Below are 72,089 nucleotides of genomic sequence, written 5' to 3'. Positions count from 1 at the left end.
GACATCAGCATATGCCTTGAAAAAAATAATTTCATAATAAGCTTTGTTCCACAGAAGTCTTGAACATCTCCTTATAGCATCCAACACTGTTGATGGTAGTTTATCCAATTCCAGTGGTTTTCAGATTTGTTTGAATGAGTACCTGGCATATTGTACCCTTCTTCTTCCTCTTACCTACTGTCCTCTAGAGTCATAAAAAGGTAACCTTTCCAGGCCACTGGCCTCATGATCTATTTGCCTTCACACACAGCCACATTTTCATGCTTGTTATTTCTCTGTGAAATTTCAACTATGAATTCTTGAACTCTGGTGTTTCACATATGTAAGGCAAAAGAATGTTTAAGAAGTCTACCTTTAAGTCAAAGTAGAAGTTCAGAAAAATTAAATTCACTCAGTCACATTATATTTTCTCAAAAATGTGATCTTAGATATTTGAAATTTAATTTAAGAAACATAATCTACCCCATGACTCATTTACAGCCTCTTTTAGGATTGGCATGCAGATGAGATGAGGGAATGGAATATGAAGATAGAATATGGAGGGTAGATTGGCCCAAAGAGCTGAATAGATTAGTTTTTAACATTTAAAGAAGAAGATGTATATAAATGTGAAGATGACTTCTTGGAATAATAAAGAAGTCAGCCGACTAAATCAGTATAGCTTAATAAAAATTTCTGGTTGTTTTGTTTATGTTTTTAACATTAGCATGGGAAAAGTAAAATTATAGGTTGTAGTCAAACAAAGTACAGTCATGCGTTGCCTAATGACAGGAATACTTTCTGAGAAATTTGTAATCAGGTAATGTCACGATTATGTGAACATCAGAGTGTACTTAAACAAACTGAGAAGGTAGAGCCTATTACACCCCTAGGCTATGTGGTTTAGCCTATTGCTCCCAGGCTACAAACCTGTCCAAGTTACTGTACTAAGTACTGTAGGCATTTGTAACACAATGGTATGCATCTGCCAATTGAAACATATAAAAGATGCAGTAAAAATACAATATTATAATCTTATGGGAGTACCCCATACATGTGTTATATGGTGCATGATTGTACATGGGATAGCATTTTCCCATTAGCCTTAATGTGGGATTAACAAATCTCATTAGCATCTACATATAGTGGTTTTAATTTCAATTAAAATTATTCAAAATTCTTTAATTACATTATAACAAAATTTTAATGATGTAATCTCCAATTAAGTAGTGTTGCTCTGAAATGCACCAGCAATGTGTCTAATTAGTTTTACTCTAAACTCTGTCATTGCAAGTATTTTAAAGCCATCCTATTCTATAATTAAGGGAAAATAAAAGAAAAAATATTATATGAAGATGTTTAAAATAATTTAAAATTGGATTTAGGACTAGAAATGTAGTGAGGTATAATGTCGTGATACACAATTGCATTTCTAAATAAGAATTGCTCTATGTTGGTTTATTTCGGTAAATTCAAGCATATCACTTAACTTTTTGTTAATAGTTCCCTCATGTTTAAAATGAGTAGGAGAAAATATTTTGAGTTCCTTACAGTTAATAAATTGTTACAATTATTCTAGTTACATAGTAAGCTATTTTAAATTACTCACTGTTCTTTTAACCAAGCATATATATTTTTTCATTTTTATTGATACAAATTGGTCAAGAAATTATAACAATATTATGTAAGAAAATTTATTTATGACTTTTTATTAACCATTCTCAAGAGAGTAACATATTGAGTTTCTTAGAAAAACTCAACATTAATAGTAAATTAAGGAAGAAAATAATCAGTGTAAATTTGCCTAGCACGTTACTGTCTGTAGATATGTGATTATTTATTGCTCTACAAAATAACAAGGTGACATTTATGTCTCCTAAATCACTCGTATGTTAGAAAATAATTTTCCTTGTAAATCTAGAAGTAGAACAGGGCTGAATTCTCAAATGCATACTAAGACTTTTAAACTTTATCTAGATATATATTTTTTATTTACAACAAGATATGCAGTATGGGGCAAAACATATATTTAAATCTAAAGTGTAGATTTTATACCTCTGTTAATACATGTGAATTCATGCATTTATAACATTTTTATCAAAGAGCCCTTTGTGCTTGTCACTTTGGTGCATGTCACTCTGTGCATGTCACTTTGGTGGTATGACACATATTCTATCCTTACATGATAGTAAGAGACACAAGAAATATAATTTCATTTCAATAAAAAATAACATTCAAGTGACAAGGGGTTCCTATTGAAATGGGTGATAACATGTAAAGAAGGAGACAACACTGTTATCATAAATGACCAGGACAGACCAGAGAAAGATTCTTGAACTTAGTCTTAAAGGATATACGTGTCTGCATAGGGGGTAATAAGCAGAGTGCATGTTAAATGTAGGACATTGCTGTACAATGAATGTTTGAGTTTCCTCCAAAATTCATATGTTGAAATCTAATTCCCAGTGTGATGGTATTTGGAGATGGAGCCTGTGGAAAGTAATTAGATCTTGATTGGGGCCTTCATAAGTGGAATTAATGTCTTTTTATAAAGGGAACTAGTTCCCTTCCTCCTTCTGTCATATGAGGACACAGTGAAAAGATGCTATCTATGGGCCAGAAAGTGGGCTCTCACCAGACCCTGAATCTGCTGAAACCTTGACCTTGTACTTCCCAGACTCCAAAACTATGAGAAAGGAGTTTCTGTTGTTTATAAGTGATCCAGTCTATAGTGTTTTGCTATACATGCCTGAAAGGACTGAGATAAACATTCTAGAAAGAATAAGCATTCAGAGGCAGAAAAGCCCAAGATGGTGACATTTTAATGTAGTTAACAGTATAGACTTGACTCAGCTAGGCTGGTTTGGAATCATCACTTTGATGGTAATAACATGTGTGAACCCTGAAAGAGTCAATCCTTCAAGATAGACCCTAAATGGCTAAGTGGGCCTAAATTCAAAATAGAGCCAAGCAGCCATTTGGTGACTAGAGGCCATACACATACTCTGTGTTCTTGGAAAACCCCTAAGCCTCACCTAACTTTGGGACTTTCATAGCTGCCTATTCCTGTTTGTGCAGCCTGAATCAATCAATAGTCTGTGACCTGCATCTGCAATCAAAACTCAACGAGCATCAGCCAATCAGAACTAAACAATTTTGCATCCTTCATTTGCGTAAGTAAACCAGAGTGAGAAACTTTCTCTGTAAATAAAGACAGGCCTTCTCCTTGTTCTCTCGAATGCACCTTTGTTTTGTACTGAAGACTGCATTTTTCTGGTTTGCAAACTCTTCACTGAAATAAAGTCTTACTTCTCTCTCTTTCTCTCTCTCTCTTTTTTTTTTTTTTTAAAGAAAATCCTCTTTAGTGGATTTGTTGATGTATGATGGCATTGAGCAAGTTTTTTAACTGAAGTGTTTTCTCATCTTCACATTGGCAATAATAGTGTTTCTATATTACCCATTGTAACTATTCCATGGAGCAGCTTAGAGACGTGTGCTTATGGAAATGTTTGAATTCTAGGCTAAAGGGTTTAGTATTTCATCAAGACTGCCTATAAGTGAAGTTTTTTATTTGTTTGTTTTAGACGGAGTCTCATTCTGTCGCCAGGCTGGAGTGCAGCAGCACCATCTTGGCTCACTGCAATCTGTACCTCTCGGGTTCAAGCCATTCTCCTGCCTCAGCCTCCCAAGTAGCTGGGACTACATGCACAAGTAACCATGCCCAGCTAATTTTTTTTTTTTTTTTTTTTTTTTTTTAAGACGGAGTCTCGCTCTGTTGCCCAGGCTGGAGTGCAGTGGCGCGATCTCGGCTCACTGCAAGCTCCGCCTCCCAGGTTCACGCCATTCTCCTGACTCAGCCTCCCGAGTAGCTGGAACTACAGGCGCCCGCCACCACACCCAGCTAATTTTTTGTATTTTTAGTAGAGACTGGGTTTCACCGTGTTAGCCAGGTGGATCTCCTGACTTCGTGATCCACCTGCCTCAGCCTCCCAAAGTGCTGGGAATAAAGGTGTGAGCCACTGCGCCCGACCCTCATTTTTGTGTTTTCAGTAGATACAGGTTTCACCATGTTGGCCAGGATGGTCTCGATCTCTTGAGGTAGTGATCTGCCCGCCCTGGCCTCCCAAAGTGCTGTGATTACAGGCACTAGCCACTGCACTGGCCCCCAAGTGAAGTATGTTTCATATTAACTAGACATTTTAATTTGGGGTAGTATATAGTAGCCATTAAGATAGATTATAGCAGCAGGGGTAAAGGAAATAAAGTCATGAAACAGTTGAGAAATACTAATAAATAATAATCAACAGCGCTAGGCAACTGGGTATGGAAAATATGAGAACAACTTAGGGTGAGGGCAGATTCCAAAATGTAGAATGAGAATGATGGAAAGAAAAGACCTCAGACAGAAATAAGGAAGCCATAATGAGGAGCTAGTTTTGACAGCAAAATAAGAAGTTTAGTTTAAAATATTTTGTTAGAAATGACAGCTGAATGGCAGCATATGTACCAATTTGATTTAGAGATACGTTTTTTTGAAAGCCAAGTTACTTTCATAACATTTGTTGAAGTTTCGTGATAGACATGGGTTACTATCCACACAAAACTTAAAAAAAAAAACCCTCATTTTCAAGTGCTTACACTTTACACAGAGGAAAGTGAGGGCAAGCCAGATGATTTTCTAGCAGAGCTAGATCCTCTTAGCCCCAAAACCTTAACTTTTTATTCCACCTTGTGATTATATATGAAGAACAAGAGAAAATTATGAAGAACCATGAGAAAAATTTCAAAATATTAGAAAACATGAGCCCTGCATACTTAGAGATAACTTCCTAGTCAAGTGTGCTTGTTGGTTTAAAGAAGATTTAAAAAGATAATATAAGGAAGCAATTTCCAAAACTTCATGTCATTTAAGTAAACAATTTATAACATATATTTATATCAAACCCTTTATTCTTTATAAGAAGAAACTTAAAATATTTAGATAAATCTGGAATTATAAGTAAATCTATTAAGTGGAATAAAGAGTTAAAATGGTCACACTTCCAAACCTACATCTGTATGTGCAAACGAAGACAGTGCTTAAAATCTCAATGGAATAATGGGACTCCTGATTCTGTAGCTCTGTGCCTAGCTCTGCTCATGGATATATTTAAGAAGTTCTGCAGGTGATTGTTACTCTCCAAGGGTATTAAGAATCATCTATCGCCAGCTACTCAGGAAGCTGAGGCAGGAGAATTGCTTGAACCCGGGAGGCAGAGGTTGCATTGAGCTGGGATCACACCGCTGCACTCCAGCCTGGGCGACAGAGTGAGACGCCGTCTAAAAAAAAAAAAAAAAAAAAAAAAAAAATCTATCCTGTAAAGATTGAAGCCTCCCAGATAATCTAGCTATCTAATACACTCTCATTGAGTCCCCTTGGAATGACGATTGTGTGGCAGGCAGAGACCTTATTCCTCAATGAATGGTCTAGCACCATGGTTACCAAGGTTTCATTCAGAATTTGTTAGAAAGCCTGGAGCCCACTAATTAGGCTACAAAGTGCTAAGCTTATCAAGCTTCTGCCTCTATCTGGAATCTTAAGATTTGTCTCCTTGGAATCCAATCTTTTCATAGATTTTATTTACCCAATCATTCTTTTTTTTTTTTTTTTTTTTTTTTGAGACGGAGTCTGGCTCTGTCGCCCAGGCTGGAGTGCAGTGGCTGGATCTCACCGTGTTAGCCAGAATGCTCTCAATCTCCTGATCTTGTGATCCACCCGCCTCGGCCTCCCAAAGTGCTGGGATTACAGGCTTGAGCCACCGCGCCCAGCCTCCCCAATCATTCTTTAAGCCAACCCTTCAGGAATGAAAACTCCTCACTAAACTTATGGTCTATGTTTTTACAGTATCTATCCATTTGCACTTCCCTTCTCAAAGGTTTCCATTCTTTCCTCTGACACCTTTGTTATGTGATTAATATCTTCGTCTGCCCCACCCCAGGGAGTATGCTGGGACTTTAAAAAGAGGGAGTCCACAAAAGGTGAGTTGATATTCCCCCAGGACCTCCACTCCTGAGGAACCACACAGACGCTACAAGGAAAGACAGTTACTACAGAGACTATGTGTAAGACCCATGTGGTCTCGCAGAGCTGCCTTGGCACCCCTGTGTCCCCAGGAGAAGTTCCTAGCCTAGGGTGGTGGTCAGTTACTATGTAGGTAACCATGAGAGAGAATTCCAGAGGAGAGTGGGAAGCACAAAGGCCCTGAGTCAGAGCCATATCTACCAGCCCGGCAGATTCAACAGTAGAGAGTCCAGTGTGCCTAGGGCACATTTAGATGCGTTGTCCACACCAAAGGAAACTCTAGAGGCATGGGAACGTGAGTCTTGGTGGAAAGAGGCAGATGCAGAATCAGAAATTGACCATAAGCACAGAGCAATTCAGGGAAGGCATTTTTCTGGAGGAAACTTTGGGAGCTCAAGATTCTAGAAGTCTATGGATTTCATGGATTTAGTGGTTTGTTATACTTACAGCAGTATTAAAATTTTTACATAACTTACTCAAAGGCACAGCTACTTACAGCAAAGGATATACTTTATTGCAAAGTGGATGTGGCTCTCGTAAGATGATAGTTTTTTTGTAGCCAGAGCCAAGTAAAATTCTGACTAACAGGGAGAGGTACAGAGACTAGGGAAGTTTGTTCATTAACACTTAGCCCCAGCCTCTGCCTTATAGGTCTCACTGGCTTATAAGGCAGAGGCTGAAGTTACTTTGTAACTGCCACAGTCATCCATACCTAACTTCCAGGTCTCAGGAGTCAGATTTCCAGCCAGACCTTAGAAGAGCTTTTCAGGTTAATAAAGGATCCCTGAAGTGATACCAGTGCCTTCTCATCTGCATGTCTGCCATGTACCCCTATGCAGATTGCACTGCCTTCTGTGCCGGGTTTTTAGTGAGGGGCCTTTATGGTTTATGTCTAGGATTCATGGCTCTAAGAAAAGCATTGAAAAAGATGAAAAATAAATGTTTCTCCTTGGGGTTTTAACAGTTTTAATTTAAATAGAGAGTCACGAAAATTTCAAAAGCAATTATCTCTGTTCTGTTGTTTAGCCATGCTTTTATCATTCAAGTCTAAAATAATGAGGCCAAGGAGTCTCTTGTAGATTTCCCAGGACCCTCATCCAAGATAAGTCCCTAAACTCTATCTAGAAATTTTAGATAGCGAGAAAGTCAGGCTGTCTCTAGGCAGTCCCTTCGTATTGGCTAAACAGAATGCAGCCACTTTGGAGTTGAGGATTGGGCTTAAAGAACTAACAAGGGGTAGTGGGAACAAAATAATAGGACAGCCTCAGTTAGAAGAGAAGTGTGCAGAGGTAAAGAAAAAGAAAGAGTTATCTTGTCTATAGGAAAAAATCAGTTATACTCCCTGTACTACCTACACTATCCTCTCACTCTCAATACTTCACTTCTGACACCAGATGTGTAGAGTTTTTCTCACACCATCAGTCCTCCTACCAGCCATGCAGAATCAACAGCAAAATTAAATTAAATTGTAAGATGCCAGCTCCATGTCTTCCAATTCAATTTAATTCTCATAGCAATCAGAGTTAGTGCAGACCCCACAGGTTAAGCACTCAGTCTTACAAGATTCCTCCTCTCCCACTTCAAGTCCCAGCTATAAGTAGTAGTATATTTGTCAGTTCTTGCATTGCTATGAAGAAATACCTGAGGCTGGGTAATTTATAAAGAAAATAAGTTGAATAGTCTCACAGCTCTGCAGGCTGTACAGAAAGCACAGCAGCTTCTGGGGAGGCCTCAGGAAACTTACAATTATGGTACAAGGTGGAGGGGAAGCAGGGACATCTTACATGCCTGGAGCAGGAAGAAGAGAGAGGTGGGAGCTTCCACACACTTTCAAACAACCAAATATCATGAGAACTCTATTATGGTGATGTGGTTTGACTGTGTTCCCACCCAAATCTTACCTTGAATTTCTATATGTTGTGGGAGGAACCCAGCGGGAGGTAATTGAATCATGGGTGCAGGTCTTTCCCACGCTGTTCTCATGATAGTAAATACATCTTGGGAGATCTGATGGTTTTAAAAAGGGGAGTTTCCCTGCACAAGCTCTCTTCTCTTCTCTGCCACCATGTGAGATGTGCCTTTCATCTTCCACCACAGTTGTGAGGCATCCTTAGCTATGAGGAACGGTAAGTCCAATAAACCTCCTTTTTTTGGAACTTGCCCAGTCTTGGGTATGTCTTTATCAGCAGTGTGAAAACAGACTAATACACACAGGAAGAGAACCAGAGGGGAAATTTGCCTCTATGATCTAATTACCTCCCACCAGTTTCCACTTCCAACATTGGAGATTACACTTCGACATGATATTTGGGTGGGGACACAGATCCAAACCATATTAATAGGTTTCCAGATAATCCACAACTTCTGTCTAACTTGGCTACAAAGCAGAGTTGCCTGAGATGTTTTTCTCATGCTCAGTAATTTGCTAGGGCATCTCACAAAGCTCAGAGAAATGCTTACATACATTCATTGGTTTATTATAAAGAATTTTACTAAGAATACAGGTGAACAGCCAGATAAAGAGATTAATAGGGCAAGGTATATAGAAAGGGGCTCAGAGCATCTATGGCCTCTCCAGGTATACCACCCTCCAGGCACCTCCATGTGTTTAGCAACCTGGAAGCTCTCCAAATTCTATGCTTCTTAGTTTTTATGGAGGCTTCATTAGGTCAACATGATTGACTAAATCATTGGCCATTGCAATCAACTCAACCTTCATCCTTTCTTTCCTCCCCAGAGGTGAGGGGAAGGAGAGTGACACTTCCAATCCTCTAATTACACAGGTGGTTCCCTTAACAACCAGCCCCCATCCTAAGGCTATCCAGGAGCTGCCAGTCAGGAGCCAACTCATTAGCATTAGGGGCTGTGTGTCAGGAAGTGAAAATAACACCAAAGTTATTATAAATCAAAATATCACATATTCTACATTTTTCCTTTGCCTTTTCATAGTATATGTTGGTATCATTTCTGAACAATCAAAGATTATCGGTAGAGGGAAAGACATTGACAGGTAATGTGAAAAACCTGAAATCTTACATTGTTTAACCTGCAATTTTTCTATCACTTGATTTAGGGTTTTGTTATTTTTATAAAGGCAGTCTCGAAAACACTGTACATTATATTTACAATATTAAAAACCCTTCCCAGACACATTTTCATCACATTTGTCCCCCTTGATGATTTCAGTGGAGCATGAATATAATAAAATTAGCACTTTACGGGAGAGCTATTTGGGGTGAACATATGAAGATATGTATAATATACTAACCAGCATGATTAGGCATACTTTAAAAGTTATTTAGCAATACATCAATCATTTAGTTATAGAATAAATAAAGAATGAGATGTGCACACAAACATTTTCTTTTTATTTGAAAATTCAATCTGTGTATATATGTTCTATATAGTTACCTTTGGCAAGATTCTCAACATGTCTGAAAATTCCTGTGAATATTTACATATTTAGATGTTATGCATCTATTAACTATAACTAATTTTTAAAATATGAGTATTACATGTCATTTAATGTTTGGCATGTGGCAGGTTACTTAAAAAATGCATCTTGTTTACATGGAGAAATGTATAAATAACATGATTTTTAGTTGAAAGATATCTGGCAGAAACCTGGGAACCAAACACATATTTAATCAAAGTAAATTTTTAAAATCAAACATTTTCGAATTCATGTTTCATTGAAAAGCTTATATAAATATGGCAAAATAGAATATTACATGATGTTATATATATCATATGTATGCTTTGCTAGTAATTAAAAATAAACTTAACTAAAACTTATTGTAATTCTATTACGTATGGGATATTTACATGTCACATTTACTCTTCACAGCAATCTTTGTCCACATATAACAAATAAGAAAAATCGAGGCTCAAATATATCAAGAGACTTTCATAAGGTCATTGAATTTATAAAAGGGTGAGCTAGGATATGAGCCCAGTTTGCTCAGATGTCAAGTTAATGACATTGTATTGATGTCATAATGCTTTTGATTTTTCACAAAGCAACATGGATAAAATGCAACACAAGAATGCAATACGAGGCCAGGTGTGGTGGCTCACACCTGTAATCCCAGCATTTTGGGTGGCCGAGGCAGGCAGATACTTGAGGTCAGGAATGGTCTTGCTGGCCTCTTGAACCAGCCTGGCCAACATGGTGAAACCCCATCTCTACTAAAAATACAAAAATCAGCCAGGCATGGTGGTGCATGTCTGTAATCCCAGTTACCTGGGAGGTTGAGGCAGGAGAATTGCTTGAGCCTGGGAGGCAGAGGTTGAATCTGTGAGCCGAGATCATGACACTGCACTCCAGCCTGGGTGACAGACTCTGTCTCAAAAAAATAAACAACAACAACAACAACAAAAGGATGAGTAGCCATAGTGGATTCACACTGGGAATGCACAATAGGTATAGTTTACCCAAGACTTATATATATCTGTTTAAATGGGAATAAGGTCACACATTAACTAAACATTTCTAGCTCTCATATCTAATTTCAAAGAAGTTTAACTGTATCTATTCTCATATAATATTAACGAAATAACCAATAATTAATTTAACAAATCTTTGTGGAGTTCCTATCAATCATATGCATAAACTGAGAATACAGCACCAAATGAAACATGGTTTCTGGGTTCAAGGACCTCACGGACCACAATGAAGACAGACGGTATTCAAATTTTCATAATAAATTTCACATGAAAGATAGGTAACTAGGGCCGGGTGCGGTGGCTCAAGCCTGTAATCCCAGCACTTTGGAAGGCTGAGATGGGCGGATCACGAGGTCAGGAGATCGAGACCATCCTGGCTAACACGGTGAAACCCCGTCTCTACTAAAAAATACAAAAAATTAGCCGGGCGAGGGGCGGGCGCCTGTAATCCCAGCTACTGAGGAGGCTGAGGCAGGAGAATGGCGTGAACCCGGGAGGCGGAGCTTGCAGTGAGCTGAGATCCTGCCACTGCACTCCAGCCTGGGCGACAGAGCGAGACTCCGTCTCAAAAAAAAAAAAAAAAAAAAAAAAGAAAGATAGGTAACTAGATAAATAGATCAACAGATCAATAGACGGATGAAGATAAAATAATACAAATATAAGTATTTTGTTTCCATGTATACATAAATACATTTCATTGATAATCAAGTCATTCCAACATCACTGAGTTTCCTAATCAATCATACCTAACATAATTTAATGTTATACATTTGGTATTTTCATCTATTTGATGAAACTATTTGAAGTATTTTGAACTATTAGCTCTTGAATTCATTACATAGGAAACAACTGCTTTTGTTTTATTTCTAATTGACATATACCATTGCTATCTTTATACAGAAACATTTTGGTTCTAAACTGATATTGAATTCATTATTATCATAACCCAATATTTTTAAGCAATATTTGCTTCAAGATTGCTAAAACCTTTTCACAAGTCACACTTCATAACCCTTCAATATTTTGAAAATTCCCTACTGCTGAAAACAATTAAACCAGAAACAATCGTATTACCTCAGGGTACTCTCTACCTTAATGCTAACCACGTAGAGGTTTATGATTTCAAAAGCAAAAAAAACAAAAAACAAAAAAAACCACTTCATTCCATTTAGCTATTCTGATGTGTTTGTTTTTTTGTTATTGGTTAATGCCTTGGCACTGCCCTGTTGATAGATAATTGTTAGAGATAACAATTACACAACTCAAGTATAATATTTTAGCTTTAATCCAAAGAGATAATATAACTGATTTGCTTTCAAAAAGATACCCGTTTTATGGCTTTTCCAGTGTTGGAGATGATTTAGCAGCAACAATTTCCTACCATTGTACCAGTTTCTTTTTCGTAGGTTTGTAAGTATGCAAGCAAAATAAATTTGAAAACAGAACTTGTGGCTCTGAAATACTTTGTCTTCAGATTGGTCTGGCAGTACCATCTTCTATGAAATTCACTGTGATAGTATCACTTAAGTAACAATATCCCCAAGATATTTCACTTCTCTTGAGCCCTGCATATCCTGAGGATCTAGTCATTATCCACCAGTCTGTTTATACAGGTTCTTGAGCAAATGTTTATGTAATCATACATTTGTATTGAGAATTATTGGAAAGTGAAAGTAGAAAAACCATTTCGAAGTTAATTCTGATAATTCAGAGGAGAGATACCAAAAGCCTCCCTGTCTTAGTTTGTGCTGCTATAAGAATATGCTTGATACTGGATAATTCCTGAAGGACAGAAATTTTTTTCTGACAATTCTGGAGGCTGGGAAGTTTAAGATCAAGGGCCAGCAGGCTCAGTATCTGGTTAGGGATGCTGTCTGCATCCAAGGTAACATCACCTATCACTGGGGAGCCACTTGATCTCCTTCCCTTGGTGACAAGCAAAAATATCTAGAGGACCATATGATAATAAAGAAAAATGCAATTATTTCTCAGGAAATACTGCTTTAAAGGTAATTTGAAATATTGCTGTGACTTTGAAGAGAAGAGCATGAAGACAAATTTGTTCATGTGAGAGGTTTGCTGCACAGCAAATGAGAGCACAGATACTTTTGAGATGAATTGCCTTAACGTCTTTAGTGAATTATCCTTCAATAATGAAGAGCTACTTCTATGGGGACTAAAAGATTATCTATCTATGTATCTATGTATCTATGTATGTATGTATGTATGTATGTATCTATCTATCTATCTATCTATCTATCTATCTATCTATCTATCTATCTATCTATCTATCCATCATCTATCTATCCATCTAACATCTATCTCTATCATCTATCATCTATGTATCTATCATCTATCTATCTATCCATTACTTATCTATCATCTATCCAGCTATCTATTATCTATCTATCTATCTATCCATCTAACATCTATCTCTATCATCTATCTATCATCTATGTATCTATCATCTATTTATCTATCATCTATCTATGTATCTATCTGCCATCTATCTATCATCTATCTATAATTTATCATCTCTCTACCTATCTATCATCTATATATCCATCTATCTATCATCTGTCTATCTATCATCTATTTATCTATCATCTATGTATCTATCTGTCATCTGTATATCTATCATCCATCTATCATCTATCTATCTATAATTTATCATCTATCTATCTATCTATCTATCTATCTATCTATCTATCTATCTATCTATATCAGAGGTAGAAAACATCTCAGTAGTAAACAACTGAACAACTTCTATAAATACTGTATGTTAGATGAAAATTGTACACATATACCCACTGGTGGAGGGCCTACACGACATACATTTTTTAAAAGAAAAATATATTGAACAAATATTATATATAACAAGAAGGTATTGTTTCTTTTTTTTTTTTTTTTTTTTTTTTTTTTGAGACGGAGTCCCGCTCTGTCGCCCAGGCTGGAGTGCAGTGGCGCGATCTCGGCTCACTGCAAGCTCCACCTCCCGGGTTCACGCCATTCTCCCGCCTCAGCCTCCGAGTAGCTGGGACTACAGGCGCCCGCCACCACGCCCGGCTAGTTTTTTGTATTTTTAGTAGAGACAGGGTTTCACCATGTTAGCCAGGATGGTCTCGATCTCCTGACCTCGTGATCCACCCGCCTCGGCCTCCCAAAGTGCTGGGATTACAGGCTTGAGCCACCGCGCCCGGCCAGAAGGTATTGTTTCTTATCTAGTGCTAGAGACATTGTATAGATTTTATGTTGTTGAAATATATAGATATAGATAATTTCACATTTAATAAGAGTCATATTTTGGATAATATACTATAATCAGACATTATATCTTAGTTTAACAGGAAACTTCTTTTATGTTAGCTGATGGGTTTTACATATTAGACAATGGTTTGTAAAATGCTAAAATAGTAGATCTATTTCCATGCCCTGAAGGTCAGTAATTCGAACTTAGTAGGATAAATTGAGAGATGTTGTAGAGCTAAGAATACTCTATGAAACATCCTATATGTCTTGTTCTCTGAGATCCACCTGGTAACAGCACAATTTTTGAGCCAGAGAAGTAAAAGTATGCTGTAGACATGTTGTTAAGGCTAACATATGACTATTTTTGAATGAGTTTAAAGCCATTTCAAATGACTTCAAAAGTGGATCTGAAGTTCTTTTGCTGACTTTAAGATAGATTGATGGTCATGCCTTTGGACATAAAAGTGAATGCAAATTGGAGAAGTCGTTTGAAATCTCACTTTCAAAATAGGTATAGCATGAACTATCCTGCAGTTTTTACTTTTAACGATTCATCAGTAATCAGTATTATTTTTTTTTTTACTGTGATGATCTGTGGTTGACTTTCTTCCTTCTTTCCTTCCTTCCTTCCCATTTGCTTTTCTTTGCCCTTTCTTTATCCGTCTTCTTTTGTTTTTTCTACCATCCACACTTTAGTAAATGGTAATGATTAATTCTAAAAAGATCCAGATGGAAATTCCAGTGACCAAAGAGTGGTAGGTTGCATGATGCTTTTCCTACAACCACCCCCACCCACAAATGGGCATGGCCTCATCCCTGAAATCTAATATGTTTACCTTGCATGCCGAAAGGGGCTTTGCAGATATAATTAAGATAAAGATCGTGAGATTGGAGGGTTATCCTGAAGTATCCTGGTGGGCCCAGTGTAGACACTAGGGTTTATATAAAAAGCAGGCAAGAAGTTCAAGTCAGAGAGAAAAAGATATGATGACGAAAGCAGAGGCTGGAATGCTGGGAGGAAGGAAGGCTTACAAGGAAAAGAATGCAGGAAGCCTCTAGAAGCAGAAAAGGGCAAGGAAACAGATTTTCTCCTGCAGCCTCCAGAAGAACCCGGCCCTGTGAAAACCTTGATTTTAGAACTTCTGACTTCCAGAATTGTAACATAATCCATTTGTGTTGTTTTTAAGCTGCAAAAGTGCGGCAATTTGTTAGCGCAGTAACAGGAAAGTAATGCTGGGAACAACATATGCAACTGTATGGAAGTGTGGACCTTAATAATGGGACATGTGAAGAAATGTAGCTAGAACATTGAATGGATGCAGAAAAATACCAAGTTATTGGGCACAATTTGCTCCATTTTTTTTCTTTTTGACCTGGTTAGGTACCTCTGCTTTGGGTTCTCATACGCAATTTTCAGACCTGTTTTATTTACCTGTTTATTTTTCTGTTTCCTCTGATCTGTAAACTTACTGCGGACAAAGATCAGTGCTGTTTTGCTCACTGGTAGATTTCTGGTACCCAGCACAGGCCCTCAATTATGATATTCATTAATGATTGAAATGACTTATAAGTAGTTTGTTCTCAGAGTGGGGTGCAAATATTTATATGACATGTTTAAACATACAAAAATGTAATTTTCTATAACAGATAGTTTTCTTAATGACAGTGGGATAATTTTGATTTTTCCAGTGAAAGTTTTCTCAGAGAAATCTAGGTTAAAACAGTCTAGGTCAGGTGCTGTGGCTCATGCCTGTAATCCCAGCACTTTAGGAGGCTGAGTCTGGAGGATTTCTTGAGACCAGGATTTTGAGTCTGCCACGAGCCATGATTGGGCCAGTGCATTTCATCAAGGGTAAAGAGTGAGACTCTGTCTCAAAAATAAATAAATAAATAAAATAAGATAATATAGAAGAGTCTAGTTTGTAAATTACTTAGGTTCATGGTTTCTTCCTTTTTCGAAGTCCTTCTTCTTGGTTCTCCTTTCCCAAATGGCATCTGGGCCTTTGGGTTTCCTCATAACATTGGGGAAGTGCTAAGCTGTCTCATGTTGTGCCCTAGAAGCTCTCTGTAACCGTGGTGGAAGCATTCAGGGTTTAGCTCCTATAACAGCAAGCCCGCTTGCTCTTTATGACCGAGGCTTAGTGGTTCTCCCACAGTGACTCTCTATGGCTGCTATGAGTGCAACTCCGCTTCCACAGCCCAAAGTTAGGCCCTCTTTGTCCTTGTGTCTATCTGCTCATCGGATTCCTCCTAGTGGAAAACTCCTCTTCCACATCATTATTCTCCCATCGAGCTTTCTCAGTTTCTGGTTTTGCCCCAGTGGGGTATATGCGAAAGTTATGATAATCTGTGTGTTATGTGTTGTCAGTGAAGAACCAGTGGAACTATCTCAGGTCCATCCGTGTAAGTACTGTCATTGGAATTAATATTCCTACACCCAGGCATTCCATTAGACTAATTGTCAGGGAAACTAGAATTTGCTTAGAAGGGCACAGACTTTCAGCATTGCAGGGATTGGAGACATCAGTCTTGTAGTCTTATAAGCAACTGCTCTTTCAAACCAGCTCTTTGCTAGATCCAGAAATAAAGACAGCATTTATATTTACATTATGCCTTTTCTTTATTTTTTTTGAGATGGAGTCTCGCTCTGTCTCCCAGGCTGGAGTGCGGTGGCCGGATCTCAGCTCACTGCAGGCTCCGCCTCCTGGGTTTACGCCATTCTCCTGCCTTTTCTTTTTCTTTCCTTCTTCTTCCATCTTCTTTCTGTAACAAAAAAAATATAGCTATGCATTTACCTTTTATTTTTCAGCAAAACACTCTCTAAAGCCTTTCCAGCTGCTTTATAGACTAAAACAGCAAACAAAACCAAGCAAAACAAACAACAAAACCGACAACAAAACTCTCAATGATCTTGGGCAATTAGGTTTGGATCTTAACATGAAAATCCCAATTTGGGTGAGAAATTTCTTTAACAGAGAACCGTAAAACATCAAGATCATTTGTTGGAACCTATTTTCTCACCTGTACTTTTAATACTCAACCCCAACACTATTTTGATGTTCATAGAGAAGCATTAACTTCATCATAATCAATCAAATTCAGCCATCCCCATGAGGCATACCTTTTATTTGATGCATAAAAAACCCTTAAATCAGGTAGGAACTAGGAATTACCTGAAACACAAATGTTTCGATTTAACATGGTCCTCCTACACAAACTTTATTTTGAAGTTGGTTGAAAGTCATTGAAGTTTATTAAGCAGGTGATTGACATGATCATAACTATAGGTTCAAAAATCACTGGCAGTAGATCGAAAGGGGTTACTGAGTCAGGATAAGTCTAGAGATGGAAGTCCATTCCATGCTAGATCTAGAACGCAAGTGGGAAGCAAGATTGCTGTGACTTAAGAAAATGATCTGAAGATAGAGAGAAGAAGGTAACATTGAGATAATTTTACAAAAATGAAATGACTCATTGGATATAGCAGAAAAAGAGCAGCAAAAGAGTCTATTGTAATTTCTTGGCTTTTGTGCCATTTAGTGATGCAGAAAATGGAAGAAAAACAGTAGATTTTAGGAATACAGGCCGGGTGCGGTGGCTCATGCCTGTAACCCCAGCACTTTGGGAGGCCGAGGTGGGCGGATCACGAGGTCGGTAGATCGAGACCATCTGGCTAACACAATGAAACCCTGTCTCTACTAAAAATACAAAAAATTAGCCAGGCGTGCTGGCGGGCACCTGTAGTCCCAGCTACTCAGCAGACTGATGCAGGAAAATGGCGTGAACCTCGGAGGTGGAGGTTGCAGTGAGCCGAGATTGCCCACTGCACTCCAGCCTGGGCAACAGAACTAGAATCCATCTCAAAAACAAACAAACAAACAAATAAAATTACCCAGTCTCTTTTGGACATGTAGATTATTAACAATATGGGAATTCAGATTTAGACTCAGAAATGGAGTCTTAGCAGGAGATATGAAGACTTGGGAAATATAAGTGTATGGAGAAGACAGTTTTAAATTCAGGGACACCATTCATAGAAACCCTGATTTTTAGGAAACAACAGGTGCTGGAGAGGATGTGGAGAAATAGGAACACTTTTATACTGTTGGTGGGATTGTAAACTAGTTCAACCATTGTGGAAAACAGTGTGGCGATTCCTCAAGGATCTAGAACTAGAAATACCATTTGACCCAGCCATCCCATTACTGGGGATATACCCAAAGGATTGTAAGTCATGCTGCTATAAAGACACATGCACACGTATGTTTATTGTGGCACTATTCACAATAGCAAAGACTTGTAATCAACCCAAATGTCCATCAGTGACAGACTGGATTAAGAAAATGTGGCACATATACACCATGGAATACTATGCAGCCATAAAAAGGATGAGTTCCTGTGCTTTGTAGGGACATAGATGCAGCTGGAAACCATCATTCTCAGCAAACTATCGCAAGAACAGAAAACCAAATACCGCATGTTCTCACTCATAGGTGGGAATTGAACAGTGAGATCACTTGGACACAGGAAGGGGAACATCACACACCAGGTCTTATTGTGGAGAGGGATAGCATTAGGAGACATACCTAATGTAAATGACGAGTTAATGGGTGCAGCACACCAACATGGCACATGTATACATATGTAACAAACCTGCACGTTGTGCACATGTACCCTAGAACTTAAAGTATAATTTAAAAAAAAAAAAAAGAAAACCTGATTTTTAAATATTTTTATGAATAAAATCAATTTTACTTTATTATAGAGTAAATATAAATTTCTAAATGGCAGTAGTCAACAAGCCAACATATTAGACATATATTTTCCATGTGTTGGAAAATACTTTTATATAGGCATAGATCACTATGGGCACAGTTATTTGCCACTTTTTATACATCTATTTTTCTTTGCATAACTTTCATAGCTCTAGACTTCTCTGAGTTTTTTTATTTCTCATCTTTAACTCATAAGCCCTAAATGTTTCTGGTGTGGTCAAGGGTAGTTGCCATATTATGGTTTACAAACATGGCTACAAGTTATAGAACTAATAGATACATAGAAATCTATGGAACTCATTGAGGTTAAGTGGATTTTTTGCCTCATTTTTGTGTATACAACCTGGACTGTATGCAGCTCCATTAGCTTCTAGAGCCCTACATAAAAGGCATTTAAAATATATTTCTGAAAAGATAAACATTTCTGAAAGTCTTAAAGCAAATACTTTTTTGAAAGCATACTAATTAGCAAAATTACATCAAAATTTATGCATGTAAAAGCAAATATACTTTAAATATGATATAAAAAAGAAATGAAAGTGCTTGTTTCTAAATTTATGCAGTATTTTAAAAATTGAATTCATATATTGGTATTCAAATATGGGATGGAAAGTAATTTTTCAGCCTTTGATGTTTGTGGCATTCTTTTTAATATTGAATAAGTTCAGTAATTGTATAATTAAATAAATACAGTATTATGGCTGCTATAATACAATCACTATCATTTTTCATAATGTCTTAAAATAGGTGTCTTTATGATAAGAATCTATCAAAGAAACAAGAAAGAGATCATATACACTTTGTTAGTCAAAAAATTAAAAGGATATTTTATATTTCAGCTTTAGAGGAGGCATAATTCGATGACATTTGAATGTTCTCTCTATTTAGGACTTTGTCATGAAAATTGCCCTATTTTGTATGCACATTAATGTTCTTTCAGAGAAAACATAAAATATTCCTGGATAAGTTCCCAGGTGCTGTTAAATAAGTTCATTCTGCCTCATAATTTGTACATCATTCTCTCACGTGGTGCTATTTGTGTTATTGATGGACCTATGCATTCTCAGTTGCAAGCTTCCTGTCTTTGTAAATTCTTTAGATGATCCTGCTTGTAATTACCCTTGTGCTGGGCCCTTTCCCTGTTATTTGAAGCAAGTTTTGTAAATCACATTATGCATGCAGAACAGCAGTGCTGTGTGTGGATTCTATTCTTGTTCCATGTCTGAGGCCTCACCTGAATGTTGAAAAGGAGCAAAACAAAGGGACAGTGACCCCTCTAACTCCATTTCCTTCTGAAGGTGACATCAGTGGATCTTTTTGATATTATTTAATAACCTTCCAAGAACAACCTCATTGTTTAGGGGTACATTTGTCCATGTCTTATTTGCCTTATTATTATAAATTAATCATCCCAAATTGTATGTGGATATCATTGACATATCCAAATTTACATAGAAAATGTTATTATAAATATATAAACTCATCATTCTGGATATAAAACTCATATCTAGAATAACGAGTTTCACCTGCTTATTATCCTCTCTTTTAAGCGGAAATTTTAGTTTCTGCATAATTTGTATAATTTGCTAAAATATTCCCAGTTATAATAATAGTGAGAGTTTCATTGTATCTATCAACTTCATATATTTATAAAATTGCAACTAGTCAAATTTTAATTTTTCTACTGAAATAAAAATATTTAGTTTGTTGTTTTGTGAATACCAGTGTTCATTTTTTTAACATTTCTACAACTCAGGTTACCATATCCCTAATATCTTTTAGCTGAGTTATGTCTAAAAGAAGCTCACTGTCAAATCCGATGTTCTGAATTTTAATTTTGTCTCTTTATTCTTAATAAATATGGTCATTTAATTAATGAAAGATACATTGACTACTGAATACATACCATGTACCAAGCACTTTGCCAGCCTCTGCAGATATTGTAATTTAAAACTTAAAAAATGAGTGAGATAGAAATTACCTTTATTCTATTTCACAAAGTTTATAGTATAATGAAGGATGTGGAAAGTTAAAGAGGGGTGTTAATTTCCAATTGCTGCTGTGAAAAGTTACCACACACTAAGTGGCTTAAAATAACATGAATTTATTATCTTGTTATGGAAGTCAGAAGTCCAAAATTAGGTTTACTGGGTTAAAGTAAAGATGTCAGATGGACTCGCTCTTTCTAGAGGCTCTGATAGAAGAATCTATTTCCCTGCCTTTTTCAGGTAAAAGTAGCTACCTGTATTTCTTGGATTGTGGCTCCTTCTTCCATCTTTAAAATGTATTATTCAAAAAACTAGCCGCGCGAGGTGGCGGGCGCCTGTAGTCCCAGCTACTCGGGAGGCTGAGGCAGGAGAATGGCGGGAACCCGGGAGGCGGAGCTTGCAGTGAGCTGAGATCCGACCACTGCACTCCAGCCTGGGCGACAAAGCGAGACTCCGTCTCAAAAAAAAAAAAAAAAAAAAAAATGTATTATTCTGGTCTCTGTTTCATATCACCCTCTCTGCTGACTCTCAGTTCTCTGTTCTACCTGCAATGGTTGTTATGATTACATCGAGGCTTTGTATGTAATTTAGAATTATCTCTCCATTGCAAGAACGTTGATTTAATGACATCAGCAAAGTCTCCTTTGCCATATATCTCAGTACGTTTGAACTGCTATAACAGTACACCACAGACTGGGTAATACATAATGTGCAAAAATTTATTGGCTCACTGTTCTGGAGCCTAGAAATATCAAGGTTCTGATTTCTGATGATGATTTTCTTGGTGTATCATCACATGGCACAAGGCAAAGGGTGAGAGAGCAAGAAGGAATTCAATTTGCTCTTTTATAATGCTTTGATCCCAGCTATGAAGGCAGGGCCCTTACGTACTAATCACTTCTTAAATATCTTACCTCTTAATACTGTTAAAGTGGCAAATAAATTTCAACATTAATTTTGGAGGGGACAAATATTTAAATCATAGCACCATGTAAAGTAACATGCACAGGGTCCAGGAATTAGGATCTGTATATATTTGTCTCAAGAAATAAACAGATGCTTGCAACAAAGGAAAATAAATTTTACAATAAGAAAAACAGGTACTCTTATAGAAGCATAGAAGAGGGTAATCTAAAACAGGGATGTGGCAAACAAACAAACAAACAGCATTTTCCTTTTGTTTGTTACGGTTCACTCTACCAAATTGTTTATGTGCTATTCTTATTCTGCAGAAGACTAGATCATTTGTTGTGGTGCTTTTGCACATTCTTCATAGGTGTAGCCCCCAGTTATTGGCTTCTGCTGTGCTTCTCTCAATTAGCATGATTTCATTGCTGCTAGGCTGGGTGCTTGCAAGACCTGCTACTTCAACTCCCTTAGATTCAGTCCCATTATTTTCTAGTTCCTGTCAGAACTGTTGTATGCCATCATATGCTGCTTTAAGAAAAACATCCATGTCAATATACTTATTAAAATGCATTTGATACTCACTGCCAAATTACAATGGGCAATTTTCCTGTAACAGGTATTATATAATCTGATAGCGACTTATACTTCTACACTTTGCACTAACGTATATCCTGAAGTTTAGCTCAACTTGAACAATATCCATTTGGTGTGAAAGCCTCCCATGTTCCTTCTTTATGAGATTATAATTGTACACAGTTGCCTGGTTTTAAAATCTCAGCCTAAGTTCAAGTTGACTAAAGATGACTTTCAAAATTCATCAAGTCTGAAGTCACCTTTACTTTTTGGGAATTTCTTAAATACGTTTCAATGTACTTTCTACCTTATATTGTTATTATTTACATCAGTTTTCTATCACTATAACTGGTATATATGCTTTTTGAAACATAATCCCAAGATTTATTCATCTCGGTGCTTTTCAAAACACCTAATACTATATTTTAGAAATAGGATATGATCAATAAAGATAGGGAGAATGAATTAAATATGTGATATATATTTTATTCTCAATTTAAACTATGTTTTCCTCCGAAAGATATTTTAAACAACCAATAGCAGCTAAATTTAATATAGCAAAGGAAAATAAATTTTAAAAATTACTAAGGAACCCAGAGAAAAAATAAACACCCTGAACACTAAATTAGATCAGAAAAAACTCATTTAAAAATCCAGAGGTTATTATACTGTTGTCAGTAATGAAGAAGTACTAATCAAATATCAATTTATTATCCAGTTTTACTATCAGGCAGGATTCCAGGGAAGAATGGCGTAGGTAGAGTTGGGGTTGGAGGTCAGGGAAACTTGAGTTTGACCAGTGTAGAATATTCAACAGATAGCTCCCACCAGCATTGAGGAGGTAACAAGAGGAGGAATAAAGTTCAAAGCCAGCATATAATTTACAACAAAATCATTAATCCAAAAACATCAATAAAGAGTGGGAACCAAAGTAAGGAATAAGTCTGTGGTCTATAAAACTCAGAAAGCCTCACGCCTGTAATCCCAGAACTTGGGGAGGCCAAGGTGGGTGGAACACCTGAAGTCGGGAGTTCGAGACCAGCCTGACCAATGTGGAGAGACCCCATCTCTACTAAAAATAAAAAAAAAGTTAGCCAGGTCTGGTGGGCAGCCTGGAGTCGCAGCTACTTGGGAGGCTGAGGCAGGAGAATCACTTGAACCCTGGAGGCGGAGGTTGAAGTGAGCCGTGTTCAAGCCATTGCCCTCCAGCTTGGGCAACACAGCGAGACTCCATCTAAAAAGAAAAAAAGAAAAAAAAGGCCAAGGGCGGTGGCTCACATCTGTAATCCCAGCACTTTGGGAGGCCTAGTCTGGTGGATCACCTGAGGTCGGGATTTGAGACCAGCCTGACCAACATGGAGAAACCCCATTTCTAATAAAATACAAAATTAGTCAGGCGTGGTGGCCCATGCCTGTAATCCCAGCTACTCGGGAGGCTGAGGCAAGAGAATCGCTTGAACCTGGCGGGTGGAGGTTGCAGTGAGCCGACATTGCACCATTGCACTTCAGCCTGTGCGACAGAGCAAGACTCTGTCTAAATAAATAAATAAATAAATACACATCTCAGAAAGCAAGGTACTTCATTGTATGTAAAATGAAGATAGATTTCAAGATGAATTGTCTTTTTGTTCTTCTACTTTGCAGACGTACCTACTGGCTATCCTAGACAAATTGAAGAGAACAGACTTTGAGGAAAAAAACAGTTTTCTTTTCACAGTATTCTATTTTTCCCCCAATGTCCACACCACAGGAATGAATTGAATGGTACTGATAACTAGTTCTCTTGAAATCTCTGAAAGTTTTCCAGAAAATCAAAAGTTTAGTTACAAATTTGAGTCCCAAAACAACGGATTTTAAGATGTGAAACACAAATAAAGTTTGCCAGCCAATCTAACTAAAGAGATGTTACATTAGCTGCAGGATACAAACTGAACTTTTTGATATAAGCTGCATTTTTACCACTAGACCACAGTCAAAAAAGAAAATAAATCCTTATATTGACTTGAATGTTTACATAAGACCCATAATATATTTTTTAAAACATTCAACACAAGTGACACATAATATTGAATTCGATTGATGTGCCTGTTTTTAATATACCTCAATATTAAGGAGTTTAATGTCATGTCACCAAATGTTATTCAGTCATCAAAATGACAACATAAACCTGATTGGATCTTCAATATCTTTTAAAATCTGTCTTTGAGGCGGACCACATTTCTCAAACGACTTATTTAGTGGCAATTATATGTGTGCCTAGAGTTTGACATGCTGCTAAATGAAGTTGATTGTGTGCCTCCTTGTACCTACACACCTAGAAGGGGAAGTAAACTGACAGTAGCCAGTTATAATATTGTTAGGAAGCATGGAAAGGGGGTTATGGAAACAGAGTAACAGTTATTTCTTCCATCCAGACTAGAAAACATTTTTAATTTTCAATCAGAAAGAATAATTTTCTCTCTTGTGGAATTAGTATGATGGAAATGAATTCATTATTTAACTTTTGTTTGCTTTTTATTTGAGTCCACTGTAGCAAATTGACTCAACACTTTCTTTTGTCTTCCACAGGTTGTAGCTTTTGCATACACAAACATAGAGTCATTCACATATATGTGTACACATAAAATTTTGAACGTGTTCTCAGAACCGACATGTCTCTTGATTGTTAGAATAAGCATCTTATGTAGATAGGAATATAAATGAGAGAGAAAGGCTACATTGTCTAGAGACATTTCTGCATCTTCACACTTAGACAAAGAAGCAAAATTATTTTAAAATGAAAAAATGTGTCAAGAATCATAAGTATTTATTGTCACTATACGAAGTTTAAATTACTACTTTATAAGCGTAGGGAAATCCAGCCTTTATAAAAGCTTATTTGTATACATTCAATTGCCACCCAACTAACATGTACAAATAAAAGAAGCAATTCACATTCAATAAACTGGTGTTAAAAGGAAAATTTTTAACCTCATTAAGAAAACAAACAACTTAAAATACCAGCAAACATAAATGGGATGATCGTAGCAACAAATAAATCAAGTGGTCTAATATTAACTGTTTGCCGGGAGTCGCAATACTGTGTATAATTAGTAATTTATCACACACACACACACAAATTCACCAGCTGAGAAAACGCCTATTATATGGAAACAAATTCAAACTTGATGAAGCATAATCAGTTGGGTCATAAGGGACAAAATAAGTGTCTGTAATTCTATTCTCCTAAGGAAACAAACTTAATTATAGCTATTAAATCTGTGGGCTATAGTACCAAACAGAATGATGCCAGATGATTAGTTCTGGAAGTTTTTGTGCAGCTGTCACCGAGGGTCCACTTGATAGTGGCAGACTTGGTATTTTGTATGCATTGATAAACTGACATGTCAGAATTGACCTGAAAATATCTCTTGTAAATCTAAATAGGTTTGATATTTAGATATAGCACAGAATCAGAAAGGGACATAATGCCAACTCTAAAACTAAACAAAACATCTCAGAAATGTTAAAACCATTGTTAGAGACAAGACAAAATGCCTTCTTTTACTAATTGGAAGGGCATTATCTGTAGCTAAAAATCTACCTAGATGAAATCAACAAACAACACGTAAAGTCCTGCTATGCTTAGAAGAAGATGGAACCAAAGAAAGTTTATGCTACAGAATCAATTAACATGATTTTGGGAATTAGGAGAATAAACTGAAATAGAAGAGGTTTATCAGTCAATGCAGATGGCCATAAAAGAACAACTAATATGAGACTGTTGTTCAGCAGATAAGCAAAAAATAAAAAAGGTCAGACATTTTAAATATGTTGCAATGCTTTGATGCAAAACCCTTCTATTGTTCCCAGTTTTCATTCTTATCTAGCATGCCCATTACTGTCTTAAGTAGTGATAATGTAGTAATAATTTAAAAAAAGAGTTGAGGGAAAAACTCTTATATCTGTATCAGTTTGGGACAGAAAAAGAGTGGAAGGAAGTGAGTGTGACTACCTAGCTCTACCAGGATATATACAAGTGTTTGAAAATCATTTTATTTTCAAAATAAATGGCTGTATTTTCCCGTAACATTTGTTGATGTTTCTATAATGCTCTATTTCAGAAAATTGAGTGGCCGTCCTCCTGAGCGAAAAATGGAAGTCCTGTTAGACTCTTCTCCTTTCCTCATGCACGTCTTATCAGTCAGATTGTGCAATTTTATTTTCTAACATTTTTCTTAAATTCATGCTCTTTGGTTTCTGCACAATATTCTTGCTCCGATTATTTTGTCATGTCTCCACAGATTAATGAAGTAACAATGAAAAATATTTGCCTCTACGAAGTGTGCACAAATCTACCCCACCGCCTCCACCACCATAGCTGCCACGTGAATTATCATGAATGGAAGGCTCAATAAGCAGCTCACTCTTCTGCTTAGAACCTTTTAGGGACTCATTATTTCCAAATGCTCTTTTTCTGGACTGGGTTTTACTACTAGTTGAGTAAAGAGTGGGGTTATTCTATTCAGGCAAACGTCAAATTTTTATTGAAGCTTTAGAATAAATTCAAGTGATAAGTTTTGAGATTGTGATTTTTAGGATATGTCATCTGCTCATGTGAATGGTCAGATGCAAAAAAATATATTTAGAGAAAATTCATTCTCATGTTTGTTTTGTCTTTAAACTTTCTCCTGCTCTTCATCTTTTCTTTACTTTCAGCACCAATTAATATTTCATGGATTCCTGCTTACAGGAACATTATTGTAGAAATATGCCCTGACTTGGACTATAAATTCTAAGTTATTTAGGGTGGCATAAAAGGAATCTTGCCTTTGGCTAAAAATCCAATTATATCTCCCTTTAACCTTGACATTATAATTTACGTTTTATTAATGAAAAATGTTTTCAATTCTCTGTGAAAAGGATGCTGTTTCATGAAGCTCTAGCCTGAAATCTTCTCTCTTTTTTCTCTACCCCTCTTCTTTTATTTGATGAGCTCAGCACTGTCAAATTGAACTTTCTGCAATGAAAGAAATTTTGTATCTCTTTGTAGCCATGAACCACATGTGACAATTGAATGCTTGACATGTGGATAGTATATCTCAAAGACTAAGCATTTAATTATATATAATTATATATTTTATATAAATTTATATATAATTATATATTTTATACACATTTACATATAATTATATATGGTTATATAAATTTATATGTAATATATGTATATAAATTGCCAAAGCCACCTCAAACTTTAGCAAACACCATCCTGATCAATCAGCAGCCATCAACTTGAAGCAAGACCTTCTACCAGCAAAAAGACTTTCTGAAGGCTTAGAAAATTGTTAGCATTTTTAAAGCAATAAAGTATTTTAAATAAAATCATGTACAGTGTTATTTTAGACACAATGCCATTGCACACACACATACACACCATCTCTTTATATATATATAGTCTATATATATGTGCTTTGTCTGTATATACATATGTACACATATACAGGCATAGCACCGATATAATGTGGGTTCAGTTCCAGACTAGTATACTAAAGCAAACATTGCATGGCTTCCCGGTGCATATAAAAGTGATTTTGACACTATACTATAGTCTATTAAGTATGCAATAGCATTGTGTCTTAAATAACACTGTACGTACCTTTATTTAAAATACTTTATTGCTTACAAATGCTATTCTAAGCCTTCGAAAAGTCTTATTGATGGTGGAAAGTCTTGCCTTAAGTTGATGGCTGCTGACTGATCAGGGTGGTGTACTAAAGGTTCAGGTGGCTTTGGCAATTAAAAAAAGACAACAACAAGGAAGTTTGCCACATCAATTGAATCTTTCTTTCAGGAAATATTTCTCTGTAGCTTCTGATGCTGTTTGATCGCATTTTTATCCACAGTGGAACTTCTTTCAAAAGCGAGGTCAGTCTTCTCAAACTCTACCACTGCTTTGTTAACTAAGTTTATGTAATATCCTAAATTGCTTTTGTAATTTCAACAATGTTCACAGCATCTTCACCAGAGGTAGATTTCAATGCAAGAAACTGCATTCTTTGCCATCTGTAAGAAGCAAATTTTTCATCCTTTAGTTTTATTAGGAGATTGAAGGAATTCACTCACATCTTCAGGCTTTACCTCTAACTAGAGTTCTCTTGCTATTTCTACCACATCTGCAATTACTTACTCCATTGAAGTCCTGAACCACTCAAAGTCATTCAAAAGGGTTGGATGTACCTCTTCCAAACTCTTGTTAATATTTGTATATTGACCTCTTCCCATGAGTCAGGAATGTTCTTAATGGCATCCAGAATGGTAAATCCTTTCCAGAAGGTTTTCAGTTTGCTTTGCCCACATGCAATAAAATAATCACTATTTGTGGCAGTTATAACCTTACAAAATGTATTTTTAAGTAATAAGACTCAAAAGTCAAAATTATTGTTTGATCCATGAGCTGCAGAATGGATGTCATGTTAGCAGGCATAAACGACCTTAATCTCTTTATAGATCTCCATGAGAGCTCTTGGGTGACCAGGTGCATTGTCAATGAGCAGTAATATTTTGAAGGAACATTATTTTTTCCTGAGCAGTAGATCTTAAGAGTGGGCTTAAAATATCCAGTTAACCATGCTGTAAACAGATGTACTCTCATGCAAACTTTGTAGTACAATTTGTTGTGCACAGGCAGAGTAGATTTAACATAATTCTTAAGGAACCTAAAATTTTCAGAATAGTCAGTGAGCATTGGCTTCAACTTCAAGTTACCAGCTGCATCAGCCTCTAACAGGAAAGTCAGCTTGTCTTTTGAAGCTTTGAAGCCAGACGTTGATCCTGTAGCTATGAAGGTAACCATGTAGATGGCATCATATTCTGTAGTTATGAAGGTAGCCATGTGGACGGCATCATAAACGAACAGAAAGCTGTTTTCTCTATGTTGAGAATCTATTAGGTTAGCCATCTTCATCAATGATCTTAGCTAGAACATCTGAATATCCTGCTGCAGGCTCTACGTTAGCCCTTGCTGCCTCCTCTTGCATTTTTATGTTACGGATGTGACTTCTTGCCTTAAACCTCTTGCATTTTTGTGTTACGGATGTGACTTCTTGCCTTAAACTTCATAAACCAATCTCTGCCAGCTTCCCACGTGTCTTCTGCAGGTTCCTTACCTCTCTCAGCCCTCACAGAATTGGAGAGAGTTTGGGCCTTGCTCTGGATTAGGCTTTGTCTTAAAAGAATGTTGTGGTGGTTTGCTTTTTTTCCCAGACTACTGAAACTTTCTCCATATGAGCAACGATGCTGCTTCACTTTCTTATCATTGATGTGTTCACCGCAGTAGTAGTTTTAATTTTTTCAAGAACTTATCCTTTGCATTTACATTTTGCTTAACTGTTTTGTGCAAGAGGCCTAGCTTTCAGTCTATCTTGGTTTTCAATAAGGCATCCTCACCAAACTTAATCATTCCTGGCTTTTGATTTAAAGTGAGAAAGATGTGACTTCCTTTTATTTGAATATTTAGAGGCCTTTGTAAGGCTATTTATTGGCCTAATTTCGATATGGTTGTGTCTTAGGGAATAGGAGGGCTCCATGAGAGGGAAAGAGACAGGGGATGAGCTGGTTGGTGGAGCAGTCAAAACCCAGACAACTTTTATCGATACGTTCACTGTGTTATATGGGTGTGGTTTCTGATGCCTCAAAATAATTGCAACAGAAATAGCAAAGATCACTGATGAAACGTCACCCAAACCAACATCATAATAATGTAAAAGTTTGAAATATTGTGAGAATTACCAAAATGTGACAAAAAGACACAGGTATACCCCATTTTATTGTGTTTCACTTTATTGCACTTTGCAGATATGTTTTATTTCTTTTTTATTTTCTTACAAATGAAACATCTGTAGTATCCTTGCATCAAACAAGTCTATCAGGGACTAAAACACAAAAAAATGGGGTATACCTGTGTCTAGAATGGAATCTACTATTTTTTTTTTTTTTTTTTTTTTTTTTTTTTTTTTGAGACGGAGTCTTGCTCTGCCGCCCAGGCTGGAGTACAGTGGCCGGATCTCAGCTCACTGCAAGCTCCGCCTCCCGGGTTCACGCCATTCTCCTGCCTCAGCCTCCCGAGTAGCTGGGACTACAGGCGCCTGCCACCTCGCCCGGCTAGTTTTTTGTATTTTTAGTAGAGTCGGGGTTTCACCGTGTTAGCCAGGATGGTCTCGATCTCCTGACCTCGTGATCCGCCCATCTCGGCCTCCCAAAGTGCTGGGATTACAGGCTTGAGCCACCGCGCCCGGCCTCATACTATGTATTCTTATACCAATAGTACATGATCTATAGGCAGCAACCTAAATCAGAAGATGATAGGGCCAGTGAAGATGCTTCAGCATTACCAAGTATCTCTGAACAGAACTTTTGTGCTGGTGGTAAATATTCCTGCACATATGAAAAATCGAGGCAAACCAATACTGTGCATTATCTAAAATGGTCATAAAATTATTTCTGCTATTCTCTCTGTTGAGGGCAACACATTAGGCCCATTTACCAAAAGGTCCTTGATGTTGAGGGCTTTCAGTTCTAGAAAAGGTCATTTTTCCCCCCAAGAATTTCTTCAGAATGACTATAATTTGCCTTGGCCAAATTGTACTGTAAGCTCATGGATTCGCAATTGCTGAGGACTTCCAATGGTCTCTGACATTATATGTTATCTAAAAACTTCATCTTTATCGACTAGTGTTTCAGAAGATTAAGTCTTAATGGTATGAATTGTATTATATAAGTTCCTAAAAGATATGAAATTTTGAAGGGTAATTTCAGTGTCAGTCTAATTACACTTTTAATTCTCATGTATTTCCAGGCAATTGAATTTAATTTTTAAAGTTCTGCTTCTTTGGTCACTTTATATGTAATGTAAAAATCTTTGTAAATTAAATTGAAAGTTGTGTTTTAGTTTTAAACAAAAATTATTATGAAACAGTTTTTCTCTGGTAATATATAAAAAGTGAGATAAATTTCATCAGAATTTTTATTTGATGTTTACATTTCTACCTGAGGTATCTATATTTTTATCTACATATCTGTGTCTATCTATGCCCTAAACTGAACAAACATTTGAGTTTCTTATTCTTGCCTCTCTTGGAAACAAATAAAATAAAAGAAATGTATATTTTTGTTGTCTTTTTCCACTTACTTTATAAAATAGTATTATGGTCATATTTCTTTGCCTGTCCTCAACATAATAGTTTATAGGCACAGAATTGAAGTACTATAATTTTCTGGGCATCTTTATAACCCCATCATACAATTCTATCTGCTCAAGTGGTCTTTGCAATGGGAAAAGCCAGTAATTACTGCTTGTGTCATTAATAATTGCTTGTTGTTCTAAAATAGGAATTAAGAACCTGAAATTTCTTAGTAGTGGTTAAAAACGTTAGGGACTAACTTTATCTGTTCCTTTACATAAGAAGCTGATATACAGGAAAAAGAGACTAGAAAAAAGTTGAAACTAGCAGAGTACACTCAACCTGCCTCATGGCTATTAAGATATATCTACCAATAAGCAAGTTTATTGGTAGATATATACACACACATATTTAACTGGAAATCATTTAACTGGAAACCTAATATTCAAATAAAATAATGCATGAATGGAGCACAACAGACTTTATTTGATAACAGTTGCATTTAGCAAATGCATTTATGAAAATAATGCAAGTTTTAACAGTATATACCGTAACACAAGATAAAGTAAGGTGTAGTGTACACATTGCCCAACCTCAACAACTCATTGTCAGTCTTGTTTCTACTATGTTCTCATTTGCTTCCCAACCTACAAGATTCATTTTGAAAGAAATCCCAGGCATGTCTTTTCATTTTAAAATATTTCAGAATACATCTCTAAATTACTATAACTCTTTAAAATAACTAAAATGTTATTAAACTTGATTTTAAAATTAACTATAACTGCATCAATGGTCAGTGTTCAAATTTTCTTATCTGTCTCATAATTTAACTTATTTATTCATGTTATAATACAAACAAATCTACACTTTGCAAGTGGATGTTATTTCTATGTCTTTTTCTCCATCACCTGTGTTTCCCTCTAGTTATGAATACAAATTAAAACACAACATACTAAAACATGGAATGCGGCAGAGATTCTCCTCAGAAGTAAATTTATAGTAGTGAATGCCTACATTAAAGAACATACAGATTTCAAATAAATACTTAATCTTACACAATAAAAAACTAGATTATCAGGAAAAAAAAATGAGACCCAAAGCTCCCAGAAGGAATGAAATAATAAATATAAAGTTTAAAAATGTATTCAAATGAAATATAGAATGGAAAAGCAGTACGTAAAGTCAATGAAAACAAAAGTATAGTTTTTTGAAGAGATCAACACAATTGACAAATTTTTAGCTAGATTGACAAAGAAAAAGGACATTACAGAAATTTTTGAAGATTTTAGAAAGAATTCTATACATAATTTTATATATCAAAAATTAGATAAGCTAGATGAAATGGACAAATTCCTAGAAACAAATAAATTACCAAATTGACTCAAGAAAAAGTGGAAAATCTGAACACATTTAGAATAAGCAACGAGATTGAATCAATGTTAGAAAATGTCCTAACAAATAAAAGTTCAGGACCAGATGGAAGACTTCATAAGAAAGAAAAACTAACAGGTCAGCATCACTTATGAATGTAGATATAAACATTCTCAAATACTAGTAAACCAAATATAACAGCATGTTATATAGATTATATACTGCAGCCAATTGGGATTTATCTCAGGAATGCAAATTTCATTCAACATGAGAAAACCAATCTGTGTAATATACCACGTTCATAGAATAATAAAAACAACAATTGATTATCTCAACTTATCCTGAACAAAAAATCCCATACACTTCCATAATAAAAACATTAAATAAGCAGAAATAGAAAGTAACTTCCTCAACATGATCAAGCCCATATTTTAAAAATTCACAGCTAATACAATTGTTGTGGTGAAAGTCTGAAAGCTTTCCCCTAAGATCAGGAAACAGACAGGGATGCACACTTTCACCACTGTACTAGAATTTCTATCCAGGGAAATTTAAAAAGAAAAAGAAATAAGTGTCATTCAAATTGGGAAGAATATAGTACAATTTTTTCTATTCTACTGGCAGATGACATGATCCTAACTAAATACAGGAAATCTAAAAAAATACACAAAAAGCTACTAGAATTAATAAATAAAATCATCAGCATTGCAGGATACAAGATCAACAAGCAAAAATCAGTAGCGTTTCTAAATCTACCAGAAATTAAAAATTTAAATTTAAAATTAAAAATACACTATGATAGTAGCATCCAAAACAATGAAATAAATAGAAATAAATTTGGTTATGTCTAGTGGGGTGTGTGATGGTGGTGATTAAAGAATTGTATACTGAATTTTTTAATTGCTAAAAGAAATTAAAGAAAATCAAAATAAGTAGGAAAAAAATCTTGGGTTCATGGATGTGAGACTCCATATTTTATTAAGATGCCATTACAACCAAAAGTGATTTACAGAGGCAACGTAGTCTCTATCAGAATTCCAGGGGCTTATTTTTGGAAAATGTAAAAATCAAATATCAAATTAATATGGAATTGCAAGAGGCACAAGATAAACAAAATGTTCTTTAAAAAAATGGAGGACTCACACCTCCCTGTATCAAAACTTACTATAAAACTATAGTAATCAAAGCAATGTAGCCCTGGCCTAAGGACAGATATACCAATGTAATAGAATTGGGAGTCCAGGAATAATTCCATATATTTATGGTCAGTTGATTTTTAACAAGAGGGCCAAATGACTACATGGGAAAAGGAAAGTCTCTTTAAAAACAATGTTTAGACAACTGAATATCTACATGCAAAAGAATAAAACTGGACTCCTACCTTACACCATATAAAAAATTAACTGAACATGGATCATTGGCATAAATATAAGCACTAAAACCATGAAAGCCATAGAAGAAAACATGATTAAATTCAAGTGACCTTAGATTTGTCAATGAATTCTTTAGCTATAAGACAAAAAAATTAAGAAATAAAAGAAAAAAAAACAAATTGTATTTCATCAAAATCAAAACCCATTGGGCATTTAAAAAAAAACATATATTGTTTCTCTAGGTTTCCTAAGACAAAATACTATAGATTGGGTAGCTTAAACAATATAAATTATTTTCTTATACTTTTGGAGGCAGGAAGTCCAAAGTCAAAGTGTCTGCAGGTTTAGTTTCTCCGGTGGCCTCTCTTTCTGGCTTGCAGATAGTTACCTTCTCATTGTCTTTACATAGGTATTCCCCTATGAGTACATCCATGGCTCTTTTTCCTCTTCTTAAAAGGACACCATTCCTATTAAAGATCCCACAGGTATGATCTCATTTAACCTTAAATTCCTAAGTTCAAATACAGTAACATTGTGGGTTAGGGTTTCAACATACACATATAGAGTAACACATTTCACATTATCAAGAAAAAAATAACCTACAGAAGAGGACAAAATGTTTGCAAATCATATAACTAATAAATGCCTCATACCCATAATATACAAAGAATACGTACTATCAACAACAAAAAGACAAACAACCCAATTTAAATAAATAAATCATGGACATGGGTAGACATTTCTCCAAAGATATATAAATGGACAATAAACACATGAAAAGATGTTCAGTGTCATTACTTATTAGGCAAATGCCAATCAAAACCACATAAAGTTACTACTATCAAACCTGCAAAAGTGGCTATAATTAAAAACATGGAAAATAATTATTGATGTAGATATGAAGAAATTAGAGCCCTCCTTAATCGCTGGTGGTAATGTAAATCATTCAGTATCTGTGAAAATCAGTTTGAAATTCCTCAAAAAGATAAACATAGAAGTAACCATATGACCCTCACAATTCCACTCCTATAATAGAAATGTGCACAGTCATATTCACAATAGTGCTATTCACAGTAGCCAATGGTGAAAACAGCCCAAATGCTCATCAATGGTTAAATAGATGGACAAAATGTGATATACACATAAAATGGAATAGTACTTGGGATATTATTCACCCATGAAAAAAAATGAAGTACTGAGACATGCTATAACATGGATGTACTGCCAAAATATTACGTTAATTAAAAGCAGCTACAGAAAAAAGGACATATGTGAATATATTTACATAACATATCCTAAAATCCAAGAGAAAGTATTCAGATTGGTGGCTGTCAAGGAGTGAGTAGGAGCAGAAAGAAGAGAAACTGCTTAATGGTTGTTTTAAAATTTGACATGATGGAATTGTTTTGGAACTAGATAGAGGAGGTGGTTGCACAACACTGTAAATGTACCAAATGCCACTGAATTACTCACTTAAAATGGAAAATATAAATGAGAAGTATCTCTATTCACATATTGCTTCTGAATCTCAAAGGAAAACCAACTGCTAAAACACAATAGTTTGTGAAAAGTAATCTGTGTAAACTCATATTTATAAATTCATTAAAAACCATCACAGGAACAAAATTCATATTTCATTTTTAAAAAATCAATACTTCTCAAAATTTAGAAAAAAGAGGAAAAATGAGCTCTACACAACCACACTCAATCAGAAAATACATTCAGGAAGTAAAGTGACTTGTGCTCCTAGAATTACATGAAAATTGATTCTGGGTCAGTGTTAGAATTGTGTTTTCTTCATGCCAGGGACTCTTCTATAATGTTGCAAAGCAGCTTCTAGAATGATTTACTTGGAGTTTTTTTGTACATTTTGCTAGTGAGAGGCCTTACGTTTTGAAAGTATTGTTACTTGTTTATGGTCATTTTCAAAATTAAGATAATTTTTTTTTCTGGAATTCAATTTTCTGTCCCTAGGATGTGCATCTCTTCATCATCAGACAAATAGACTTAAAGCCAACTCATTGTTACTCTCATCATCAATAAAGGAAGAAGAGGTAAATGTAAAGAGGATGTAAATGTTATCACTTCAGGATATTTTCCAAAAGTTTTCCCATAATGCCACTGTTTACATCTGACTTGCCATTATGTGGACACATGAATACATCTAGTTATAAAGAAATCCTATTATTTGTCATTGTCATCATTACATGTGCCCACGTACCTAGGAAGAAATCAATGTCCAAATGTAGGGGGATTGGCATTGGGATAGGCAAACAGCAGCCTTTACCCATAGTCTGCTCCTTTGGTTGCCAATATATCAATGGATATCCATTTTCCTGTATATAGAACACATTTGTCCACTCCCCAAGGAGAAGAGTTAGTATGCTATCCATTACTCATATCTATTTGCAGTTCTTTCTACTAAATGCAGATAAGAGATTGCAGTATCCTGAAACCTGCAAAGTGAGACACTAGTTACTTGCAACATACACACCTAATAAAATGATGATATAAGAATACAAATTTCATTGAGAGAACCTGGGAAACACACTAGCTGATAGCCAGTTGGAATTAGCAAATAATGTTCAGCATAAAAAATAGAGACTCTATTTTGGCAGTAGAGCAAGTTTTCTGTCTAGACTGCACTCTAAGCTTTTGATTCTTCTCTTTGGGAGGATATCCTTTCTCCATTGTACATTGTGACCTCTTTGTCATGCATTGTACATTTGCCTTTGGGGGCACATTCTTGAGGGTCATAGAGATTTTGTAGCCCATTTCATGCTGTTGAAATTTGGGCTTGCTATAACATGGATGTACTGCCATGGGGATTCCTTAACGCTTTTAATATTGGGTCCAATAATTGAGTCCAATTCAGATTTATTTTTCAATAAAATTTCTTGAAAAATGTAATAAATTTCTATTTGCTTCTAGTCAATTATATATGTAAATAATAACAATCAAAGTCTTTGTCTAAACAGATTTTTTTTAAGTGTGAAATCTTCCTAAATGCTTCTTTTAGCCTCTTGGCTCTGCCCGTCCTCCTTCTAATGTGGTTGCCATCTTTATCACCAAGCTCATAATCTTTACAGAGGGGGATGCAAGTCTACTCAGTTTGTGGCTGTGTAGACACTCTCTCTTTGGTTACAATTTGAGATAACAGTGAAGTTAGATATTCCAACCCTGAAAGTTTTAAAATCTCCTATTGTAGATTTCAGGCAAAGAAAGGCTCCTTTAGCAAAGCTCTGTTTTCTTTCTTTCTTTGTATTCCATCTAACCTAGGTATCAATCACTCAATCATTTGTAGGATTTTTCTAAAGGTTCAAGAAATAGCACCAATAAAATTTCAAAAATAGGCAATTATTTTTCCTAATACTATACCCTAAGTTAATATGTAATTTGTTTTCCAAGGTAAAAAGATAACTTATTCAATACAACCTGACAAAGATCACCTGCTTTCCTATCTGTGGTATATATGCTCCCACCTCTCACCACCCTACTAATTACACAATGCAATTACATGGCTTACTTTTCTTGAAAAATAGTTCTACTGGTACCATATTCTACAATTGTAGATGTTATATTTGGCTGTGAATAATAGAAACACAATAATAGTGGCTTAAAATCTAGAAGTTTATTTCACTCTTACAGTAATATTCTCAGGCAAGCAATCAAGTCAGCCACGAATCAAGCTACTTCCCACTGCCTTCTCTATCATGGCCATCATAGATCTCACCCTCAAGATCCAACATGAAACTCCAGCCATCACATTGGCTAATTGCAAACAGCAGTGTAGATGATGCAGCAATACACTTCAGGAGCTCTGTAGAAAATTTTTCAGGAGGAATTGTTATGTAATAGTTCTGCTTTCATCCTTTTCATCATATGCCACTATTCAATGCAAAGATGAGAAATGTATCTTTCATTTCACTTGGCCATGACATCGATTAGAAATTAGTGGTGTTGCTTGGAGGAAAATTCCACAGGGAAGACAGCTGGCAGTCCCTAACGGATTTCTTCATTGTTCTTTAAATCTGCCGTATTATACAATCATTTTAACAATTAATGAAATAACCTTCACATGTTATTAGGAGGCTGTAAAAGGAACTTGACCTGCCTGACTTTGTGCTTTTTGAAATTTATTTCTATTTTATAACTTTTATCCATCACGATGCCCTGTTTCTTGTGATATTTCATGGGTCTGACCTCAAATAAAAGGAGAATATTAAACAAATGGTCTTGATTATTCAGTTGGCAAATATTAAAGGCAGATGTAACATAGATTGAAAAAAATGAATTTTTATATGAACAAATGGAGACTGAATTATTTAACTAGATCTTTGCTGATGTGATGTAAAACAAAGAAAACAGTGATAAAAACAATGTTTAATATACAATTTAATTATTCTTTACCCAGTAAGAAATAAAAATTAATTTCTCAATATATGTAAATGCAAATTGACAGTTTTCTGTGGTTCTTTAGAATATAAAGGTATGTTATAAACAGTGCGGTTATTGGCAGATAGAACTTAAATTTCTTTTGAGTTAAGCATTTATTGCATATCCAATCTGTGACGAATGCTATCGTAGCTAACAGAACTCATAGGGACCAACATATACATGTGCCTGCCTTTTACCATCATTTGTACTTGTGGTTCAATGTGTGATTTTTGATTCTATGTCCCCAACACGCTGCCTCCAAAGAGTTTCTTAAAAAGTTCCGTTACTATTAAATTCCATGAAATCTTAGAACTTCATATAGTGCTTCCATGACAAAAGTCCTCTCTTGCATTTACGAGGAAACTAATCTTCTTCCAAATCTTTAATCCTGAAAATATGAGTCCAGAAATTTGAAAAGTATGAAAAATTATTGTAAGCTTAGCTGTCAATACAGAGAGGTTGATGGTCCAAGAAATTCACTGACATCAAATAAAAAGCAAAAACAGGAAGTCTAACAGGCAGGACTAACAGGCTAAGCTCAGCATTTCTGGGAAGGGGGAAAGGATCACATACTGGAGAAGCAGTCAGAATCCAGTCAGTTTTGCCTGCAGCCTTTGCACTGTTACAAGAGTGTGTCCAGGTCTGCTTTACTGCTAAAAGTGAGTCATTTTTTTGTAAATAAAACCAAGAGTAATAGATTTGTGTATGTAACGTTCTTTATAAAAACCTACGAGTGGTGTTCCAAGAAATAAGTTTTGAAAGCAAAATATGACCTTAATTAGGCAATTCTGCATATTAGCATGTGAAGGAGGCTAACGCTGCTAAGAGATGCCAATGTTACAATAATCAAACACTATCTTGAGTGTTTCCTGGCATTTTCAAGAATTTGGGTATTACCTCTAGACTATAATTTTTTGTAGCTACTATTAAATATAATTTATTAAGCATTCTTGATATCCATATTAATGAGTAGAATATAAAGAACACTGAAAACATTTAAGAATAATTTATGATTTTGTGATTCTCTGATAATTTGGGAATTCTGATATCTCCTCCATGAATCCTGAAAATTAGTATCTGTCAGGAATTTGAGGCACCGTGAACTCCTTTGTAATTTCTGTTAGACTGTAATTCTGGTAGACTGCAGTTATCATTTGTTTGCAGGCTTCACTATCTCTTTTCTAATTTGAATGACTCTATTTTCTGTTTGAGAAATGGCCCTTTTGCCATTGCACATGGTCTTCTCCTGACTAACTGTCATTCCTCATTTCTGTGAACACAGAGGATAGGGCAATGCCCCACCTGTGGCAGATCATGCCTGACTCAAACATGGTCAACCATGCCTTTCCCTGGATGCCGAACTTCGCATCAAGTTCCTTCCAGAGCCAATATTGAGACAATACCAATAGAAATAAAAGTTTAAAACTAGAGGAACAATGGGGCTGAGTACACAGATTTTGCCTTCTTGAGAAATAGCAGCTACAGCAATGAGTATTCTGTTTTGTTTCCCACATTTTCCCCAGGCCCATGAGTGAAAACCTCAATATTCCATAGCACCAGTAGCGTTCTGTTAGTTCAGTGCATGAGGGAGAGAGTATAATGATTGGCAAGATGATGACCAAGGACATATCCTTGAGAAACTGTATTATGAACCCAATTTAAGATTGATATTGGTGTAATCTCTCATTTATAACATAAAAATGTTTCCATAGCAAGTAAAATGCAATTATGTCTGCATGTATATTCATTTTCTTTCTGCTTGCTGGAAACGAAATCAAGTCCAAGAAAGAATATATTGAAGGTGAATTGATTCTTGCATATATAAAGTTATTCCAATTGCTAAAAGTAATTTCAGGAGTATGTTTGAGTAATGAATGTCTCCCTTTTTAGTCTGACTACATCCATAATAAAATCCCACTAAATATATCTCTATTAATGCATTTTCTTCTTAAAAGATTGAGGAATTAAACTGGATGTGGTTAATGAAACTTACTGTAATCCATCTTGTAAAACACACTGATAAAAATCTGTTAAATTCCTCATTTAAAATATCACACGTATTTCATTTAGCTACTACACTCCTGAACTTTTTAGTCACAAACTAAATTAAAAGCAATAATAAATTAAACTAATCTATAGCTTTAAAAGAAGAAAACTAATCTTATTTTTTGTTCAATTCCCATATGTCCTTAAGTATTGCCGTTTGTCATAAATTTCATGTTTTCCTTAATTAACTCTATAAATAACACATTAAAGTGAAATACTTGATGAAAATTAAAAGCAAAGACTTGTAAAAGCTGTACCTGTCTAAGGGTTTGTCAGCTAAATTATACCTTCCACAATAGGTGTCAGTATGATGTCTCAGTTGTGTTTCAAAATTAGAAAAAAAAAGACTAAAAAGACTAAAGGCCCTTTTTTTTTGAGATGGAGTCTCCCTCTATTGCCCAGGCTGGAGTGCAGTGGTGCAGTCTCGGCTCACTGCAACCTCCACTGCAGAGACCAGCTCGGTCAGGGAGACCCTAACCCAGTGGCGCTAGAGAAATTAAAGACACACACACAGAAATACAGAGGTGTGAAGTGAGGAATCAGGGGTCTCACAGCCTTCAGAGCTGAGAGCCCCAAATAGAGGTTTACCCACGTATTTATTAACAGCAAACCAGTCATTAGCATTGTTTCTACAGATGTTACATTAACTAAAAGTATCCCTTATGGGAAACGAAGGGATGGGCCGAATTCATTGCAGCGGGAACATGCCCTTAAGACACAGATCGCTCATGCTAATTGTTTGTGGTTTAAGAACGCCTTTAGGCGGTTTTCCTCTCTGGACGGGCCAGGTATTCCTTGCCCTCATTCCACTAAAGCTTGGGTGTTAGGGCCATTAAGAACATGTTATAGTGCTGCAGAGATTTTGTTTATGGCCAGTTTTGGGTCCAGTTTATGCCAGATTTTGGGGGGCTTGCTCCCAACACTCCACCTCCCAGTGTTCAAGCAATTACCCTTCCCTAGCTCCCTGAGCAGCTGGGGCTACAGGCACCCGCTTGGCTAGTTTTTGTAGTTTTAGTACAGACAGGGTTTCACCATGTTGGCCAAGCTGGTCTGCAGCTCCTAAACTCAAGTGCTGCCTTGGCCTCCCAAAGTACTGGGATTACAGATGTGAGCCATCATGCCTGGCCTAAAAACATTCTTTTTAAGAGAAACGCTATAGATTAATACTTCAGTCATGTTACTTCTTCTTTTCTCTTTATAAATCATACACACCTTTAAAGAAATATTTGAAGCCTGACTTCATCTATAATTCTAGGCCTTATTTTCACCTTACTTGTAGTGCCAAGTAACAGAGTTTGCCTCTGAAATTATAAATTATTTTTTAATTTTTTCTCTTTGTAGTCCTCCAGTTATATTCCCAACTATTTGAAGACACTGACTTAGGTAAATATTATTTAAGAATCTCTGTTGTGTCTGATATAAAACATAAAAATATACTTCTTAAAATAGAAGTATTATAGAAATATTACAGTAAAATAGAAGTATAATAATAGAATACATTATGGGTGATTTTAAATAATGTTGAAACAGGAAAATTATTTTTCAGTATTAGAAAATCACAGAAGTCATGACGATTCATAATTCTGTCTATATAACATTTTTAAATCCCTCATTCAGAAAAAAATATAAATAATTAGAATAAAGTATAAATGATGGTCTGGAAAAATATTTGCAATTATCTCAGAGACCACAGGGCAACTTTCCATAATACAGATTTTTTAAAATGTTATACATTACTGAGAAAAAGAATAAATTTGCCAATTACAGAATTGGTGAAGGGAAAAAAATAAGTCGGCCTTTAGCAAATAAAAAATGATATTTATGATCATTCCTAATAAAATAGATGCAAATAAAAGCTATAGTAAAATATAGTTATTTTAACAAGTAAATGATTAGCAAAGACAGAAAAACTTGGGAAGAGATAACAAAGTTTAACACAATTTAAAATAGTAAACTTTCCCTCAGCTGCTCATCACATTCCGATTTAAAAGAAAAATTTACCCCATAGCACCTATCGACATCGAACATACTCTACAGTCTATTTAAATAAACTGCACATAACAAGTGTCACATAGTTTACATAAAAACAGTTTTTCAACTTTGAGGCTCAATCTTTCTCTAGTTATGAACTTCAGGCCCTGGGGCCAGGAATGACAGTGCTTCTATGCCATGCCTCCTCCTCCTCCCTCACTCCCTTCTTCCTTCTTTTTTCTGTCTTCTTTTTACTGTTCATCTTCAACTTCATCTCCTTCCTCTTTCTCATCCACATCTGCTTTGCATAAAACTCTTTGGTCAAACTAGTGAGAAACAAAGCTTCCTTGAAAAAATTATCCCCCAAATGCAAAACTCACTGATACTGTAAAAAGTTAAATTATAAAACTGTTTGTGTTGAGGTGAGACACAGATTTTCATTTTCTTTTATTGTTTTATGGGATAAAATAATTGTATCAGGGGAGGAAGAAGATAGACGGCTGCTGCAGCTGTGCTGGTATAACCTGGTCTAGAACTCAATAATGTATAAATGTTAGGTAAATTTAGAAGCAACATGCTAGTGAGTCTCCTGTTAGTAGAACTCATGGCCACTCTGATCATTTTAATGATCATAGAACTATGGTAGGAAACAAATATGACCATTGTGTTTAGAAACCATGATCCTTCACAACTTTTCTTTCTTCCTAAATACTAACAGGGACTAAAAAAATAAAATCAAATAGTTGGTAGTGAAGTCTTTACCAATTTATGTGCTCAGTGATATTCTCTTAACATTAACATAGATCTTTATTGATCCTTTAGACATTTTTAGTTTTAAATCAAATGATCAGAAATGTCAGCACGGGCTATTGGGAAAAAAGGGCTGGGTAAGAAAATTTGAAGTCTCATCTAAGTGGAAGGTAACAATATCAGATAGGTTGGCTGGGATTTATTTTATATGAAATACAAAATACATACAGTCCACGCTGGTCCTTCACACACAACACTCAGCAGAAATCCTGCCATTTTATAAGAATTCAGTAAGTGTTAATGTCTTATAACTACTCAAGGTATTATTCAATTCTAAAATCATTTAAGGAAGTTTTGAAATTGCAGTGTGTATATTTCCAGGTTAAAAATGAAGCATTTTTTAAAAATTACATTTATTTATTTTAACTCCTTTGAACGGCTCTTTGAAAACAATAGAAGAAAGAAATTGTAGGATAGAACAGAAAGGGAATAAGCTAAACCAACGGACTTACTGGAAAGAGTTCACCTGTAACCAGATAAGGTCTGCTCTCAGACCAAAAACTTGCCCTGTTCTACCTCCCTCTCAACTCTTTTTAAATGCTATCCTGGTCTGTTTTCATAACTTTGTGTCTGGAATTGGTCGGTTCTTGCTCTCACTGACTTCAGGAATGAAGCTGCGGACCCCCCGGTGTGTCCGGAGTTTGTTCTTTCACACGTTCAGATGTGTCTGGAGCTGCTTCTTTCCGGTGGGTTCGTGATCTCACTGTCAGGAGTGAAGCTGTAGACCTTGGCGGTGAGTGTCACAGCTCTTAAAAGCAGCAAGTCTGGAATTGTTCATTCTTCCCAGTGGGTTCACGGTCTCGCTGGCTTCAAGAGTGAACCTGCAGACCTTCACAGTGCGTGTCACAGCTCATACAGCTCATAAAGGCAGTGCGGACCCAAAGAGTGAGCAACAGCAAGATCTGTTGGTAAGAGCTAAAGAAATAAGCTTCCACACTCTACAAGGCGACCCCAGCAGGTTCTGCTGGGTGACTGGGCAGCCTGCTTTTATTCCCTTATCTGGCCCCACCCACATCCTGCTGATTGGTCCACTTTACAGAGAGCTGATTGGTCCGTTTTGATAGAGTGCTGATTGGTGCGTTTACAATCCTTGAGCTAGACACAAGTTCACAGCCTTCTAGTTAGCTAGATGCAGAGTTAGCTGGATACAGAGTGCTGATTGGTGCATTTACAATCTTTGAGCTAGACACAGAGTCACAGCGTGCTAGTTAGCTAGATACAGAGTTAGCTAGATACAGAGTGCTGATTGGTGCATTTACAATCCTTGAGCTAGACACAAAGTCACAGAGTGCTAGTCCTCCAAGTTTCCACTAGGTTAGCTAGATACAGAGTACCAATTGGTGTATTCACAAACCCTGAGCTAGACACAGAGTCCTGATTGGTGTATTTACAAACCCTGAGCTAGATACAGAGTACTGATTGGTGCATTTGCAATCCTTGAGCTAGACACAGAGTCACAGAGTGGTAGTCCTCCAAGTCTCCACTAGGTTAGCTAGATACAGAGTACCAATTGGTGTATTCACAAACCCTGAACTAGACTCAGAGTGCTGATTGTTGTATTTACAAACCCTGAGCTAGACACAGAGTGTTGACTGGTGCATTTACAATCCTTGAGCTAGACACAGAGTCACAGAGGGCTAGTCCTCCAAGTCTCCACCAGGTTAGCTAGATACAGAGTGCTGATTGGTGCACATACGATCTTCCAGCTAGATATAAAAGTTCTCCAAGTCCCCATCCAGTTCAGGAGCCCAGCTGCCTTCACCCAGTGGATCCTGCACCAGGGCTGCACGTGAAGCTGCCCGCCAGTCCCGAGCCCCACCTGCACTCCTCAGTCCTTGGGCTGTCTATGGGACCAAACGCCACGGAGCACCAGGCGGCACTGGTAGGGGAGGCTCAGGCCGTGGGGAAGCCCACCACAGGGGAGGAGCTCAGACATGGCATGTTGCAGGTCCCGAGCCCTGCCCCGCCAGGAGGCAGCTAAATCCCACGAGAATTTGAGTGCAGCTCCCGCGGGCCTGCACTGCTGGGGGACTCCGTGCAACCTCCGCAGCTGCTGGCCCAGGTGCTAAGCCCCTCACTGTCCTCCGAGGGCGGTGCTGGCTGGCTGCTCCATGTGCGGGACCTGGGGAGCCTGCCCCTGCCTGCACCCACGGGAACTCACACTGGCCCAGGAACACCATGTGTAGCCCTGGTTCCCACCCACTCCTCTCCTTCCACGTCTCCCCGCAAGCAGAGGGAGGAGGCTCTGGCCTCAGCTAGCCCAGAGAGAGGCTCCCACGGTGCCATGGCGGGCTGAAGGGCTCCTCAAGCTCAGCCGGAGTGGACATCGAGGCTGGAGGCTGAGGAGGCACTGAGAGTGAGGGTTGCTAGCACATTGTCACCTCTCAGTTTCACCTTCAGTATCATCAAATATTGATACAGAATGGCTGGACTCTCAGCTAACCTCCATCCTCTAGCCCAGAACCTCACCCCTAAGTGAAAACAGCTGACCCCATTCTTCCCCCCAAATGATTGCCTTTTCGGGGTGTCCCACTCCCTATCCTGTGAGTATAAAAGGACTTCAGCTGGCAGCACAATAGAAGCAGCTGGTGCAACAGGTTGGGGATGCAGGCTGCTGAGTGTTGGAGACACAAGGAGCTGAGTGTTGAGGATACAAGTGGCTGAGCATCTGAGGCTACAGATAGACGCAGCTAACGTCAGAAAGTGTGGCTTCAGGGAAAGATCACCTTCTTCCTGCACCATCCCCTTTCCAGCTCGCCATTCCACTGAGAGCCACATCCATTGCCCAATAAAATCCTCTGCATACAATACACTTCAATCCATGTTAGTGACCTGATTCTTTCTGGCCAAGAGGGCAGGGGCTTGGATGCTACTGTGGAACGCATAGAGCCTGCTGCTACCAGAGAGAAGCAGCTAGCTGATTCCAGTGTTCCTTTCTTCTGGTTCTTGCACTTGCTTGCTCACACACTCCCTCTTACAAGGAGTGGCCAGCAGCAGGCTAAGTAAAACAAGCCACTCCAGTTCCCGCCCATTAAGGGAGGTCAGGGGAACAATCCTGTCTTAATATGAAATCTAGTTTCAATAGAGGATTCAGTAGCTACCAAAAAATGATAGATAGATAGAGACATAGATATAGATAATATTGGCAGATATAGATACAGATGTACTGCATCCATCTAGTGATAGCTTTCCATCTTCAGAGTTGGAAATAAAAGGCAAAGATGGGGGTACTAGATCACAGAGATCCCAATTGTTTAACTCCTCAGTTTACATACCATGATAATAAGGGCCAGAGGCTGTATTTTCCATAACATATTCAATGACTTTATTTTCCAAAATCTCATCTCTTATCATTGACCATTTTCCAACATCAGATGTTAACTTTTTCTCTTTGGCCAAAGAAAAAAAAAAAATATATATATATGCATACACACACACACACACACACACACACACATAAAAAATCATGTGTTCTTTTCATAAATGTTTATGTCAGTAAAAAAAAAACTATCAATTTCAAAGATGAAAACAAGGTAACACATTAAATTATGGAATGTCATAAAAAGGGAGTATTATCTTGTCAGTTTCAATTTACATATGTGTTTCCAGGAGACTGAGAAATATTTCTGCTTTAGTTATGTTTCTTTTATTGCCCTGTTCCATACAAGAACACACTGAACACATTGCAGGGTTAACAGTTTTTAAAGTGACTCATAATTTTGTGCACATCTCTGCTATATTATTACAATCTGCATTCTGTTTAAGTTTTAAATTTAAAAATAATTGCTTCTTATTAAAATCTCCCACATTGCATTATTGCTGGTCATGCAGAAAATTACTTTGCTGCAGGAAACAAAACTATCCAATATAATCTTTTCTCCTTATAGCAGAGGAAATAATTGGATTAATCACAAGTCAAAATCTTAGAAGTACAGTGCTTGGTTGGCTAAACTGAGCCTTGCCTGTCGGTGATGATAGATGATAGAGATTCGATGATGCTAGATAATCGAGTGAAGCTAGTCACCATGATAATGATTATTTTTAAGAATACTAGAATGTGTTAATTATCCACCAAATATGAGGAGAAGCTGGGTTTGCCCTTTGAGGGAACTAGTTGCCTTGTTAAGAGATCATCATATATCCACGTCCACTTAGACAACTTGTTCTTCTGCTTACCTATAACTAGTCTGTGAATGTTGAAAGCTTGTGATGAAGTAGAGGTCTCTCATATTGTGAATGTTAGCTATGATTACTGCAAATGGTAATTTTTTTGCTACATTTTTCTTTTTTTCTTCTATTAAGCCAATTTGAAGTATGATACATTTCTTGAAATTGTCTTATAGCTCTTTAATGTTCTCTTTTGTTTTGTTCTTTTCATTTTTTTTTTTCTCTTCACACTTAAATTTGGAAATTTTCTATGGGCTTACCTACAGCTCACTCATTCTTTCTTCAGTCATGGAAGTTGATTAATAAATGTATCAATGGGCCTCTTCTTTTTTCTCCTTTAGCATTTTCTTTTGGTTCTTTCTTAGGCTTTTTTTTTTTTTTTCATTTCTCTGTTTATATTACACATTTCTATTATTTTTTTCTGTTAAGAGTCCACTTAGTAATCACAATTATTTTAATTTCTCTGAATGATGATCCTAACAGTTGTATTGTACCTAGGTATGGTTCTGATTCTTGTTTTGTCTCTTCAGATTAAGTATTTTATTGCATTTTGGCATAATTTCTTTTTTTTGTTGTTATTGTTGAAAGCTGTAACATGTTGTATTGGGTAATAGAGACTGGAGTTAATTGAGCTTTAGTGTGAAGATTTCAGTGGACCTCTGTTTATTATTTGATCTTGTGTAAGATTCTAGAGCAAGCTTGTTCAACCCATGGCCTGTGGGCCACACGTGGCCCAGGATGGCTTTGAATGTGGCCCAACACAAATTTGTAAATTTTCTTAAAACATTAGGATATAGATACATACATATAAGCTCTCATCAGTTATCATTGTTGTTAGTGTATTTTATGTGTGGCCCGAGACGGTTCTTCCAGTGTGTCCCAGGGATGCCAAAAGATTGTACAACCTTGTTCTGGAGTCTTCAGATTTCTCTATTGTCCTTGATTTCCTCCTCCTTGTTGACTTTATGCTTCCCTACTTTCCCTTAGAGAGAACCTGTATCTTGCAGCTCTTTAAATGTAATTCATTCTTATTATACTGAAGCTCTATTGGTGTGGTGGTAAGGTGTAATAAAGGGGGAGTATTCCATTACCTTCAGGTTAAATCTCAATGTTTCAGTGGGCCTGTATCTCACTTCTGCGATTTTCACTAATATTAGTGGTCTAGCATTTTTATTCCCCCGCCTCCTACTCTCTCTGTTCTTGTTGCTATGCTCCTGATCTATTTCCTTGAAACCCTGACCCTTGGTAATGATGTCTTCTTATAGAATTTTCCCTTTTATGATAGACAAGAAAGCTAGGAAGGACCAGAGAGGGAAAAATGCCCTTATTCAGCTGGATATGACTCTGGCAAAGTCATTACCCCTAGAGAATAGGTCTTTACTTTGGAGAAAGCTCTAGGTGTACTTCACAAATATTACTCTTGCCTTCTTCCTGCCAGAGTAATCAGAGAACCTTCTTCAAGTCCTTTATGAATCTAATGAGAATATTGTATGTAAAGTCAATGAATGTGTGTGTCCCTTCACCTAGGTTTCCAGTCTCCTGGAGTAGTTCACTCTTAAACTTATTTAAGAGGTCCTACAAATTCATGGTGGAACTGGCAGCTTCTGTTCTAGGTAAGGAGACTGCAGTTCTGTATTTCTCTGGATACGCTATATCCAAATTGCAGAGCAGTTGGTATGCTTTGAAATCTGTTTCTGATAGACCAAGAAAAGTTAATGATACTCAGTTTTTCCATCTGTTTCTTGCTGTGATGATGAGAGGTATGACATACAAAAATTTACATGCTGGAATTGTATCCAGAAGCCTTCCAAAATTTAGTTTTATCTTGACCTTTTAGCCAGTAATTTACTCAATAATAATCATAAGTTATGCTTAATTTTGAATTTTCTACATATGCAGTCATTTATTTATAAACAGTCACAGTTCTCAAGTTCTATTTCCTATTTAATTTTATATATAATCAAATATATTTGATGAAATAAATTTGATTATATATAATCAAATTATATATATAATCAAATATATAATCATATATTTCATTCTATATAATAAATATTATATTTAAATATATAATTAAATATATAAGTGTATAATTAAATATATATAATAAAATATATATACACACACATATATATAGCCATCACTCCATTGTTTTATTGGCTAGGACCCTTAATGCAGGCTTCCAAAGAAACACTGGAAAATACTTAACTAAATGCAAATAAAAACTTTGACATTTGTCAAGTAAAGGTAAAGGAGTGGCTTGATGAAAAATTACAACTGCAAATGCTTATATTAAAAAAGTAGAAAAAAATTTAAAAATTAATGATTTCAGCTCTTACCAAAAGAAGCTAGGGAAAGAGAAGCTTGCTTATTAAGTGAAAGTAAAAAATAGATAAATAAACAGAAAAGACATCTCTGAAAGAAAAAACAAACTAATGATAAACAAATATTATTTTAAATAAATTATTAAAATCAATTTAAAAGACTAGATTTCTCAAACAAAAGTAACGAAAGAGTAGATTGTGCTATATTTGTAACACACAACAGCTAAGAGAATATTATCTAACAACTCTGTGCTACCAAGTCTGGAAACTTAAATAAAAGTGGCAAATATCTTGAAAAACACAAGTTATCAAAACTAATTTAAAAAGTAACAGAAAAGCTAAATAGTCCTATTTCTGGTAAAGATATATAACTGATGATTCAAATCCTTTATACAAAGAAAGAAAAAAAACCAAAAACTAAACAGCCTTATGTAAATGTACTGGTAAATTGTATTAAATATTGAATAAATGAAGCATATAACTCTTAGTTGATAAAATACAGTAGGAAATGTTTACTTATTCAATTATGATTATCGTAATACCAAAATTAGAAATTCAAATACATATTTAATGGATGAATCATATAAATCTTAGTTGATGAAACAGAGTAGGTGTTTTGAGGTTGGAAATTAAAGAAATAAAGAAAAATAAAATTAAAAAGGAAATAAATAAGCTTTCCTGTATTAGGCTGACAGCTACCAGAAGCAGCAACCGGCACAGCCCAGACCCAGGAGAAGTCTTGGTAAACACTATCTAAGAAGCTAGGACTCAAAGGAATGTGCTCTGGAGACTCTCCCAGCACTCCCTCAACATACGGAGAAGAAAAACAAATTTTCCTTTGCTTTATGGTACTAGTTTATAGATTCTTGTTTTCTGTAACTAGTAACTTCAAGTATTCTGTTTTATCTAAGAAGTATAGTGAAGGTCATGAGAAGCCTGAGCAGGCCTGGACTACAGCTGTCTGGGCACCACAGAGAAGGTTATGAGATAAACCAGTGCAAGACTCTTTACAGTGAAACCTGGAAAACAGACAAATGGGTTGCTTGGTAATGGTCACGTGTAATCTGGAGTTATGAACCTGTCACAATTTAATTAATTGTTCTGCCTCTGTATCCTTGCTTTCGCGCCACTGTAACTGTAAGCCTGCTTCAAGGCAGTCCCCTCGCTTTGTGAAGTGTGTATAAAAGTCAAGTGCTGTCTTTTTTCTGGACCCAGTCTTTGGATGTTGATTCTGCTGGGTCTGAGTGCACTCAATAAAGATATCTTCCTGTATACACCCCAAGGTCTCTCTCTGGTCCTCCTGATTCTGCAATATTTCACTTATTTAATTATGATTACCATAATACCACAATCAGAAAAAATTATAAAAGAGAACACAGATGTAAAAGTTGATGCATACATAGATGCAAAATTGTAGAACCAGAAAAACTTTAGCAAAATATTAGCTAATTGAAATAATAAATGGTGGTTTAATATTGGAACATTTATGGTTGTAATTCACCATTACACTAGAGATTCTAGGATGTGCATTAGAGCAAGGGGAAAATATGTAAATGAAGAGTAAAACTGCAAAACACTATTTGCATTTGATATTATTGATTTTGTAGAAATTATAAGGAGTCTACAAAAAATGTTATTAATATTTAAATAATGTAGTGGGTTCATAGGAAACCTGGTCATCATACAAAAATCTCTGTCTTTCCATGTCCTGCAATTACAATTAAAATACAGAGTAAACTACAGTTTACGGTAGGATCTAATACAGAAAATACTTGGAGACACATTTAATGTAATATTTGTAAAAGCTCTAAACCAAAAACTATAATACAGATCTGAGAAGAATGAAACAAAACATAAAATGGAGTGATATATCATATTCATTGACTGTAAGACTCATTGTAAGATGTCACAAGACTATACATTAAATGAAATTTGAATCAGAGTCCTCGGAGGCTTTTTTTGTAGATTGTCAAGCTGATTCTAAAATGCATGTAGACTTTCAAAGAACCTGGGAGAGCCAAAATGCTTGCACAGGAAGAACAGACTTTAAGGTCTTTTGCCATGTGATTTCAAACCTTAGTATAAAGTTACAGGTACAGGGTGGTATTAGTGTGAGGGCAGACATAAAAATAAATGAAACAGCATAGAGATTCCAGAAATCAGGCCATGGATATTTGTTAAGCTGACTTTCAAAAAAGGTGTCAAGTCAATTCGATAGGGGAAAATAAAATCTTTTCAACAAATGGTGCTGGGACAAGTGGATGTGGAAAAAAAGAAACCTTAAAATTAAAGTCATGACATATACAAAATTACTTAAATCAATTCATAAGAATATCTATTAAGTGTTAAGCTATAAAATGTCTAAAACTTATTTTTTGTGAGTTTTGAATAGGCAACAATTTCTTACACAATTATTATAAACATGAAAAATAGAAGAAAAAAATTGAACTTTATCAAACTTGCATGGAAATTGTACTTGTGTAAAGGTGATTTAAAAAATTAATCCAGTGATAGTACTGAAAATTATGAGAGAAAAAGAAATACGTAATATGACTGAGAATACCCTAATAGAGAAATGATGAAGTCTCCCTGTGAGAATATCTGAAAGAAAACATAAACTACAAAGACAATTACCCAGTTGAAAAAATAAAATAAAATGAGATTGGAGGCAGAAATTTAAAATAGCTTTTAAAAATGCATGAGATAAAAAATGTGGAACAAGGATTTAGCCTGAGCAATAATTTTGAACTATATTTTTCTAAAAACAAAGCAAAACAAAACTTGCATATCTGAATAATTTGTGTAACAGACCCATCAAGAAATGTTTCTTGTGGAAAAGCAAGGCATGTTCTTGTTAAGAACTTTCCCTAAAGCAATAGTTTGAACAAAGCAAACTTTCTCTACACAAAATGGGTTAGTTCTACAGCTGATGAATCATTTTTAGTTCAGCATTATGCTTATAACTCAAAATCTGTTACTATTCATGGCCCATGGGCTCATGCGTGACTCTCCTAGAGGGAAAGCTTCAAGTTTTGATTAACAAAAATAACAGGACAGTTTTACCACAATTTGTAAGTTACTAAAGCACTGTTAAATCTACTTGATAGAATGTGCAATGGACAAATGCACAAGTGAGGGAGGAAGCCAGTTCCTACTCTAGATTTATTTTGGTGTACACTGAAACATGGTAATAGCGTGGTTTCTAAGGATATGGTGGTGGTTGACAATTGGTAGACATTGCAACTAGTTTGTACTCTAAAATGGACATTTTTTCTTTGGATTTGAAGAACTATTTGGTCATACTTTGAGGGGCAAGATCTTCCAAAGAGAAGGTCGAGGTACCAATAGGAAACTACTGTTTTCTTTATGTTATTTATTGATTTATTATTTTATTTATTTATTTAAGAATTTCACTCTTGTTGCCCAGGCAGGAATTCAATGGCATAATCTCGGCTCATTGCAACCTCTCCCTTCCCGGTTTAAGTGATTCTCCTGCCTCAGCCTCCCAAGCAGCTGGGATTACAGGCATGCACCAACACAATGGGCTAATTTTGTATTTTTAGTAGAGATGGGGTTTCTCCCTGTTGGTCAGGCTAGTCTCAAACTCCCAACCTCAGGTGATCCGCCCTCCTTGGCCTCCCAAAATGCCGGGGTTACAGGTGTGAGCCACCACGCCTGGCCTATGTTATTTATTTATTTATTTATTTATTTATTTATTTATTTATTTTTGAGGCAGAGTCTCACTCTTGTTGCCCAGGCTGGAGTGCAGTGGTTCAATCTTGGCTCGATGCAACCTCTGCCTCCCAGATTCAAGCGATTCTCCTGCTTCAGCCTCCCAAGTAGCTGGGATTACAGGCCCGCACCACCACGCCTGGCTAATTTTTGTGTTTTTAGTAGAAACTGGGTTTTGCCATGTTGGCCAGGCTGGTCTCGAACTCCTGACCTCAGGTGATCCACTCACCTTGGCCTACCAAAGTGCTGGGATTACAAGTGTGAGCCACAGCACCCAGCCTCTTTATGTTATTTTGGATCTAAATGAATATTTCAAGCCACAACAAAAAAAATTGGTAAGAATTGTGAAGAGTGGACAAATTATTTGGTATGGGAGTTTGCAATTGGATCTCAGTTAGGTAATCTTAATATATACGGATATTTTATTTCTAATTATAAAAATCTTGGAGATAAAGTGGATTAGTCAATCTTCTCTCCCTTTTATATCACTGTGAGAAGTAGCATGACACAGGCATCAAAGGATTTATTATACATTGGTAGAAATCAGAATAGTGAGTTTTTTTTGCAGGTGTGTATTCACTGGAAAATATGTTAAAGAAAATCTCCACAGGCTTCCACTTTCCGGACATCTACTTATATTCATTAATGGCAATCTGAATCCAATTCATGGGCCACACACTGTTCATAAAGTCAATTTCACGTTCATCAGCACATGGATATATAGTGACTCATTTTCCTTCTACTTCACTGCAAAGTTAGATGTGAGAGAAAGACTTTCTTTGCTTAGCTAAAATGGCATTTTTATAACGGCATTTCCAAATACTGAGATAAGTAAATTGGACTTGGAATCTCTTGGTTTATGCAACTAATTTATCAACTAAATTCATCCATTGTTATCTGTAGGAACCATTTTTTTTGGTTCTCATGTTTATCAATTCTCTTTAAATAGTGACAGAAGATAGTGACACAGATGTCATAGTATCAGCAAAGCATAAATCTATGTGTGTAACATAGTGTGGAAATGAGAACTATTTCAAAATGCACTTGACTGGATTTAAACTAAATATCAATAGGTTGGAGAGATCCCCATCTTGTTTTCTAAATTTAATTATGTTAAATCTGGGGGCTACCTGACACAAATATTAATAGCATTTTCAGTTACTTGTTTAAGGTGAAGAAGCATTTTTCCCCCATAGAAAATTTTCAACCAAATGTCAGGAACACAAATAAACACAGAATTTCTAAAATATTTGCTAAAGTCTGATAAAAATTACATTTCACACTGATACAATGTAAAGAAAAAATTCATATAATTGAAACAGCTATGAATATTAATATTTTACATCTTAATAAATGTTTTTCCATTCATAAACATTTAATATATTTTGTTAAATGTGTGGTTACATGTAGAAATTCAGAGAACAGCTCAGATAAAAATATGCTAAAACGTTAATGATAATCTCAAATATTTAAAATAGCACTGTAGTATTTTTTTCTGATTTGATCTTGAGATCTCTGTCCAAAGAGTACTATAAACTCTAGTCCCGTCCTGATGGGGATTTAGGAAATATGGCCATGGATATTTAGAGTTCTCCTTTCATGGGATATTTCTTTATCCTGGTAGATGACCTAATACCTAACTGACCAACTGGTAACCAGAATGTCTCTCTCACAGGAAACCTGTTGATACTAGTGGATGCTCTTGTGGCTCTTGTCTGACCTCTGTCCTGTTTAATTTCTGCCAAGATAGCCACTCTCTAGAAGAGCCCTGACCAAGAAAGAAGTTAAATTCAGGTTTATTGGCTAAGGGAGATACAGAGAAGGCAAATCAACAAAACATATGAAATAACAAAAGCAGTTTATTACTTATAGATCCCAGAGATGAGAGAACCTCACAGGGCCAACAGGAAGGAGGAAGCTGTCCGAAACCCACACACTCATCCAGTGGATAGGGAACGAGAAAGAGTTCAGGAACTGTGGGCCAAAGCCTTTATTGGGGACCAGCATGATACCCCAGCAGGTTTTCCTCAGGGAGCTCGAATTGGTGAGTTTAGAGAAAGTTGGCGTGAGTTCCATGAAGTCGCTCTGTGACTGAGATGGGCACTGCTGCATGTCTGTTCAGTCTACCTGGGGTATAGGGGTCATGGGCTGAGTCAAGTAGTTTCTATGCAGCTGACCCATAGGGAGGTAGTTACCATGGGGTAGTTGTATAAAGTAGATGCCTGGATCAACCACATTGAGCAAATGAAAGGAGATGGAGAAAGGGAAACTGGGTTAAGCATGACTAAACCCTGTCTCTGTTATGAGAAAGTTAAACTTATATTCAAAATAGATGCTGAGCCAACATAACATTATAGGAAATCACAATAATTCCTGTTAAGAAACTTGAATTTCACTTTTAATTTGTGTAAACATTTTACTTATATCTTTCATTGTTCTACAGATATAAGGTGTGTTCTATCATTTGATATTATTAAGTAATATTAATAACCAATTATTGCAATGTGCTTCGTATATGTCCTCCAATAGAATGTTATATTTATGCAATATTTCATTTCCCACAGTAAACAATTCATATGATTATTTACTATTTCCTAAGAGCCCATAGCAAGTTAGCGATAGAAAAGCACCAGGCAGCCTGACTCTAGAGCATCTCTCTTAAAAAAGACACATGCTATTTTAAAATCATGGATGGCAGAAATGAAATGAATATACAAAAACATTAGACATTTAATACCTAGGTTAGACTGCTACAAAAGATTTGAACAGACTTATCTAAATTATACCTTTTAGCCTATTTTTTGAATCAGCTTAGTCAACTTTATGCACTTATCACAGAATAATTCCTTTTCCTTCATTTCCTTCATTTCTATGAGTAGAGAGTTTTCCTAAACAGCCCTGAGCACTTGTCTCACTCTGTACTCCTGCCCATGAAGTTCCTGTGGACTGCAGACATCAAGAAAGCCAATCTATTAAATGATCTGAGTCAGGGTTCCTCCTTTCTTCTAGCAGTCCTACCTTTCAACCTGGATAAGTGAGTCAGCAGAAACAGGTAATACTCTTTGAGAATCTAGACTGTCAAATGCGGAGATAAAGAGTTAGAAAGACCAATTTAGTTCACAAACTAAGTTGTGTCTTCAAACGTAGCACTAGAGAAGACAATTTTCACATGCAGCTCTTTCAGACCTTAGAAGACGGGACTATTTTGAATATTTTACCTTGTTTTTAAGCTTGGACTATAGGAAATGGTTCTAGGCAGGCAACATAGAGAAACTGCTCCAGATCCCGTCCCTCTTTTATATTCCGAATTGCTTTCAGAATCAAAAGACGTTTCCGTTCAAAATTTACGTACTGTTGATATTGTTAGGTTTTGTGTCCCCATCCAAATCTCATCTTGAATTATAATCACCATAATTCCCACGTGTCAGGGAGAGACCAGGTGGTGATAACTGAATCATGGGGGTGGTTTCTCCCATGCTGTTCTTGTGATAGTGAGTGAGCTCTCACAGGATCTTATGGTTTTAACTCTAGAGCTTCTCTCTTAAACAAGAGAGAATAGCTGACCCATAGGGAAGTAGTTACCACCAGATAGTTGTATAAAGCAGATGTCTGGATCAACCACATTGAGCAACTGAAAGAGATGGAGAAATTACTTCTGCCGCCTTGTGAAGAAGGTGCCGGCTTTGCCTTCTGCCATGATTATGTTTCCTGAGGCCTCCTCAGCCATGCTGAATTCTGAGTCAATTAAACCTCTTTCCTTTATAAATTGCCTAATCTCAGGCAGTTCTTTATAGCAGCATGAAAAAGGACTAATACAACTGTGTTTACTATTTTTAATCTAAATTAAGATTCTGTTTTTTCCTTTCTTCAAACACTTTTGTAGTTATTTCTTATCAGAATGGCCTTTTTTTCTCTACGTACTTGTTGCTTTGGGTTTTTGCTATATTTGAAGGTGTTACTTATTTTTCTCTTTCTTGTACTAGCTACATGGTACGATAAATAATTTACTTCATTTGATTCATTTGATTTTATTTCTCTGGCCAGAAGAATCTACCAGATTTTTCTTTATGGTTTGAAAATGAAATGTATATAAAAATGTCATGTGTTATCTTTCCTGTATAAATGGAAAGTTACATTTGGCTGCCACTGTTTAAGAACCTTTGACCTTGGATGTTTTTCTTCCAATTTCTTATGTACTATAATCCTCTTTCTAGACCTTGACAAAAATTCATATTTTTAATAAACTCATATTGAGCATGTACAAAATACTTTTTCCCAGCTTGTCTCTCTCTCTAGAATGCAAGGCCTTATCTAAGTACAATAATGTACTTCAAAGAGGCCTTGCTTCATAGCAAGGCACAATCTCAGCAGGACCAGGGTATGTATCAAAATAGGACACATGTGCTATCTGGTATTATTCATGTAAATTTCAGAGAGTTTTACCTGAGGGTATATATTAGGTTTCCATGCAAATTATTACCTCTGAACCTGATCAAAGCACCCACCATACAGTCAAATCATTGCTGTATATCAAACACTATCTGCTCATTTTTACAGAGGAGTCCTTTTCTATCAATGCATCTTCTCAAATTCTAGGAGGAAACTTCTCCTCTGTTTCTTGCATCAGTATTTCATTCAGCCTTGACCCAAGAAATCTAACCGTTCCCTACTTTATTTTGTCGTATCACTTTACTATAACTGCAGACTTCTGAGTTCTGGTCGTCTTGGAGTTTCTTCAATCTTTCATGCCTGTGTGTTCAAATCTAAGACTGCATATAGCTATTGGAGTGTACTTAGTGAGATCTGCTAAATTATAATACAGTCATATTTAAGTTCACATATTTGGGGAATAAGAAACATCTTCAACATGAACACGGTACTGGTTAGTTCTGTACCAGTGTAATTCTACATGGCTTGTCAGATCTAGGGCAAATATAATTTATTGGCTGTTCTGTTCTTTTGACACTAGCCACTGGAGGTCATTCTCTACCTCTAGTCTCAGAAGTTTATGTTCTTTTCCAAAAAAAATCCAGAATCTGAATCCCATTGCTACAGAAACTGATTTGTCAATGCATTCTGAAACTATGCAAAGGGGACAAAGGAAATACAAAATACAACTCCCACTCTAGATTCCTGTATTTCTTTTTTATTCTCCTCAGAATTGAACTTGCAAGATTTCCTGGCAGAATGCCAGTCCTATCCTAAGGCACTTAAAAATGCTCTCGACAGTGCTATTCATTCTTTATGCGAATACAAAAACTGTACAAAAAAAAAAAAAGCCTGGAACTCAGCTCACGGATAATTGCTGCTTTATTTTCCTGAATGCTTCTTTGCTAGCATAGCCAAATTTAACATCCTGATTTCTCTTTAGCTGGTTGCAATCTAACTGTTCCCTGAACAGTGTCTTTCTAGCTGTAACCAGGAAATGTAGACTTTGCCATTTCAACTCCATCGGAATAGCACTGCCATGCAAGAATATTTTAATTTTAATAATTTTTTATGATTATTTTGATGCTTTCCTTATGAAACCAAATATTTCTTTTTTTTTTTAATTATACTTTAAGTTCTAGAGTACATGTGCACAATGTGCAGGTTTGACACATAGGTATACACACGCCATATTGGTTTGCTGCACCCATCAACTCGTCATTTATATTAGGTATTTCTCCTAATGCTATCCCTCCCCCTACCCTCCATCCCCCGAGAGGCCCCATAGTATGATGTTCCCCACCCTGTGTTCAAGTGTTCTCAACGTTCAATTCCCACCTATGAGTGAGAACATGTGGTGTTTAAAACCAAATACTTCTATTAGAGGTCTATCACTTTCTGTAGAATTGATGAATCTTCATAGAAAATGTATTTTTAAATCAAAATCTGTTAAGTCAGTTTTCCATTTTGGGTATATATATATATATTTAAAACATTCTTATTTACTTTCCCTATTTCATTTATATTTTACACATAATTATTTTCATCAGGATATTGAAAATAAAAATATAATACTTGACTGTTCTATTAATTTTACTCAATATAACATTTTGACAATTTTACATAAGTTATTGTGGATTTGCTCTTCTAGATGTTATCCTGTCAAGGCTCATTGTCCCAGGTAAAAACATTTGCAGATTTATATTTTGTAAAATTATTTTATTCTATCATCAGTTTTGAATACTAAAAGAATTCCAAATGCAATATTAAACCTTTTCATTTGTATTTATTCTTTGGATACGATCATCTCTGTTTTCTCAGATAACCAGATGACAACTACATCCTTTATCTTCAACATGTTGCCATATACCCACCACAATGTGCTGAGTTTTAAGAGTACTCCTTTCCTATACTGCTCAGTTGCATTTATATTATATCCTTTTTGACATTTTCAAGCCACATGTGCTTCCTCAAGTAGTTTATTATGGTCAGAGTTATTATTATTATGTCTATATTTTAGTAATGGATAATGCTATTTGTGATGATGTAGTCCAGCAGTACTTTTCACTATGAATTCAATAAGTTAATTATTACTTCTTAAATATTACATGAGAACTATTTTAAATTTTTCTTATCAGACAGAATTTTTTTAATTCACTTATTTCAGTGCCCATTTAAGTCATCAGTATAGATGTGATTATTTCATATACTTTGTTTTAATGAGTCATACAACTACCAGCAGAAGAAAGATAAAATTGTCAGTGTCAAAGCTTGATGGCTAAACGTCGTTTGGGTGAAAATATGAATGTTAAAATATTAATTGTGATCTGAAGTCATAAAACTTTCTACTAACAGTGAAGTTTGTCCATTTATGTGCTTCAATAGGAGTATTCTGAAGCAAAAGGTGTGACTCAAAAGACATTTTATAGTTTTTGGATTTGTTGAAGATGCTATCTTAAAATCTTTCAAACTCATATGAGAATGCTATCCACTAGATTTTATTCAACAACTCTTCAAGACAAACATTAATTAACATGTTCGAAACTTGTTCAGAACATGATTGGAAAATACTGTCTCTGAACCAAAGGGCTTTGGGGCATTGGCTTTGTGATAATCCTTCCTTCTAGGAAAAATGGAATGAAACTTGTCACTCTTTTTTCTGATACAAGATGCTGCAAATATCTCTAGACAATTCAACCCTGGAGAGATAATTTGTACATTTTTCGGTATAGCAGAGTGAATGAAAATGTATAAATCTTGGTGACGTTCTTACAATATCTTTGTTCTGACCCGAGTAATCATACTTCATACTTTGATGTTTCTAATTTTTAATAGCAAAAAAATCTCAGTGACTTGAATAAAGAAAATGTGTTATAATTATATAGCATCACTGTCCATAATGTCTGTCCCAGTGTAAGTGATTAAAAATAGAATACTTCTTTCCTTTGAAGCTGTCATCATATTTTGCTTCACTGGGTCAGGGAGGCAGATGCCTTTTTATTGGGCACCTTAACTCAATTCTAAGGATATAAGATGTTCCTTATCTGCTAGTTCTAGTTTTTAGGGTTGTTTTTTTACCTAGTCAATCCCTTGTTACTCCAATCCTCTGTTAGAGTTAATATGATTTTAAATATCAAATTCTCCCTGTGCAAACTATTTTATGGTTTCATTCTGCTGATAGGGCCTTTATTGACAGAGTGGAACATTATAATTTATCGAAAGGAAGAACTAGAATCAGTAACAATATTGGATAGCAGGTATTTGATACTGAGGTAAGTAGTTTCTAAATATGGCAGCCGACAATTCCTTCCATTCTGGTATACTCATGCCCTTCCTCAGATAAGAGATGAGTTTATTTATATTACCCTTTATTTTGGAAGAAATTATGTCTGGATTTGGTAGATAGAATGTGACAGAAGAGTGCACTCTCATGGAACCCAGAAGACAAGCCGTTTGGAAGCCAGGCTAAACTATTGAACAATTAAAGACTATATGGAGAGAGACAGAGAGTGAAAAACCACCTCCCACACAGTCTTTCAGCCTAGTGGAATTATGTAAAAGACTCCAAGTGAGACCAGCAGAACTTCAAAACTGACCCTGGGTAACTCAAAGAATCATAATTAATGGTAAGTTATTACACTGAAGTGTTTTGTAAAATAGAAACAAATTACTCAAACAGTAACCTAGAAATCATGGGTAAATGTGGATATTCCTATTCTCAGATACCTGAGTAGGCAGGAACAGGTCAACCAGCCTCCTCACAGACCAGACCCGCACCCTTCTTTCTTCTTCAGGAAATATCTATCTTAGGCAGGAAATGTGTAAAAGTCTTATTTAAACACCCAAGATCCTACAATAATTTCTATTACTCACCTGGTACACCAATAATTAGTTAAAATATATTGCCAGTTTCCTGAAGGCATGACAGGTGGCATGCTAATCTGCTGGTTATAAAATTAAACAAGATACACAGTCAAACTGAAAAGGTGAATTAGGGGCTTTGAAAGACCTCAGTAAGGATGCTCCCACCATGGCAATACAGCTCATTAAGAGATTAAATGTCCAAGGCTGGTTATAATGAGTAGTGAAACAGCAGGAGCACAATGCCCCAACCTGTAAATGTAATGATGCCACACCCATGGAAAACCTTTAATGTTCTAGAAAGTTAATGAAAGAAATCCCCATGCTATATTCATCACCTTGATTCGATTATTAAATGCTCAAGATGATTCACTTCTCACTGAAATTGAAATAAATTTGTTTTCTTACATATACCTTCCTGGCACCTTTTAAAGAAGGCAAAGCTAAAGCTGGGAAAGTTCACAGGAATTGGGCAATGAAGAATTTGCTCAGCTAGCATGACAGTCACATAGTGTAGATGGAGATAAGTGTCTGCTCAGGACTCATTAGTTTAGGAGCTCCAGGCATCAGGTCTTGATTGGCACATGTGATCACTTCTGCTTACAACAGCAGCTCTAGTGGAGTAGCCTGCAGGGACAACAGCCACATTGGCAATTACTCCTCCTAAAAGCAAGAGGTCAGATGGAAGAAAACAAATGAGGTTACATGTGTTTAACTGTGTCCCTAAGAAAAAGATACTTTCCAATCCTAACCCTAAGTACCTCAAAATGTGAACATACTTGGAAATAAGATCTTTGCAGATGCAGTGAGTTAAATTAGAATGAGGTCATATTGAAGTAGGCTAGTGTCCTAATCCTAGAAGCCTGGTGTCTTTAAAGAAGGCAGAGACACACAGGGTCTGTGAAGACTGAGCATTGGAGTGATGTCTTTACAGATTGTGGAATGTCAAATATTGCCAGCCAACTACTGGAAGCCAGGTAGAGCGAGGAAAAGACTCCCTTATGTTTCAGCGTGAGCATAGCCCTGCAGATACTTTGATTTCGGACTTCTAGTATCCTGAACTGCTAGACGATAATTTTTTTTTAAGCCACCTAGTTTGTAGTACTTGGTTACAGCAGCCCTAGAGAACTTAATACAAAGGTCAGTCTCTGCCTGTACAACATAAACAAGAATAATTACAATCCCCAGCCCCCAATACACACACACACACACACACACCCTACAGAACAAGAACAGTAGCAACAACAATAAAAATGAAATTTACCTTCTTTTGATTTATCCTCATGTCTATTCCTCCAGAACAATCACGTAAAAATATGTTCACAGAAGCTGTAAGTCTATGTCCAAGACCAAATGATCCTAAGAAACATCAATATACCAAAAATTGAGGAGTTTTTGAAAGTAGTGATGATATAAATAATAAAGAATCTTGAGGAGACCGAAGTTGAAGCTGCAGAATTTTACCAAGTGTCCAGGTTAGACAAAAAGAACTAAGGCAATGAAGTTTTCCCCATTCTTTCAACTCCTACTGATAATTTGTTTTTTGTAATTCTAGGGAAAGGATTCTTAAAAGGACAAAAAGAAACAGTTCAGGAACTTCATTACAAATCATAATCATGAAATTATAATGTGATATTTTAAGGAAGACATGTAATGTTTTAATTCTAATATGGAAATTAGAGGGGTAGGTTACATACAATGTCAATAATCATTGCAATTATGATCTCAGTTTGGCTGGTACAAAAGTGAGATGGGTTCTGGCAATTATTTGTAGAATATAAATATAATTATTTATAGATTTTAAAAAAGGTTACAGCAATTAGATGGAAACTGTGACCATATTTCTACATTGAAAGATGATTTTTAATTTCTCTGGTTGGTATGCAGCCACTGATTTGGCTTGTGTGATCTTATGAGTCACTGTTAATGCTGGATATCAAGAGCAATTTGTTTTTCTCTTTTAGGGCCAGAAGTTTGATTTACTGTTTTCCCAGCCACCTGGATATTTAAATTATCTGGCATGATATCATAATCCACTAGGATGAGCTTTAAACATGGCCTCAACCTAACTCAAATGCTAAGTTACTCATCACATTGGTGCCATATTAACTGCAGTAATTGTGAAAAAAGTGTGCGATGCTCTGTTTTTATTGATGTTATTGCAGAAAAGTTTGTGTTATCACACAGAAAATCAGATAGAGGACTTCCCAGACAGTATAATCCCAGTTATCAGGGACAAATATGCTCAAGACTAGACAGAAACTAGTATTCTTGAACCCCCTAAATACCAAAACGAACACTTAGAAAGAAACTTTCTAATATATTTCTAGGAGCAGCATTTATCGCATCTAGTATGGTCGTGCCTCTTAATAAGATTGCTTTAAATTTTTTTTAAATTTTTTGAGATAGGATCTCATTCCATCACCCAGGTTGGTCTGCAGTGGTGCAATCATGGCTCACTGAAGCCACAACCTCCTGGACTTATGCGATCCTCCCACCTCAGCCTCCTGAGTTGCAGGGACTACAGGCACATGCCACCATGCCCGGCTAATTATTTAAATTTTTTATGGAGTTGAGGTCTTCCTATGTTGCACAGGCTAGTCTCGAACTCCTGGTCTCAAGTGATCCTCTCGCCTCCCAAAGAGCTGGGATTACAGGCCTTTTCATAAGATTAATAAAATGTGACAAAATGATTTCAGGTATGAGCTATGTGGGGTCTTAAGATAACAAGATGCCTCCCAACTTTTGCGTTCATTTATTCATGCATTCAACAAGTATAAAGCACTTACTTAATGCAAGAGCTGGTCTAGAAACAAGGATCATAATAATGAAAAATTAAAAAGGTATCCTCAAGGAGATTATATTCTAACTGAAGACAGACAATACATTTTTAAAAGTATAAATGCATTACATATCATAGGATAGTGATCACCAAAAATAAAAATAAAGCAAAGTATAGAATTAGTGTGTAATAAGAAAGATATATTGCTTACTAACAGAGAATTGTCAGGAATGGTTACACTTGCAAGTGGTATTTAAGTGGAGATATCACCGTGCCCAGAAAGGCTACAGTGGAATGGAATGAATGGGGTGACCAGAAAATGAAAACTTCAATATGAATAGATGCGGAACACACAGGATAGGACAAAGCGTGCATCCACAACTTGCCATTACTTCTCTTGATATTGGCTAGTCTCCCAGCACGGCACTGGCAGAGATCATTAATTGCTACCTCTTGATATTCTAGGAACTTTGTAGTCATCCTCAGAAATATTGCCAAGCTCATGGATTGCTTTACTAGCATTGCTTACCAGATCTTTGCAGATAACGAATCAGCCTTGTAGGGGAACATAGAATTGAAAATAGTTTTCATAGCATGTATAGGCATCCTAAAGTGTTAAAATTATTGAAATATATCCCTAGTCAGTAGCCAATGGATTGTCCTATTGTTCTGGTCATTGGCCTTTCAGAAACTGGAATTATCAATCTAAATCTCTGTGAACAGCTCCTTCTAGGTTTGTTTGGCTGAGACGCGTGACAAAGTTGAAACTCTTGGTTCCTATGTAGATTTTGTGGGTGAAATTTCATATTAAATCAACACCTGATGCTCTGAGAAAGCCAAAAGCTTTTTATGAACAGTCCAACCCACAGATAGAGTACAAAATATGCATGAGTAGGTTGCCCGTGGATGAAGAACTGCTATTCAGAATCTTTAAAATCCAATTTAGAAGTTTCTACAGGTATCAAAAAAACAGTTTCAAGGGACCAAAGACGGCAACAGAGTTTATTGTCTTCTATGGGTCTATAGTTGGTTTAGTGCCTGGGACTCATGCCTTTATAGGGGCATTTTAGGAAAGGTATTAATATTACATAAATATATAAAATAATCTGGTTGATTTTCCTATTATAATTTAGATCTTTAATTTCAGACAGGTTGCTGTTACTTCTCAAAGTTTAAATAAGCATGTATGGTGTTGCACAAATGTTAAATACCTTAATTTCACCACGCCATAATATACACATATGTCAAGGCGTCATGTCACACATCAAAAATATATACAATTTTTGCTGGTAAATTAAAATTATTTTAACTCAACTGTATGGCTTTATTCATGGTTATTTCTCTTAGACCTAACAAGGCTTTTAGTAAACATTTGCTGAATGCATGGCTAGAATAAACAATTAATTAATGATCTCATCCATTGTCTTCTCTTTCCTCGTGTAGTACATTGCTTTGTTTTATTTTCCTGTGACTTTCCTTCTTATCTCTTAGCAGAGAAACTTCAAAACTTTGTCTCCAGTAATCATTGTCCTGAAGTCCAATACTATATTTCCAATTGCCCATTTGGCAAATATAATACATTTCTCTATGAGATGCAGAAAGCAATTGCAACAAAATAAAAAATTGACAAATGGGATCTAATTAAAGACGTTCTGCATAGCAAAAGAAACTATCAACAGAGCCAACCTACAGAATGGGGGAAATTTTTGCAAACTATGCATCTAACAAAGGTCTAATATCCAGCAACTACAAGGAACTTAAAGAAATTTACAAGAAAAGACAAACAACTCCATTAAAAAGTAGGCAGAGGCCATGAACAGATACTTTTCGAAAGAAGACGTGCATGCAGCCAACAATCATATGAAAAAAAAAGCTCAAGATCATTAGAGGAATGCAGATCTCACATCAGTCAGAATGGCTATTATTAAAAAGTCAAAAAATAACAGATGCTGTCGAGGTTGTGGAGAAAAAGGATCACTTACACACTTTTGGTGGGAGTGTAAATTAGGTCAACCATTGTGGAAAACACTGTGGCAATTCATCAAAGACCTAGAGGCAGAAATACCATTTGACCCAGCAGTCCCATTACTAGGTGTATACCCAAAGGAGTATGAATGATTCCATTATAAAGACACATGCACTTGTATGTTCATTGCAGCCCTAGTCACAATAGCAAAGACAGGGAATCAACATAATGCCCGTCAGTGACCAGTAGATAAAGAAAATGGGATACATATAAACCATGAAATACTATCCAGTCATAAAAACACAGTGAGATCACGTCCTTTGCAGGGACATGGATGGAGATTGAGGCCATTATCCTTAGCAAACTAATGTAGGAAGCAAAAACCAAATACCACATGTTCTCACTGATAAGTGGGAGCTAAATAATGAAAACACATGGTTACATAAAGGGGAACAACACACATTGGGGTCTGTTGGAAGGTGGAGGTTGGGAGGACGGAGTCAGGAAAAATAACTAATGGGTACTAGGTTTAATATCTGGGTGATGAAATAATCTGTGCAACAAACCCCCATTACACAAGATTACCTATATAACAAACCTGCACATACAACTCTGAACTTAAAGGTTAAAAAATACATAAATGCATAAAATACACTGATTAATGCTAAAAAGTAAAATAAAATAAATTCTAAATCCATATATCTTAAAATGAAAATTTGAATGACAAATTAAAATAATTATTTAAAATACTTTTTCAAACTATCCTCAGTATGTTTCTGTACATTCAAAATGTGCATTCTGTTTTTGAAAAAAATCTCATGTAGTACATTGTTTTCCATATTGCTTATAACATGTTTGTAAGAGAAATATAATGATATTATAAACCATTTAACTTTCATTTATTGGGATAATTAACATTTCAAAATAATTAGTTTTAGATGTGGTTTATGGGAAATATGCTTTCCAAGAATGGCCTGAAACTTTATCTATTTAGATATTTTGTCATATCATTTTAATAAAGAAACAGACTGATATTAAGTGACGGTTGTAATTTTCAATTTCAGTTCTGAAAAGCAGGGTTTATAATCTATTTTTCCGAGTCATATATCTGAAATATGATCTCCATTTTTATTTGCATTTGGTTTACATACTGAGTATAAAAAGTTTGCTTTTACTTACATTAAAAACATTAAAGAAAATTAAATAGTATACATCAAGTGTTAAAATAAAAAAATTTAAATGTTATTACATATTATAATAGTATTACAGTGTAGAATTAAGAAGCCATATAATAGTATTTTGTAACATGCTCATATAAAATACTGACTTTAAAATTAACAACATGTAAAAATGGTAAAGATATATAAAAAATCCTTCCAAATTTGGTAAGATTTCACATTTCTATAATCTACCGAAAATCAGGAAATTTCTGCTATAAGTGAAAGTATAAGTAAAATGTTTGCTATAAGTGAAATTAGAAAATGTAATTATTTGTATATTAGAAAAATCTCTCTGTCTTAATGCATGTGTGAATGAGTCTCTAGATAGATAAGAATGTATTGTAATTTTTCAAACCAGGTAAAATATAAGCCTGAATTATGACACTACTATGACAATGGGCTAGAAAATGATGATTCAATATATAACATTGTAAGAAGGCAGCACCTTTAATATTACAGTAATGACTAGATATAGCTTTAGGGAGAAAGAGTCTAGAATGTCTTGCATTTTTGCTTCGTTAACTGGGCTTATTGTATTCTCACTCACCCACTCAAATAACCCATGACTAAGAATGTTTAGAGAAGACCCTGTATCATTGTAGAAGGAAGGGAGGAGAAAGAGCTAGAAATAGATGAATTATTATGAATTTAGCTCTGAACTTGTTGAGTTAGAGATTCTATGAGACATCAGGTTGTAATTGACAAATGTGTGTGTAGGAAGTCAAGCTTGGGATAGAGAATTGGGAATTATGGTGGTCATTAATACTGTTTTACAGGTACCATGTTGTGCTAATTACTTTATAATTATTATTTCTTTTAATCTTCCAAATGGATTCAGATGTTAAACTCTATTTTCCCATTTGAGGGATGAATTCTCAGATGGACATGGATATAAAGTTTGTTTCCCAAAGTTGCAAAGTTGAGTGGTAAATGGCAGAACTTCAAATTCAGGGCCATCTTATGCAAATTCTGTGTGAGTGCCCCCTGCGATATACTGATCACATTTAGTAGTAGGAAGACATGAAAAGATAAAATTAGCTCTGGGAAACCTCAACATTTAAAATGCAGAAAGAAACATCTGCAAAGAAGACAGAACATTAGGGGGAAATCCAAGAAAGAGAAAAGTCGGAGAAAAAAAGTGGAGTGGCAAATATGTGCAATTTTTCAGCCAGCTTGATTTTGAACACCTGAAATTAAAAAGAGCAAAATAATAACAATATATTGCAGAGGATGAACACAATAACCACGGATCGCTATGTCACAAGTTTGCAAAAAGATTGAGTCTTCAAGTTATGACATAAAGTGTGATAGGAGATTATCAAAAATGTTTTACTCTTTCAAGTAAGTTGCAGGTGTCCTTTGGTGAGAGACAGTTCTCATCAGTCAAAACAGTAAGCTTTCTACAAGTGACAGGCTTCTATTTTTGTTAAAAGTGAATACATTCTGTTTTTGAAAAAGATAGGGTAGAAATAAACACAGGTGATAATACTTTATTCTAAATTTTCTAATGTTTGCTCAAAAGATTGCTACTGTGTGTGGCCAAAAGGCTTAGGGATACAACGATGTCTATTATAGACATATCTGATACTCTGGCTCAAAAGCCAACTTTTTCTAATATTACACACTGAAAAGAAAGGATCCTTATTTCTATATATTTTTTTTTCTTTTTCACAGGCACAATTCAGGTGCAACACAAAAGGAACTTCTCTTCTGTTTAAAATGGTCTAGTATTACTTTAATGTAAAATGTTTCATGGAGGGTGACAAAGAAAATGTAACAGATTGAAATCTGAGAAATATACTGCTGTAAATGAGAAGTCTTGATATATTAAGAACTCAGAGAGCAATGATTAATTTCAATTTTTACTTTCTGTTTTTATTGTATCTCTGATTCTGTAAGTTCAAGAATCAAGCTTTTCCTAATAAGAGCTCCTAGTACCTATTGGGAATTTAACTCTCTTATGTATTCCTTATTTTTTATACATCCATGTTTAACTTTTTTCCTTTATTAAGACAATTAATAAATGTAAAAATCCATACATTTTTGATGTGCAGGGTGATGCTTTGGTATATGTATACATATGAAAAATTAAATCAAGCTAAGTAACATAACCATAATCTTATATATTTATCTTTTTTGTTGTGAGAACATTCAAGATCTACTTACTTACCAATTTTCAAGAATACAATGCATTGTTATTAAATCTAGTCACCATGTTATACAATGGATATCCAGAACGTATTCCTCCTATATGACTGAAGATGTTAACCCTTTGACCAAAATCTCTGTATTTCCACTCCCATTCCCAAAATCCAACAACCACCATTCTGTATCCATGTGTTTTCATCATTTAGCACCATTGTGTCTGCCATCTGTATGAATTCAACATTTTTATATTACACATATAAGTGAAATCAGGCAGTATTAATCTTTCTGTGCCTGATTTATTTACATAGCATAATGTCCTTCAGGTTTCTCCATGCTGCTGCAAATAACAAGGTTTCTTTCTCTTTTAATTCCATTGAGTGTGTGTGTGTGTATCTGTGTGTATCACATATTCTTTTTCCATTCAATTGTTGATGGACACTTAGGTTGATTTTATAAATTGGCTGTTGTGAATAATGTTGCAATGAACATGGAAATGAAGATATCTCTTTAGGAAATGGATTTTTTTTCCTTTGAACATATACTCAGCAGTAGGATTTCTGTATCATATTGTAGTTCCAGTTTTAATGTTTTGAAGACGTTTTATACCACTTTCTATGTACTAATTTGCAATCCCACCAACAGTACACAAGGTTTCTCTTTTCTTCACTTCTACATCAATACTTGTTTTCTTTCATCTTTTTGATAATAGCCATTCTAACAGGTGTGAGGTTATATCTCATTGTGGTTTTAATTTGAGTTTCTCTGGTAAATAATGATGTCAAATATATTTTTATATATCTGTTGGCCATCTGTGTGTTTTCTTTTGAGAAATGTCTATTCCGATTCTTTAGCCATTTTTTAATCAGGGCATTTGGGAGTTTTATTTGCTATTAGAGTGTGATTTGCAAATACATTCCTCAGTTCCCTAGATTGTCTCCTCACTCTGCTGTTTCCTTTGCTGTACAGAGCTTTTAAGTTTTATTTAATTCCATTGGACTATTTTTGTTTTTGTTACCTGTGCTTTTTGAGTCATGCCTCCCCCCAAAATATTACTCAGACCAACGTTCTGGAAGTCTTCCTGTATTCTATTAGTGATTTCACAGTTTCAGGTCTTAGGTCTTGTCCATTTGGGGTTGATTTTTGTAAATGGTGTGAGATAAGGGACTGTCCTTTCCCTACTGTAGATTTTTGGTAACTTTATCAAAGATCCACTTCACCATAAAAAAGTGGATTTATTTAAGAGGCTTCTTTTGTCATATTGGTCTATATATCTGCATTTTGCTGGTATAATGATACTTACATTACTATAGTTTTGTAGTAAATTTTGAGATCAGGTAGTGTGATGCCTTTAGCTTTTTTCTATTTATTCAACAGTGATTTTGCTATTTAGAGTGTTTAGTGGTTTCATACAATTTTAGAATTTAGGTTTTTTCCATTTCTGTGAAAAAATGGAATTATAATAATGATTACATTGATTCTGTAGATTACTTTGAGTCCTTATGGCATTTTAACAATATTAATTTTTGTATTTGGATTTTCTTCATTTTCTTCTATCAATGTTTTGTAGTTTTCAGTGTACAGATCTTTCACCTCCTTGGTTAAAATTTGTTCCTAAGACTTTTCTAAAACTACTATAAATGGGATTGCTTTCTTGATATCTTTTTCAGATAGTTCATTGTTAGTGCATGGAAACACTACTAAAACTTTTATGTTAATTTTATATCCTCTAACTTTACTGAATTTATTAGTTCTAACAGTTTTTTGGTGGTGTCTTTAGGGTTTTCTATATAAGATCATGTTATCTGCAAACAAGGACAATTTAACTACTACCTTTCCAACCTGGATGTCCTTTATTTCCTTTTCTTGCTTGATTGCTCTGGCTAGGACGTTCAGTAATATGCTCAGTATAATTGGCATGAGCGAGTACTCTTGTCTAGTTTCTAATTTTAGAAAAAGCTTTCAACTTTTCACCTTTGAGTGTGATGTTAACTTTGGGTTTATGATATACGGCCTTTATTATGTCGAGATAGATTACTTCTATACCTAATTTGGTGAGAGATTTTTATCATGAAAAAATGCTAAATGTTGTCAAATGCTTTTTCTGCATGTAGTAAGATGATCATTTTGGTTTTGTTCTTTGTTCTCTTACTGTGATGTATCAAATTTACTGATTTGCATACATGGGAACATCCTTGCATTCTAGTGATAAATCCCACTTGATGTTGAAAGATGTTTAAATTTGCTTTTGAATTCAGTTTGTTAGTATTTTGTGGGCAAGTTTTAGGTCTATGTTCATCATGGATATTGATTGGCCT

The sequence above is a fragment of the Theropithecus gelada genome, chromosome 6, assembly GCF_003255815.1.
Source record: "Theropithecus gelada isolate Dixy chromosome 6, Tgel_1.0, whole genome shotgun sequence".
Classification (NCBI taxonomy): domain Eukaryota; kingdom Metazoa; phylum Chordata; class Mammalia; order Primates; family Cercopithecidae; genus Theropithecus; species Theropithecus gelada.
Note: the sequence above shows the minus strand (reverse complement) of the source record.